Raw genomic sequence first — 72,089 nt, forward strand, 5'->3', positions numbered from 1 at the left:
CGCCTTCCATTCAAGAGTCCCGGGTCCAATTTCCAGCCAACACACCTCGTGTGCAGCTGCCACCTGTCTGTCAGTGGACGCTTTCCTGTTGCCATGACGCTGGGCAGGTTTCAGCAGAGCTTCCAGACTAAGGTGGACTAGACAGGTCTGGAGATCTACATCTGAAAATCAACCAGTGAATACCCTACAGACTACAACTGTCTGATCCCAAACCAATCATGGCGACTGGGCAGCATTTACTTCCGTTGTGCAGGGGCCACCAACAACAGCAGATACAATCTTAAGTGTCAAAGCAGTTAGCACCTAAACAGAAAAACATGCGGCTGGTAAAAGCTACCACTGATGGTGTTATGGATTGAATTGTGTCCCCTCAAAATGTGTGTCAACTTGCTTAGGCCATGATTCCCAGTGTCGTGTGGTTGTCCTCCATTTTGTGATCTGATGGAATTATCCTATGTGCTGTAAATCCTCTATGATGTTAACGAGAAAACACTGGTGGCATACTGGTTAAGAGCTACAGCTGCTAACTAAAAAGTCAGCAGTTCGAATCCACCAGGCGCTCCTTGGAAGCCCTATGGGGCAGTTCTACTCTGTTGTATAGGCTCGCTATGAGTCGGAATCGACTCAGCGGTAACGGGTTTGGTTTGTTTTTTTTATGATGTTAATGAGGCAAGATTAGAGGCAGTTATGTTAATGAGGCAGGACACAATCTACAGAATTAGGTTGTATCTTGAGTCAATCCTTTTTGAGATATAAAAAAGAAAAGTGAGCAGAGAGGACAGAGACCTACTACCACCAACAAAGAAGAGCCAGGAGCAAAGAGCGTCATTTAGGCCCAGGGTCCCTTCACAGAGAAGCTCCTAGACCAGGGGAAGACTGATGACATGGACCTTCCCCTAGAACCGAAAGAAAGCCTCTCCCAGGAGCTGGTGACTTCTAGCCTCCTAAACTGTGAGAGAATAAATGTCTGTTTGTGAAAGCCATATACCGTGGTATTTCTGTTGTAGCAGCACTAGGTAGCTAAGACAAATGGTGTGTCTGACACTACCCTACTTCAGGAGGCTGATGTCCAGTGTGACACAGACAGGAAGCTCATTTAGGAAAGGTTAATCAGTAAATACTGTCACTGAAAATTAGCCAGAACATTCACACCAGAGTCTGGCCATCTGGTCCCCTCGGGTCCACGGGATTAGAGTAGGTTTGAGGAAGGTGTTTAGTACTACAGCCTGGATTTCCCAGAAGGGGAAGGGGTCCCTTTGCAGTGAACGCTCCATCACCACACGACAGGGCAGGAGAAGAGAAGAGAATGAACAATACGAGTGCGTGGATGCGCAGTCCTGGATTTTCAGGGAGAAAACAAATCAAAGAATCCCAGACAACGGATTCCAGCTGCATTGGAAAAGAATTTGGAAAGCAGCTAGGCAGCCTCTCTTCTTTCCATCCATTCTCCAGTCATTTTTCATGAATGTACTTGATGAACTCTGAATTAGTACCTTGCATGTGTCAGGACTGCTGAGAGATGGGAGGAGGACAGAGGATCCGGTCCCTGGAAGGGCAAGGTCTGAGGCTGGAGAGAGACACACAGGAAAAAGGACGTTTGTTGAGCCAAATGAACTTAATAGCTAATACCCTGTGAGCATTACATTCTGTCCCTGGCTCTGTCCTAAGGACTTTACATGGAATATCCCATTTAATCCTAATAACCAAACCTGTTGCCATCAAGTTGATTCTGACTCATAGCGACCCTATAGGACAAAGTAGAACTGCCCCATAGAGTTTCCAAGGAGCGCCTGGTAGATTCAAACTGCCTACCTTTTGGTTAGCAGCCATGGCTCTTAACCACTACACCATTAGGGTTTCCTAATCCTAGTAGGATGGGTAATATTATTAGACCTGGGAGTATTGGTGGTTCAGCAGTAGAATGCTCACCTTCCGTGTGGGAGACCTGGGTTCAATTCTCAGTCAATGCACTTCATGTGTAGCCACCACTTATCTGTCAGTGGAAGCTTGAGTGCTGGTATGACACTGAACAGGTTTCAGCAGAGCTTCCAGACTAAGACAGACTAGGAAGAAAGGCCTGGCAATCAACTTCTGAAAATCAGCCAGTGAAAACCCTATGGATCACAATGGAACATCATCTGACTGACAGCCAATCATGGGAATAGCAAAGGACCAGGCAGAATTTTTTTTCCTTGAGTATGGTGTCACCTCAGGGGCAAATTACCCAATAGGCAAGGCAAGCGCAGTGCCTATCTTGCTTACCAGATCATCTGTAGTGAACAATATCACATTTTTAACCACATCAAAGATTCTTGCTTCTCACATGGCTGACATCTATCTCTCTCCCAACCCCATAGCGCTTTCCTACAGAATCAAAGCCTCTTTTCAAATTCACAATCCCTGATAGGGCCAGATGACCCAGTTAGCAAGGTAAGCATGGGTGTACTTATGCTTACTTACTAATCTGTAGTGAACAATTCCACATGGGTTTCACAACATCAACCACATGGTAAAACCTATATGTAATTGTTCACTACAGATGACCTGGTAAGCAAGGCAAGCATCATGCTTACCTTATCTGTTGGATAATTCACCCCTGGGTCACCTTGCATTGGGATCAGATGACAGCAGCTAACGACAACATTATTAGCCTCATTTTATAATGGAGAAGAAAGGTGCTGGAGGTGAAGTAACTTGACCCAGGTCACACATCTCATCAGCCATCGGTGAAGCAGAATTCAAACCGAGGGTCACCTGACCCAGCCCTGTGCTCTGAGTCTACACTGTTGCTGGGTGCCATCGAGTCAATTCCGACTCACAGCAACCCCATGTGACAGAGCAGGACTGCCCCGTAGGGCTTCCTAGGCTATAATCTTTATGGGGAAGGAGCCCTGGTGGTGCAGTGGTTAAGCACTCCATTGCTAATCACAAGCAGCTAATCCCACCAGCTGCTCTGTGGGAGAAAGACGTGGCAATCTGCTTCCGTGAAGATTACAGCCTCGGAAACCCTATACCCATAATCCATTGCCATCAAGTCAGTTCTGACTCATAGTGACCCTATAGGACAGAGTAGAACTTCCCCATAGCATTTCCAAGGGGCCGCTGATGGTTTGAACTGCCAACCTTTTGGTTAGCGGCCATAGCTCTTAACCACTGTGCTACCAGGTCTCCTTGGTCCTACACTCCCCTGTGTAGCTTTCCGTTGGCTTGTTCGTTGAAGGCGTTTGTTGAGGTCTTGGTGTACAGTGTTGGATGAGCCATGTGGTCCCGCCCTCACTGAACTGAGCACTGATAGAGACAGCTTCCAGCTTCCACGGCAGGAATTCCCCTCCAACACCCCCTCAGCTTCTTGTCAAGCCTCTTCTTGAATCTGTCCGGATTCAGAAGATTTAGGATTTAGGGGAGGTTTCCTGTTCCACACAATTAGATTTATCTATTTGGAGGCAACTGTAATTGGGGAAAAGTTCAGCCTTTTTGAGAAGCCAAAGCTTCCCTGTAATTTCTGCTTCTTGTTGTTGCTGGCTCTGCCCTCTGGCCCACCACAAACTATCTGTTCCTTCTTGCATATGATAACTTCAGAAGTAGTCCCGAGGTTCCCTGTGTATACTGTCTCTCTCTTCTCCAGGCTAAACATCAGAAGCGCCCTGCCCCTTTCCCACAAGGGGTGCTGCTGGGGTCTTCGCCTGCCTGGCCCACCCCTGATGAGGGGCCTGACGTCAGACAGTGTTTCTGTAGTACACACTGAGCTTGGCCATGGCTGAGCCTGGGGAGGCAGGGAGTCGGGGGTCACATGCCGTGTACATTCAGTTGTGGACGTTTTCCTGGGGGGGGGGCTTATTTAAAGGGGCCCACAGCTCTTAAGAATCACAATACAAAAGAGTGACAGCAAAGGCTAAGTGTACTACTCTACATGCTGCTTTATACTTACACTGAAGAAGGCCAAGCTTGGCAGTGGTAGAAGTGGGGATGGCGAGATTCGGTCTCACGTACTTTGGACATGTTATCAGGAGAGATCAGTCCCTGGAGAAGACATCATGCTTGGTAAAGCAGAGGGTCAACGAAAAAGAGGAAGACCCTCAACAAGATGGACTGACACAGTGGCTGCTACCATGGGCTCAAGCATAACAAAGGTTGTGAGGATGGGGCAGGACCGAGCAGTGTTTCATTCTTTGTACAAGGGGTCGCTACAAGTCAGAATCAACTAGATGGCACCTAACAATAACATTGTGCAGTGCTTTTCAGTGACTCCTGAGCAGGGCCCGGAGTCAGTGTCTGAGGTCACTGCCCACGGTGTAGCCTTAGGCACATCGCTGCCCTCTGCAAGCCTGAGCTTACCCACCCGTACAATGGGTTGAGGAGTTGCTGGTTGGTACAAACAGTTAAGCTCTGGACTACTAACTGAAAGGCTTGTGGTTCAAATCCACACAGAGGTGCCTCAGAAGGCAGGCCTGGCAATCTGCTTTTGAAAGGTCACAATCTTGAAAACCCTATGGAGCACAGTTCTACTCTGCACACCTGGGGTTGCCAGGTATCAGAATCGACTCAACAGCAACCAACAACAGCAACAGCCTGGTGGGTTTTGGGAGACTTAGAGTTGCCTCTGTGTGTGTGTGTGTGTGTGCGTGTGTGTGTGCATGTGTGTGTGCACGTGTACATATACATGTATGTCACTTATGGTAGTCCAGTGTTTGGCTCACAGGCAGCACTCCACAAGCCTTAGTTATATTACCACAGCACAAAGTCGTCCTGATTTCCAGGCACTAAGACTCCCAGATCATCCTGCCTGGAGGACTCCAACGTGTTATACAGTCGATCCTCATTATTTGTAGATTACAAATTTATGAATTTATCTACTTGCTAAAATTTATTTTTCACCCCAAAATCTATATGCATGGTGCTTTCACAGTCATTTGTGGACATGTGGAGACTGGTGAAAACTTTGTCACCTGACATGCACGTCCCCAGCTGAGGTCAAACAAGGCTCAAATAGTGAACAAGGGTCCTTTACATGGGTTTTTTAGGGCCACGTTTTCTGAATTTTTGTGCTTTTTGTTGGTGATTTTGCTGTTTAAAGTGGCCCCCACACATAACCCTGAAGTGCTGTCTTGCATTCCTGTGGTGTGATTGATTACTTTTGTGTGTGGCCTTTCTAGCCATGGCCTTGTAACTCCCATCCAGGTGATTGGGCGGGACTGTGTGATAGGGTAATTGTGGTCTATCAAGGGGATTGGTCAGTCTTGCCTTAAAAGAGCCAATTCCAGAGCAGAGAGGAGTCCACACAACCAAGGAAGGAGAGACTAACAGAAGAAACCCAGCGGCAGAGACCCGGCCACAGGAGACAACGCAGTGGGCTTCCCAGCCCACGGAAAGAGAAAGGTGAGTGCATTTGGGCAGAGGCCTAGGGCCCGGGAGAGGCGTGCCTGCAAGGACAGCTGTGGAGAGGCTATCCTGATGAAGAACTGTCTCCTGAGTGTTCCTGAGCCTGAATTGTAACCTGTTACTTGCCTAACAAACCCCCACAATCGTGAGTATGGTCTGTGAGTTCCGTGCGGCCACTGCAATGAATTATCGAACCCAACCGAGAAGCAGAGAGTGCTGTGGGAGGGACGGTTGGTGTCAGAATTGGTAAAGATGGCAGAGAGAGGAGGCGTGTCGGACCTCTGCCTCATGGGAATCAGCCTTGAGCTGTTGATCTTGGTTCTCCTTCCCTCTTGTGAAGTTAGAGGAGGTCAGACACTGCCGCCACGCCATTTTTATAATTCCTAAGTGTGAGAAGGCTGTGATGCACCTCACAGAGAAAATGCTGTGTTAGTTAAGCTTCGTTCAGGCACAAGCTATGGTGCTGCTGGCAGTGAGTTCAATGTTCATGAATAAGTAATATATATTAAATAAGGGGGAACCCTGGTGGCAGAGTGGTTAAGAGCTATGGCTGCTAGCCAAAAGGTTGCAAGTCCGAATCCAACAGGCACTCCTTGGAAACTCTATGGGGCAGTTCTACTCTGTCCTATAGGGTTGCTATGAGTCGGAATAGACTCGGCGGCAGTGGGTTTTTGGATTAAATAAGGTATCTTTAAACAGAAACACACATAAGACAAGGTTATGTGTTAGTTAGTCAGTTGATGAAAATGTTGTGACCAGAGGCTTGCAGGAACCTAACCCTGTATTTCCCCTGGAGCATTGGTTTCATAGTTGCTGATTCAGTGAGCAGCAACCTTAAAGGACATTACTACTGTGAATAACAATTTGTGCATTTTATTTTCTGAACTACAACTGTTTGTACTCATGTAATTCCATCTGGCTGTTATCAGCTCATTGTTCCAGTCTTCTCAGATCATGTTGAAGTTTGATTGGCTATTCAAGTATTAACTCTATCTCTAGGATATACCTAAATTTGAAAAGCACATATTATTAATCTTTATCCAAGTATCATACCTCCTTGATTCTTAGATATGCTTTTTTCATATTTTAATGTCTTTTCTGGGGAAAGGATATATTTCACGCACAACATGGGCAGTGCTTATTATTTTCCTGAAAAGCTACTAAAAAGTCAGCGGTATGTCTTACATCTAATGGCATCAGTGAGTTACAGCACTAAACAGGACGATGAGAGGTTCTATCCGATAACACCCAGGGTCTCTAGGCTGATAACCTCTAGAGCAGTGGTTCTCAGACTTGGCTACACATTGGAATCACCAGGTGATCATCAGTAAAAAAAAAAAAAAAAAATTCTGATGCCCACCCCCATAAAACGAGAATTAGGGTGTTTGGAAAACTCATGTGATCATTAAGATTGTGTGTCAACTTGGCTGGGCCATGATTCTCAGTGTTTATATGTGATCACTCCCATGATGGAATCTGCTATAAGTAGCCAGTCAGTTGAAGGGGAGTTTTCGTGGGAGTGTGGCATGCATCCAGGTATAAGCAGACATTCTGGCTTTTTGCTCACTCTGGATCCTGCAGCTGTCTCCTGTCCATCTGACATCCAGCTCTTGGGACTTGAGCTATCTGTCAATCGTGGGATTCGTTGATATTCACAGCCTGTGAGCAAGAGCCCTGCTCTCCAACCTGCTGATCCTGGGTTCACCAGCCCCTGAAGCTACATGAATGGAGAGAAGCCTCTATCCTGATCCATGGACTTGGAGCATTCCAGCCTCTACAAGTGCATGAGCCATTTCCTTGATATAAATCTCTCTCTCTCTCTATATATATAAATATACACCAACAGCGTTGGCATAGTAGTTACGAGTTATGTCTGCTAACCAAGAGGTTGGCAGTTCAAATCCACCAGGCAATTCTTGGAAGCTCTATGGGGCAGATCTACCCTGTCCTATAGAGTTGCTATGAGTCGAAATCAATTCGGTGGCAATGGGTTTTTTAATGGTTTACATATATATGTATATTTATATGTTTATTGGTTTTGCTTCTCTAGAGAACCCCACCTTAGACAGCTCAGGCAATTCTAATGTGCAGTCCAGGTTGATGACCACAGCCCTAGACTAGCACCAGATCCCACCTCTGCCACCATGTGCTCCCCTGGCATTTGTGAGCATCTGTGAGGATTGTAAGTCATTGGTCATGGGATAGCCGTGTGAGGTCTGAGGACAGGAATGGACTTCCAGCACTGCTGTGTCCATATGTGCTCACTGAATGAATCCTTGTTGGCTTCAACCTGTTACCCAATGTTCTATTGCTGTTATGTACTTGCATAAATATTTGTCTCTGATGTCTTATCCATAGCAATGGTTGCAGTGCTATGAACTTTACCCTCATTTTCCACCCTTCTACTTCAGCCAGAAATGAGCAGAGAGAGTGGGTATGGGTTACAGGGATGGAAGCCTAGACACTTGAAGTCTGGTCCTAAAGCTGCTGCCAAATGTAGGGCATTAGAACGTCACCTGGTTTCTGGGACCTCATATGTAAATGTTGTTATTTACAGTGCAAGGAATCACTTCTACACGACCTTTCTAGCTGTGGTCTTAGAACTCTCACAAAACAATTGTAAATCACCAATGACTTACAATTCTCACAGTTGCTCACAAATCCCACAATCTTGTAAGGCATTGGTTGATTTCCTGTGCAAATAGGGGCTTCAAAATCCACCCAATAGGATTGAGCCCTTGCAGTCCAGCTAGGGAATCAGTCAGTTTTGCCATCCTGCTAGGTTTAAATAAGGGCCAACCCCAGAGAGGTTCTGGGGGACCTCACTGCCATCAAGAAGAGTCTAGAGTGGAGGGTGTCCTTCGAATCCAGGGTCTCTGCGCCAAGAACCTCCTAGACCCAAAAGAAAGAACTGTCACACTGAAGATGGCAAGACAGTGGGCTGGTTGGCCCATGAAGAGAGACAGCAGTGGTGGGCTTGCCAGCCCACAGAGAGAGAGCTGGGCGCCTCCATGCAGGGTGCATACCTACCCCCCTGGGCAGCAGAGGCCCAGGTAGCGTGGCTGCAAGAGAGAACCACAGAGGCCCAGGTAGCATGACAGAGGCCAATGGTAGAGGCTCAGGAAATCCTGTGCCAGGTTCTTCCCACGGGCAAGGTGAGTCTGAGCAGAAACCTCAGGAGCTGTGAAGGCCCCTGGGTGGTATGGTGGTAGCCGCAGGCAGCGATGACATGAACACAGCATCTGACCAGCCCAGGAACATAAAAATGGACATGGTGGTTTGGGGAAGGGTAAGTGTTTCCACTTTGGAAATCTGCTGTTGTTTACCCTTTGCTTTCTATAAATAACAATAATGGCTTTCACTTTCCCAACACTGTGTAAGTGTCTCATAGGCCTGACTCGATCACAGATGAAGGTATCACCTGTGGAATGGCTGATGTCAGTGGCTGCAGGTGCCTCATTCCCAGCAGTCTCTGGTTGCCTGGAAGTCTGAGGCCTGGCCCGCCTGCATGTGCAATGCAGACAGACAGACAGGAAAACACTGTTGTTAGCTGCCGTCAAGTCAGCCCCAGACTCGTGGTGACTCTACGCAAAATGGAACAAAATGCTCCCAGGTCCTGCACCATCCCCACCATCAGTTGGGATTGGTCCATTATAATTCATAGGGTTTTCATTGGCTGTTTTTCAGAAGTAGACCACTGGGCCTTTCTTCCTAGTCCATCTTAGTCTGGAAGCCCCACTGAAACCTGAAAGCAAGAGGAGAGAAGTGGTTGGTGTGAGAGCATCGCAGCTGTAAGGCTGGTGCTGACCAACGCGAGGACCTCCAGCTTAGATGTCAGCTAAGGGTGGTGGGAATCCCATGGCTGTAATCCGACAAAATCAGTGGTGAGGGGCAGCCATGGCTCTGAGACCTGTGGCGATTCCTCAGCAAAAATCCCCCAAAGTGCTGAATTTGTTACCAGTCAGAAGTACTTTTTTTCTTATTTGATTTTTTTAAATTTTGTTTTAAAAAGTCTATTACAGTCACATATGTAACATTGTGAGAAGCACTAGCTGAGAAATTAAAGCATACTTGTAGACCATGAATGACTTTGAAGTTTTTCTTTCAGCCTGATGACTCAACGTTTTGTCCATTAAACATTATTTCCTGAGTATCTAATATAGCAAAGTTATTATGAACTTTTTGTGTTCCAAACAACTTTTAAGAGACTTGAGAGATGTTGACTAAATTTGTTACGGAATTAGAATGTATCAACATAGACCTTAAATTCAATTTGTGTGTCAGTTCACCATCTTGAAACAAAATGGTGGCTGGAAAGCTGTCTGCAGTGTTTCCCTTTCATCCCATGCATGACTGAGTTGGAGAAGGGAGCCTGTTGGCTTGTTGTTTTTAACTTCAGCTGTTAAGAAGCATCTGCATATTTCCCTGAGGTTTTCCAACGACCCTGCGTGACCCTGGGTTGGGAATATCTGGGGATGGCTCCACTGTGCTGGGTTTGAGCTCCACAGCACACCCTCTTCGTCTCCCTGGAAGTTCCTAGAAGAAATCCACCAGCACCATCATGACAACCAGGGCAGGGGACACGGTGACATTGCTTTAAGGGGGTGCTCTTTAATGTGTAACTCTACCAAGCTGAAAGGCTCAGGCGTAAGTTTGTACTGACATTTGTGATTTGTTCTGTCCGCTGTTCGGCCAGGGTGGTGCAAATGGTTAAGTACTTGGCTGCTAACCGAAAGGCTGACAGTTTGAGTGCACCCAGAGATGCCTTGGCAGAAAGCCCTAGCCATCTACTCCTGAAAAATCAGCCACTGAAAACACTATGGAACACAGTCCTCTGATACACGTGGGGTCATTCTGAGTCAGGCTCCACTCCATGGTAAGTAACAGCTGCTGAATGAGCTCCACAAAGTGCAGGCAGCCCCACACCCCTGTGTCTTCTGGCCTTCTGCTTCACACTTTGCTTTGGTAACCAAATCACTGGACTTGAACCTCTATCTTTGGTATTACGGAGGAAAACCCATTAACAATCTGCGTTATGCATGACACGACCTTGCTTGCTGAAATTGAAGAGGACCTGAAGCACTTACTGATAAAGATCAAAGACCATAGCCTTCAATAAGGATTATACCTCAACATAAAGAAAACAGAAATCCTCACAACTGGACCAGTAAGCAACATCATGATAAACAGAGAAAATATTGAAGTTGTCAAGGATTTCATTTTACTTCTATCTATAATCAATGCTCATGGAAGCAACAGTCAAGAAATGAAACGACACATTGCATTGGACAAATCTACTGCAAAAGACCTCTTGAAAGTGTTGACAAGCAAAGACGTCACTTTAAAGGCTAAGGTGCACCAGACCCAACCCCAACCCATGCTGTTTTCAATTGCCTCATATGCATGTGAAAACTGGACAATGAATAAGGAAGAACAAAGAAGAACTGATGCCTTTTAATTAAGGTATTGGTGAAGAATATTGAATACACTGTGGACTGCCAGAGGAACAAACAAATCTGTCTGGAAGAAGTACAGCCAGAATGTTCCTTAGAAGCAAGGATGGTGAGACTTCGTCTCATGTACTTTGGACATGTTGCCAGGAGAGACCAGTCCCTGGAGACGGACCTCATGCTTGGTAAAATACAGGGTCAGTGGAAAAGAGGAAGACCCTCAATGGGTTGGACTAGCACAGTGGCTGCAACAATGGGCTCAAGCATAACAACGATTATGAGGATGGTACAGGACTGGGCAGTGTTTCTATTGTACATAGCATCACTACGAGTAGGAACCGATTCGAAGGCACCTAACAACAATAATTTTAATCTACACCCTTTTCTATGGATGGTCTTTCATACAGACCTGGCTGTGTGCCCAGGGAACGCAGCCTTTGTTGTCTGGGAGGCCCCTCCCTCCTTCATTTCAAAGCACCTCCAACCATCACATCAAAATCCTCCAACATCCACAGAGCTGCCTCTGAAGGTGAGATTTCTAATCTGCCAAAGCAGTGGTGTGAAGGAGTGAGCCCTGGGATTTTAGCTGAAAGGAAGAGCACAAGGGGTGTTGAGTTCAGTAGAAAGATCCTTCAAAGGCGGTGACTGGCATCAACCCCAAATCCCCTCTACCACCCTCTTAGTTCTGAGAAGGAGGGTGTCTGCAGAGGTGGGCGCCTCCCTGCGTTTTCCATTCTTTCTGGTGTTCCCACAGGAATGTACTTCTCACAGCTGGTCGTGGGTCCCAGACAGCTTCTGAGCCCTTCAGGGCCGACAGGGGGCACAGCAAGCAAATCTTCAGTGGCTTCTGTGGGTGCCTCGATTCCTGTGCTGAGGACATCCAACTGGGCTTTAATCGGTGCATAGCTTGGGATCTCGAGGCTGTGGTAGAGAGAGACAGAGATGGAGGTAGAGAGAGAGAGAGGTGCAGTTGCTTCTGGCTGCACAGCAGCAGGCCTGAAGAACTGGTTCAAAACCACCCACGGGAATGCACTGAAGATCCAGTCCTTGGAGAACTGTGGCAGAGGAGGTGGGGGGATTGGGAAGGGGCCGGTGGTGGGTGCGTGTGACACGACAGTGATTAAAAGGACAGCTTTGAGGTCACGGAGGCCCGGGGCTAAGTCCTGATGTGCAAACCTGTTGTTGTTGTCGTTAGTCACTGTCGAGTTGATTCTCGACTCACGGCGGCCCCGTGTGTGCAGAGTAGAGCTGCTCCACAGGGTTTTCAAGGCTGTGACCTTTTGGAAGTGGATCAACAGGCCCCTCTTCTGAGGCATCTCTGGGTAGGTTCAAACTGCCAACCTTTTGCTTAGTGGTCCAGCACTTAGCCATTTGTGCCATCCAGGGATTCCCATTTAAGCCCCAGTGTTTTCCTCTGCAAAATGGAAATAAAATTGTGCACCCCACCCTACAGTTGGGTAAATGGGATCATGCCTGTAAAGGCCTCCGCATAGGGCTTGGGATGTAGCATTCCACACACGATGCCTGTTGTTACTAAACTGTGGGCTCTTTCCACAGAGAGGGGCCAGAGAAGAGCCACCATCCGTCAGTGTGTCATACTGTGGTGGTTTATGTGTTGCTGTGATGCTGGAAGCTAGGCCAGTGGTATTTCAAATACTAGCCAGGTCATCCAGGGTTGGGGGGTTTCCGTGAGCTTTCAGACTAAGACTAGGAAGAAAGCCCTGCTGATCTACTTCCAAAAATCAGCCAATGAAAACTCTACGGAACATAACAGAATGTTGTCTGAGATTTCCATTCAATTATTTTGGCCATGTCATCAGGAGGGACCGATGGCTGGAGAAGGACATCATGGTTGGTAAAGGGAAGGGTCAGTGAAGGTGAGGGAGTCCCTACATGAGATGGATTGACATACTGGCCACAACAATGGGCCAGTTAAACATAGCAACCGTCATAAAGATGGCCTAGGACCGGGCAGCGTTTCATTCTGCTATACGTAAGGGCGCCCTGAGTCAGAGCTGCCTTGACAACAAGTGACGCAACCTTCTTGTCAGGGACAGGACAGGTGTTACCCTGTGGCATGGTGCTTCCCTTCCTTGTTGCCCCCTTGCTCCTGGGTCTTTGTGGTTCTTCCGAGGCCCTGGCCCTCCTTCCCTCCATGTCTCTACCTGCTGCTTGGAGCTGGGCCGGAGGAGGGAAGATTGGAATGGGGAGAGCAAAGAGGTGGGTGGTTAGAACGTTCTGGATGAATTTTCAACTTGTCTTCTGAAGCGACCAAAAGGTGGACGTGGAGGGTCCTTTGCTCTGGCTATTTCCCACGTTCAACCCTGCATGGTGTGGGCCAAGTGGGTCAGGGTAACTTACTGTCTCTTTATAGCTGGAATACGTGGTCACAGGGGCCGGCCTGGGCTCTGTGCTCAGCTAGGCTGTGCGAGAAGTGGAACTATGACAAGGATTGCTGTGCTTTCTGTGCATGTGTTTAAATTTAGGTGATAGAAATTTATGCCCATAAAAACAGCATTATTTGGTTTATCAATCTGTAGTAAACTGGGTTTCTGATTTGGATTAGAATTTCTCTGCAATCTTTGCTTTAAGGAGACGTTTACTCAATACCATAGTGACAAGGTTGCACTCAACAGGATCTCATTAAAGAACAGAGAGCAGTGATGACCACAAGGCAGTGCTGAGCTCAGCATGGCCCGTGGCAGATCCTGAGCCTGGACTTTGAGCTGGTTTCTGTGGGCCTTCTGCACTCGGCTGTTTGGGGCATTGGTGCAGGCTGAAGACTTGGAAAAATTCTGTTTGTTTACTGAACCATATTCTGCCATGTGACCAAACCAAACCAAGCCAAACCCATTGCTGTGGAGTTGATTCCGACTCATAGTGACCCGATAAGACAGAGTACAACTGCCATATAGGGTTTCCAAGGCTGTAATCTTTACAGAGAAGATCGCAGAAGAATTGATGTCTTTGAATTATGGTGTTGGCAAAGAATACTGAATATACCATGGACTGCCAGAAAAAAACGAACAAGTCTGTCTTGGAAGAAATACAGCCAGAGTGCTCCTTGGAAGCCAGGATGGTGAGACATCATCTCATGTACTTTGGACACGCTGTCAGGAGGGACCAGTCCCTGGAGAAGGACATCATGCTTGGTAAAGTAGAGGGTCAGCAAAAAACAGAAAGGCCCTCAACGAGGTGGATTGATACAGTGACTGCAACAATGGGCTCAAGCATAACAACGATTGTGAGGATGGTGTAGAACCAGGCAGTGTTTCGTTCTGTTGTACCTGGGGTTGCCATGAGTCAGAGCTGACTTGATGGCGCCTAACAACAACAACAACGTTTACCGAAGCAGAATGCCTCATCTTGCCCCTGAGGAACAGCTGGTGGGTTTGAACCACTAACCTTTTGGTTGGCACCAGAGTGCTTAACCACTGCACCACCAGGGCTCCGGTGATCAGTAAGCGCAAGTTGAGAGCACCAGTTCCAGTTAGCAGAGGATACACACAGTAGGCACACATCTGTTGTCTTTTCACGTTTAGCCTGACGGTGTTCCATCACACTCACTCTGCCGTCCCTTTGTATTTCTGGTTAACGCTCTCGGCTGCTGACTGAAGCCTGGAGGTTTGAGTCCACCCAGATGCACCTTGGAAGAAAGACCTGGCGATCTCCTTCTGAAGATCAGCCATTGAAAAGCCCATGGAGCACAGCTCTGCTCTGTAACACACGGGGTCACTGTAAGTTAAAATTGATTTTAAGGCAGCTATTTGGTTTTGTTCTCCTAACAGACAGAATCTGATGTGCAAAATGTTTGCTTGTGCGAGAGAAATGGAGGCGGAGCTGCACACTGGAGCCGGTGCGCAGGGCTGGGAGGGCGCAGGGACAGTTCCTGCTGCGCATCGCCGGCTCCTGGGGGCCGTGCACGTGTGCGTCATGCTGTGAGCATGGCTCATCGGCATCAGGTTGCCGTGTTCCTGGGGGCCGTGCATGTGTGCTGTGCTGTGAGGATGGCTTGTTGCCATCAGGTCGCCGTGTTCCTGGGGGCTGTGCACGTGTGCGTCATGCTGTGAGTGTGGCACGTCACAGTCTGGTCGCCATGTTCCTGGGGGCCTTGCAAGAGCATGTGCCCTGCTGTGAGGATGGCTCATCACCCTCCAGTGACTGAGCCTGGCAGTGTAGCCACTGGGTTCTAGCTACAGCAGGACTTCATGCCACACCTCGGCTCCCAGTGGTGCATCTGCAGGCCTGTCTAGGTGACACCCCAGGTCAGATTACCCAGTAAGGAAGGTACACACGGCTCCAGTTGTGCCTTCCCACCCATCTGCAGTGTAGTTTCACCCCTCCCATGTGAAGTTGCTCACCACAGATTAGCAAGTAAATACAATGAAGCCCGTGCCTGCCTTGCTCAACGCAAGCTGGTGCATACGCGCTTACTGGTTAACCCACCCCTGGTGCCACCCCACTGCCGTCACACAAGGCTGTGTCCCACCTTGGTGAGTTTCCCTCATCCCACCTGGTGCAGGCATGCAGGGAGGGCTGTAAGATGCAGGCGTGCGGGTGGACGACACAGACTAAATATGGGGACAGTGGGTGTCTCCTCGGCCGCTGTAATTTCCTGGGCTGGGTCAGGATCAGAGGATGAGCTGCCTGTGAGAAAAGGCTCCTTGCCTCTTGTTCTGGGCCGGACTCATTCCACAGTGAAAGGGTGAGTTGGCCAGCAGGCTCTCCTGGGACCACCGTCCAGCTTTGGGCAATGAGGCCACTCCACATACCTCCAGTCCATGTTAAGCAACTCCCTTTGTTCAGGTGTTTTCAGAGTCCTCAACGTGAGTGCATAGGGAAGCTGTGATGGGTAACGACCCCATTGCGTGAAGTTCATGCAATAAAAGGATTTACAACTAGAAGTGTCCTGAAGTATCATCTAGTTAATATACCCTTCCCCCAACTTACATATGATGGGGCAGCAGTGGCTCAGTGGTAGAATTTTCGACTTCCATGTGGGAGACCCGGGTTCAACTCCTGGCCGATGCACCTGAAGCAGAGCTGCCACCCGTTCTGGTTTGGGGGAGGTCAAAGTCCACAAGAGCTCTGCATGTGGGTTTCCCTGCATCTTACAGCTCTCTGTGAATGTCTTCAGTGAACAGCGCCTAGCCCTCCTGGGTGGGAGCCTGTCAACAGCATGGACAGGGACGTCTGTCCCATCTCACGTGGCTCCCCACCCAGGCTCCCACCCAGCTGAGCATGCTTTCAGCCCTCCCACATCTCTGGACACTCTAGATCGTCAGGAAATGAGCTTCTTCTAAGCCCCCTGCTCGGTGTCCTAATTAGTGTTCCTGTGGACCCTGAGCTCAATGTGATGCCTCTGATTGGAAACAACAGGAATTACAAGTTACTTCACAGAAGCAAGGCCACCAAAGCCTCCCATCCCCAAACAAAACATCTAAGGTCATGTGATAAGCTATTCTCTGCTGTGTTCACGTGTGCTGACTTACTTGATTTGAGAATATAACTTTGTGCTCAGCCTTTGTATGCAGTCTGAAGAATGGCTGGTTGACAAGTAAGAATTCGTTCGTGGTACCTACTGCAAGGGCCAAGGGGCTGCCGTTGCTACACTGAGAGTGAGCAGACCACAAGACTCATAGGAAGCCCAAGAGACTGTGGAGCTCAGTTGGGCTGCTCAGTTTAGCCTCCTTTTCTGCCTGTTTTTCCATCAACCTAAGTGCCACAACACCAGGCACTCTCCATTCTGAAAAAGGATGAATTCTCATGGTAGACTGAGAACAGGGAACAGTTCAGGAACAATGTGTTGAATCGAATTCTAGCTATACATCCCAGCCAGGATAACTCCTCACCAGCGTTTGGCCGGTGGGGGCAGTGGTGGTTCAGTGGTAGAATTCTTGCCCTCCATGTGAGAGATCCATCTTCTTTAGCTGACATCCAGGCTGGGATGTCCTTGTGAGCAGCCACCACCCATCTGTCACTGGAGGCTGTGTGTTGCTATGATGCTAAGCAGGTTCAGTGGAACTTCCAGACTAAGACAGACTAGGAAGAAAGGCCTGGTTATCTACTTCCAAAAATCAGCCACTGAAAACCCTCTGGATCACAATGGTCTGACCCACAACAGATCATGAGGATGGCACAGGATCAGCCAGCATTTTTGTTTCATTGTGCATGAGGTCACCATGAGTCGGGGACCAACTCAACAGCAGCCAATGACAGCTGTCTGGACTCGACCATGCTGTTCTTGGAACACAGAATAAGCAAAACTTGCTCTTGCGTCTTTGAAATGAGTGAATCTTGTTTTGGATCCTCAAGATTGTGTCTATCCAAATCCTTGGATACCACTTTATTTGAGGAAAAAGGAGAGAAAAGAGTGAAGAAAAATGACGAAACCCTGAGAGTGATGTAGGATACAATCAAAAGCAAAAATTTGCCTGTGACCAGAATTCCAGAACAGGGGGAGAAAACGGAAAACACAGAGAGGATCATTGAAGATCTGCTGACAGAAAACTTCCCTAATATCATGAAAGATGAAAAGCCAACTATCCAAGAAGCTCAACAAATGCCATATAGGATAGACCCCAAAAGAAAATCACCAAGACATATCACAACCACACTGGCTAAAACCAAACTCAAAGGAAGACTCCTGAGAGCAGATCAAGAAAAATGAAAAGTCACATACAAAGGGGAAACAATAAGACTACGTTCTGATTACTCAGCAGAAACCATGCAGGCAAGAAGGCAATGGAATGACATATATAAAATCTTGAAAGAAAGAAAGAAAAAAAAAAACAGCCAACCAAGAATAATATATCCTGCAAAACTCTCACTCAAATATGATGGCAAAATTAGGACATTTCCAGATAAGCAGAAATTAAGGGAATTCATAAAAACCAAACCAAACTTACAAAACTCATTAAAGGGAGTCCTTTGGCTACAGAACCGACAACAACCTGAATCTAGCACATAAGACAGCATCAGCCAGATACCAACCTACATAATGAACTCTCAAGGATAAAACAAAACTAAAAAACTTACAACAGGGAACCAGAGATGTCAATTTGTAAATAACAACAATGTTAGAACAGTAAAAGAGGGAATCAACAGTGTAGGTATAGAACTTTCAAAGGGAGAAGTCATGGAGTTATCAAGTAATGAAAATCTGGTTTAGACTTAGGAAGATAAGGGTAAATTTAAGGTAACCACAAAGAAAGTTAACAAACCTACTTATCAAAATTAAGAAGAAAAACATAAATTCTCAGTAAACACAAAATCTACAAAAACAAAAGAAATGGAAAAAGAATACACAAAAGGAATTCAGCACAGAAGAGTAAAAGGAACAAAGAAAACGTCAGCACCACACAAAAAAAAAAAAGCACTACCAAATGACAGCAATAAACTCACACCTATCAATAATCACACTGAACGTAAATGGCTTAAATGTACCCATAAAGAGACAGAGAGTGACAGAATGGATAAAAAAAAAAAAAAAAAAGCACCCATCAACATGCTGTCTGCAAGAGACACACCTTAGAAACAAAGACATAATCTACTAAAAGTCAAAGGATGGAAAAAATACATCAAGCAAACAGCTACCAAAAAAGAGTAAAAGTGGCAATACTAGTCTCAGATAAAACAGACTTAAAAATAAAATCCACCACAAAAGACAAAGAAGAGCATTATATAATGATTGAAGAGACAATCCACCATAAAGACAGAACCATAATAAATATCTACACAGCCAATGACAGGGCTCCAAAATACATAAAACTCTAAGAGCACTGAAAAGAGAAATTAATAATTCCACAATAATAGTAGGAGACTTCAACACACCGCTCTCGGCAAAGGACAGAACATCTAGAAAGAAGCTCGATAAAGAAGATTTAAAGGTCACGATCAACCAATTTGACCTCACAGATATATATAGAACACTCCACTCAACAGCAGCAAAGTACGTGTTCTTTTCCAAAGGACATGTAATGTTCTCCAGAATAGACCACATCTTAGGCCACAAAGCAACCACCAAAAAAATCCAAAACAATGAGATAATACAAAGTACTTTCTCTGATCACCATGCCATCAAAGTAGAAACTAACGACGGGAAAGTCAGTGAAAATAAAAATTAATTACATGGAAACTGAATAACACCTTGCTTAAAAACGACTGGGTAATAGAAGAAATCAGAGATGGAATCAAAAAATTCTTAGAATCAAACAAGAATGAAAACACATCATACCAAAAATGTTTGGGACACAGCAAACGCAGTGCTCAGAGGTCAATTTATAGTAATAGCTGCACACATAAAAAAAGAAGGGACAAAATCAAAACATTAGCTACACAACTTGAGCAAATAGAAAGAGATCAGCAAAAGAAGCCCACAGCCACCACAAGAAAGGAAATAATAAAGACCAGAGCAGAAATAAATGAAATAGAGAATAGAAAAACAATAGAAAGAATCTACAAAACCAAAAGTTGGTTCTTTGAAAGGATCAACAAAACCAACAAACCACTGGGCAAAACTGACAAAAGAAAAACAGGAGAGGACGCAAATACCCCAAATAAGAAATGAAATGGAGGACATTACAACAGACTCAACTGAAATAAAAAGGATCATAACACAGTACTATGAAAAACTATACTTCAGCAAATTTGAAAACCTAGAGGAAATGGACAAATTTCTAGAAACACACTACCTACTCAAACTAACACAAACTGATGTTGAAAATCTGAACAGACCCATAACAAGAGAAGAGACTGAAAGTAATTTAAAAAAAAAAAAAACTCCCAACAACAATGACAAAAAAGCTCTGGACCAGATGGCTTCACTGGAGAATTCTACCAAACATTCAAAGAAGAGTTTACACCAGTACTACTCAAACTATTTCAGAACACAGAAAAGGAAACAACACTCCTGAATTCATTCTATGAAGCCAGCATAACCCTGATACCAAAACCAGGCAAAGACACCACAAAAAAAGAAAATTACTGTCTCAGTCATCTAGTGCTGTTATAACAGAAATACCACAAGTGGATGCCCTTAACAAAGAGAAGTTTATTCTCTCACAGTCCAGTAGGCTAGAAGTCTGAATTCAGGGCACCAGCTCTAGGGGAAGTCTTTCTCTGTGAGCTCTGGAGGAAGGTCCTTGTCATCAGTCTTGGTCTAGGAACATCTCAGTGCAGGAACCTCAGGTCCAGAGGACACACTCTGCTCTCAGCACAAATTCCTTGGTGATATGAGGTCCCCATGTCTGTCTGTTTGCTTCTCTTTTTTATATCTCAAAAGAGATTGGCTTAAGACACTATCAAATCTTGTAGATCTCATCCATGTAACTACCACTAATTCATCTTATTAACATCATAGTGATAGGATTTACAATACATAGGAAATCATATCAGATGACAAAATAGTACACAGTCATACAGTACTGGAAATCATGACCTAGCCAAGTTGATAGATATTTTGGGGGGACACAATTCAATCCATGACAATTACAGATTAATATCTTTCATGAATATAGATGCAAAATTCTCAAGAAAGCTCTAGCCAATAGAATTCAGCAACATATCAAAAAAATAATACACCATGACCAAGTGTGATGCATATCAGGTATGCAAGGATGGTTCAACATTAGAAAATCAATCAATGTAATCCACCACGTAAAGAAAATAAAAGATTCACGTGATCATCTCAATTGACACAGAAAAGGCATCTGACAAAGCCCAACACACATTCCTGATAAAAGCTCTCAATAAAGTAGGAATAGAAGGGAATTCCTCAACATAATAAAGGGCATCTATACAAAACCAATATCCAACATCATTCTTTTGAAGAGAGGCTGAAAACATTCCCCTTGAAAACAGGAACAAGACGAGGATGCCCTTTATCACCACTGTTTTTTTAACATTGTACTGGAAGTCAGAGCTAGAGCAGTAAGGTAAGAAAAACAAATAAAGGGCATTCAAATTGATAATGAAGAAGTTAAACTGTCCCTATTTGCAGATGATATGATATATACATAGAAAACCCAAAAGATTCCATGAGAAAACTACGGGAACTAATAGAAAGACTCAGTAGAGTAGCAGGATACAAAATAAAAATGCAAAAATCAGTTGGATTCTTATACATTAATAAAAACAACTATGAAAAGGAAAACAATACCATTTATAATAGCCCCTAAAAAAAAAAAAAAAGAAACTTAGGGAAAAATCTAACTAGGGACATAAAAGACCTATACAAAGAAAACTACAAAATGCTACTGCAAGAAACCAAAAGTAACACATATAAATGGAAAAACATACCATGCTCGTGGATAGGTAGAATTAACATTGTGAAAATGTCAATTCTACCCAAAACGATCTATAAATACAATGCAATTGTGATCCAAATACCAACAGCATTCTTTAACAAGATGGAAAAACTAGTCATTAACTTTATACGGAAAGGGAAGAGGCCCTGGATAAGTAAAGCACTACTGAAGAAGAATAAAGTATGAGGACTCGCACTACCTGACCTCAGAACCTACTATACAGCTACAGTAGTCAAAACAGCCTGGTACTGGTACAACAAAAGACACATTGACGAATGGACAGAATTGAGAACCTAGATGTAAATCCATCCACCTACAGTCACCTGATCTTTGACAAAGGCCCAAAGTCCATCAAATAGGGAAAAGACAGTCTTTTTACCAAATGATGCTGGCAAAACTGGATATCCATCTGTGAAAAAATGAAACAGGACCCATACTTCACACCATACACAAAAACTAACTCAAAATGGATCGAAGACCTAAATATAAAACCAAAAACTATAAAGATAAAAATTAATAAAAGAAATAATAGGATTGGCTCTAGAGGCCCTAATACTCCACATTAACAGGATACAAACTGTAACTAACAACATACAAACACCAGAAGATAAGCTTGATAACTGGGATCTTCTAAAAATTAAACACTCATGCTCATCAAAAGACTTCACCAAAAGAGTAAAAACAGAACCTATAGGCTGGGGAAAAAAATTTGGCTATGACAAATCTGAAAAAGTTTAATCTCTAAGATCTACTGGAAAATCTAACACCTCTACAACAAAAAGACAGATGATCCAATTAAAAAATGGGCAAAGGAGAGCAGTGGGATGCAGACCCCAAAGTCTCATAAAAAGACCAGACTTAATGGTCTGACTGAGACTAGAAGGACCCCGGTGGTCATGGCCCACAGACCTTCTGTTGGCCCAGGACAGGAACCATTCCCGAAGCCAACAGTTCAGACATGGATTAGACTGGACAATGGGTTGGAGAGGGATGCTGGTGAGGAATGAGCTTCTTGGATCACGTGGACACTTGAGACTATGTTGGCATCTCCTGCCTGGAGGGGAGATGAGAGGGTAGAGGGGGTTAGAAGCTGGCGAAATGGACACGAAAAGAGAGAGTGGAGGGAGAAAGTGGGCTGTCTCATTAGGGGGAGAGTAATTGGGAGTAGGTAGCAAGGTGTATGTAAGTTTTTATGTGAGAGACTGACTTGATATGTAAACTTTCACTTAAAGCACAATAAAAATTATTTTAAAAATGGGCAAAGGACATGAACAGGCACTTCACCAAAGACATTCAAGTGGATAACAGATATATAAGGAAATGCTCTAGATCACTAGCCATTAGAGAAATGCAAATCAAAACCACAATGAGATAACATCTTACCCCAAAATTACTGGCACGAATCAAAAAAACAGAAAATAAGAAATGTTGAAGAGGATGCAGGGAGATTGGAATTCTTATGCAGTGCTCCTGGGAATGCAAAATGGTACAACCATTTTGGAAAATGATACAGCACATCCTTAAAAAAGCTAGAAATAGAAATATATGATCCAGCAATCCCACTCCTAGGAATATATCCTAGAGAAAAAAGAACCGTCACACAAACAGACATATGAACACCCATGTTCATTGAGGCATTGTTCACAGTATCAAAAAGATGGAAACAACCTAGGTGCTCATCAACAGATAAACAGATAAAGAAACTATGGTACATACACACAATGGAATACTATGCCAAGATAAAGAACATTGATGAATCTGCAAAACATCCCACAACATGGATGAATCTGGAGGGCATTATGCTGAGTGAAATAAGTCAATCACAAAAGGACAAATATTGTATGAAACTACTACTATAAAAACTCATGGAAAGGTTTACACACAAAAAGAAACAATCTTGATGGTTATGAGTGAGGGCAGGGTTGGGAGGGAAAAACACTAAATATACAATAGGTAGGTGGTAACTTTGGTGAAGGTTAAGACAGTACACAATACTGAGAAAGCCAGCACAACTTGTCCAAGGCAAGGTCATGAAAGCTCCAAAGACATATTCAAATTCCCTGAGGGACCAAATTACTAGGCTTAGGGCTGTGGGGACGATGGTCTCAGGGAACATCTAGCTCAACTAGCATAATAAATAAAGTTCATAAAGAAAATGTTCTATATTCTACTTTGGTGAGTAGCGTCTGGGGTCTTAAAAGCTTATGATTGGCCACCTAAGATACTCTACTGGTCTCACCCCATCTGGAGCAAGGAAGAATGGAGAAAGTCAAAGACACAAGAGAAAGATTAGCCCAAAGGACTAATGGGCAACAAGTACCAGGCCTCCACCAGCCTGAGTTCAGCACAACTAGATAGTGCCCGGCTACCACCACTGACTGCTCTAACAGGGATCACAATAGAGGGTCCTGGACAGAGCTGGAGAAAAATGTAGAACGAAATTCTAACTCACACAAAAAAAGACTAGGCTTACTTGTCTGACAGAGCCTGGAGAAACCCCAAGAGTATGGCCCCCAGACACCCTTTTAACTCAGTACTGAAGTCACCCCTGAGGTTCACCATTCAGGCAAAGGTTAGACAGGCCCACAAAACAAAATGAGACCAAAGGGGCACACCAGCCCAGGGCCAAGGATGAGAAGGCAGGAGGGTACAGGAAAGCTGGTAATAGGGAACTCAAGGTCGAGAAGGGAGAGTGTCGACATGTCATGGGGTTGGCAATCAATGTCACAAAACAATATGTGTACCAATTGTTTAACAAGAAACTAATTTGCCCTGTAAACCGTCATCTAAAGTACAATTTAAAAACATTAAAAAGAAAAGAAAGACTGTGTCTATGTATCCATACTTAGGAACAATCTGGAGGAATCAGCCCCACACCTACAGAAAGTGGAAGCTCCTTTAAAATAGTAATCTGAATCATAAAAATAAAATGAAATGTAACTTGTTTAACTCACGTGGGCAACGAACGGTAGAGTCAAGTCCTGCTGGCTGGTTTATCTCCCATCTCCCAGTGCTGTCTCTGGTCACTGTGGGTGGCTGCATTCTACTACAGACTGCCCCCTCTGTGAAGTGGCAAGTGCCAGGAACATGGGTTTCCACATCCCAACCTCAGAGACAACAGACGCACGCAGAAACCACCACCATTTTGTTCTACCAATTCCGAAGTCTTCCTCGCCTCTCTCTCTGCCCCTGTGGAAATGCACACTTGAGGCTGAGCGCCAACGCTGTTCCTTAGGGCGATGGGGAAGGGGCGGAGCCCGCAGGGACAAATTACCCGATAACTAAGGTACACATGGGCTTACCTGTGGTGACTTACTGATCTGCAGTGAACCCCACGTGAAATATTCACTACAGATTAGTAACCAGCACAAGTAAGCCCACGCGTACCTTGCTAACGATAAACCTGTGGGTACCTTGCTTACTGGTTAACCCACCCCTGCGTGGAGAGGTCACCCAGCTCACCCACTCCCAATGCCGATGACCATGCCCATCTCCGCTGTTTACTTGCCTGCAAATCCCTCACTGACCATCTACAGCAGCGCTCATGCTGAGGTTCTGAGAACTTGTCTCGTCTTTATACTTAACTTTTCCATGTTTTGTACCTTATTTCTTTTTTTTAATAATTTTTATTCTGCTTTAAGTGAAAGTTTACAAATCAAGTCAGTCTCTCACATAAAAACTTACATACACCTTGCTACCTACTCCCAATTACTCTCCCCCTAATGAGACAGCCCGCTCTCTCCCTCCACTCTCTCTTTTCGTGTCCGTTTCACCAGCTTCTAACCCCCTGCACCCTCTCATCTCCCCTCCAGGCAAGAGATGCCAACATAGTCTCAAGCGTCCACCTGATCCAAGAAGCTCGCTCCTCACCAGCATCCTTCTCCAACCCATTGTCCAGTTCAATCCATGTCTGAAGAGTTGGCTTTGGGAATGGTTCCTGTTCTGGGCCAACAGAAGGTTTGGGGACCATGACCGCCGGGGTTCTTCTAGTCTCAGTCAGACCACTAAGTCTGGTCTTTTTATGAGACTTTGGGGTCTGTATCCCACTGCTCTCCCGCTCCCTCAGGGGTTCTCTGTTGTGTTCCCTGTCAGGGCAGTCATCGGCTGTAGCCGGGCACCATCTAGTTCTTCTGGTCTCAGGATGATGTAGTCTCTGGTTCATGTGGCCCTTTCTGTCTCTTGGGATCGTAATCACCTTGTGTCCTTGGTATTCTTCATTCTCCTTTGATCCAGGTGGGTTGAGACTCATTGATGCATCTTAGATGGCTGCTTGCTAGTGTTTAAGACCCCAGGCGCCACTCTCCAAAGGGGGATGCAGAATGTTTTGTTAATTTTATTATAACAATTGACTTAGATGTCCCCTGAAACCATGGTCCCCAGACTCCTGCCCCTGCTACGCTGGCCTTCGAAGCATTCAGTTTATTCAGGAAACTTCTTTGCTTTTGGTTTAGTCCAATTGTGCTGACCTCCCCTGTATTGTGTGCTGTCTTTCCCTTCACCTAAAGCAGTTCCTATTTGCTATCTGATTAGCGAATACCCCTTTCCCACCCTCCCTCCCCCTCTCGTAACCACAAAAGGATGTTTTCTTCCCAGTTTAAACTATTTCTCTAGTTCTTATAATAGTGGTCTTATACAATATTTGTCCTTTTGCAACTGACTAATTTCACTTCGCATAATGTCTTCCAGGTTCCTCCATGTTATGAAATGTTTCACAGATTCCTCACTGTTCTTTATCGATGCATAGTATTCCATTGTGTGAATATACCATAATTTATTTATCCATTCATCCATTGATGGGCACCTTGGTTGCTTCCACGTTTTTGCTATTGTAAATAGTACTGCAATAAACATGCATGTGCATATATCTGATCATGTAAAGGCTCTTATTTCTCTAGGATATATTCCAAGGAGTGGGATTGCTGGATCATATGGTAGTTCTATTTCTAACTTTTTAAGGAAGCGCCAAATCGATTTGTATCATTTGACATTCCCACTAGCAGTGTAGAAGTGTTCCAATCTCTCCACAGCCTCTCCAACACTTACTATTTTGTGTTTTTTGGATTCATGCCAGCCTTGTTGGAGTGAGATGAAATCTGATTGTAGTTTTGATCTGTATTTCTCTAATAGCTAATGATGGTGAACATTTCCTCATATATCTGTTAGCTACTTGAATGTCTTCTTTAGTGAAGTGTCTATTCATATCTTTTGCCCTTTTTTAATTAGGTTATTTGTCTTCTTGCAGTGGAGTTTTTGCAGTATCGTGTAGATTTTAGAGATCAGGCACTGATCAGAAATGTCATAGCTAAAAACTTTTTCCCAGTCTGTAGGTAGTCTTTTTACTCTTTTGGGGAAGTCTTTGGATGAGCATAGGTGTTTGATTTTTAGGAGCTCCCAGTTATCTAGTTTTTCTTCTACATTCTTTATGTTTTCTATACTATTAATGCCATGTATTAGGGCTCCTAACGTTGTCCCTATTTTTTCTTCCATGATCTTTATCATTTTAGATTTTATATTTAGGTCTTTAATCCATTTTGAGTTAGTTTTTGTGCATGGAGTGAGGTATGGGTCTTGTTTCATTTTTTTGCAGGTGGATATCCAGTTCTTCCAGCACCATTTGTTAAAAAGACTCTCTTCCCCGCCCCCCGCCCATTTAACTGTTTTGGGGCCTTTGTCAAATATCAACTGCTCGTATGTGGATGGATTTATGTCTGGATTCTCAATTCTGTTCCATTGGTCCATGTATCTGTTGCTGTACCAGTACCAGGCTGTTTTGACTACTGTGGCAGTATAATAGGTTCTAAAATCAGGTAAAGTAAGGCCTCCCACTTTGTTCTTCTTTTTCAGTAATGCCTTACTTATCCAGGGCCTCTTTCCCTTCCATATGAAATTGGTGATTTGTTTCTCCATCTAATTAAAGAATGTCCTTGGGATTTGGATCGGAATTGCATTAAATGTATAGATCACTTTTGGTAGAATAGATGTTTTTATAATGTTAAGTCTTCCTATCCACGAGCAAGGTATGTTCTTCCACCTATGTAAGTCTCTTTTGGTTTCTTGTAGAAGTGTAATGTAGTTTTCATTGTATAAGTCTTTTACATCTCTGGTAAGATTTATTCCTAAGTATTTTATCTTCTTGGGGGCTACTGTAAATGGCATTGATTGGTGATTTCCTCTTCAATGTTCTTTTTGTTGATGTAGAGGAATCCAACTGATTTTTGTATGTTTATCTTGTGTACCAATAATCTGCTGAAATCTTCTATTAGTTTCAGTAGTTTCCTGGAGGATTCCTTAGGGTTTTCTGTGTATAAGATCATGTCATCTGCAAATAGAGATACTTTGACTTCTTCCTTGCCAATCTGGATACGCTTTATTTCTTTATCTGGCCTAATTGCTCTGGCTAGGACTTCCAGCACAATGTTGAATAAGAGTGGTGATAAAGGGCATCCTTGTCTGGTTCCCGATCTCAATGGAAATGTTTTCAGGCTCTCTCCATTTAGGGTGATGTTGGCTGTTGGCTTTGTATAAATGCCCTTTATTATGTTGAGAAATTTTCCTTCTATTCCTATTTTGTTGAGAGTTTTTATCATGAATGGGTGTTGAACTTTGTCAAATGCCTTTCTGCATCAATTGATAAAATCGTGTGATTCTTGTCTTTTGTTTTATTTATGTGGTGGATTACATTAATTGTTTTTCTAATGTTGAACCATCCCTGCATACCTGGTATGAATCCCACTTGGTCATGGTTAATTATTTTTTTGATATGCTGTTGAATTCTATTGGCTAGAATTTTTTCGAGGATTTTTGCATCCACATTCATGAGGGATATGGGTCTATAATTTTCTTTTCTTGTGGTGTCTTTACCTGGTTTTGGCATCAGGGATATGGTGGCTTCATAGAATGAGTTTGGTAGTATTCCATCCTTTTCTATGCTCTGAAATACCTTTAGTAGTAGTGGTGTCAACTCTTCTCTGAAAGTTTGGTAGAACTCTGCAGTGAAGCCATCTGGACTGGGGATTTTTTTTGTTGGGAGTTTTTTGGTTACCTTTTCAATCTCTTCTTTTGTTATGGGTCTATTTAGTTGTTCTACCTCTGTTTGTCTTAGTTTAGGTAGGTAGTGTGTTTCTAGGAATTCATCCATTTCTTCTAGGTTTTCAAATTTGTTTGAGTATAGTTCTTCATAGTAATCTGATATGATTCTTTTAATTTCTGTTGGGTCTGTTTTGATATCACCCATCTCATTTCTTATTTGGGTTATTTGGTTTCTCTCCTGTTTTTCTTTTGTCAGTTTGGCCATTGGTTTATCAATTTTGTTGAGTTTTTCAGAAAACCAGCTTTTGGTCTTCTTAATTCTTTCAAATGTTTTTCTGTTTTCTATTTCATTAGTTCAGCTCTCATTTTTATTATTTGTTTTCTTCTGGTGCCTGTGGGTTTCTTTTGTTGCTCTCTTTCTATTTGTTCAAGTTGTAGGGATAATTTTTTTATTTTGGGCCTTTTTTCTTTTTTGGATGTGTGCATTTATTGATATAATTTGGCCTCTGAGCACCACTTTTGCTATGACCCAAAGGTTCTGATAGGAAGTGTTTTCATTCTCATTGGATTCTCTGAATTTCTTTATTCCATCCTTAATGTCTTCTATAATCCAGTATTTTTTGAGCAGGTTGTTGTTCAGTTTCCAAGTGTTTAATTTCTTTTCCCTGCTTTTCCTGTTATGATTTCTACTTTTAAGGCCTTACAGTCAGAGAAGATGCTTTGTAATATTTCAGTGTTTTGGATTCTGCTAAGGCTTGCTTTATGACCTAATATGTGGTCTATTCTAGAGAATGTTCCATGTGCACTAGAAAAGAAAGGACAGTTGGTTGCTGTTGGGTGGAGTGTTCTGTATATGTCTATGAGTTCAAGTTGGTTGATTGTGGCATTTAGATCTTCCGTGTCTTTATTGAGCTTCTTTCTGGATGTCCTATCCTTCAACGAAAGTGGTGTGTTGAAGTCTCCTACTATTATTGTGGAGCTGTCTATCTCACTTTCCAATGCTGATAGAGTTTGTTTTATGTATCTTGCAGCCCAGTCACTGGGTGCATAAATATTTAATAGGGTTATATTTTCTTGGCGTATTGTCCCTTTCATCATTATATAGTGTCCTTCCTTATCCTTTCTGATGGATTTAATTTTAAAGTCTATTTTGTCAGAAATTAATATTGCCACTCCTGCTCTTTTTTGATTGTTGTTTGCTTGATATATTTTTTCCCATCCTTTGAGTTTTAGTTTGTTTGTGTCTCTAAGTCTAAGGTGTGTCTCTTGTAGGCAGCATATAGACGAATCTTGTTTTTTAATCTGTTCTGCCACTCTCTGTCTCTTTATTGGTGCATTTAGTCCATTTACATTCACGGTAATTATGGATAGGTACGAATTTAGTGCTATCATTTTGATGTCTTTTTTTGTGTGTTGTTGACAGTTTCTTTTTCCCACTTGCTTTTACGTGCTGAGTAGAGTTTCTTTATATATCCTCCTTTCCTCATATTTGTTGTTGATTTCGTTTCTGCCAAGTCTGTATTTTTCCCTTGTATTTTATTTTGATGAGTAGGGTAGTTTGTCTCCTTTGTGGTTACCTTATTATTTACCCATATTTTTCTAAATTTATAACTTTTATTTCTTTGTATCACAGTATCTTCCTCTCCATATGGAAGGTGTATGATTACATTTCTTAGTACGTCTTTATTATTTTAATGTTGTCTTCTTTTATATAATAACATCGCCGTTACCCTGTGTTGGGCCTTCTTTTTTTTTAATCTTGCTTTGTTTTTTTGGATTTCCCTGTCTGGGTTGACTTCTGGTTGCTCTGCCCAGTGTTCTAGTCTTGGGGCGATACCTGATGTTGATTTTCTAACCAAAGAACTCCCTTTAGTATTTCTTGTAGTTTTGCTTTGGTTTTTACAAATTCCCTCAACTTGTGTTTATCTGGAAATGTCTTAATTTCACCTTCATATTTAAGAGACAGTTTTGTTGGATATATGATTCTTGGCAGGCAATTTTTTTCCTTCAGTTTTTTAAATATGTCATCCCATTGTCTTCTTGCCTGCATGGTTTCTGCCGAGTAGTCTGAGCTTATTCTTATTGGCTCTCCTTTGTAGGTGACTTTTTGTTTATCCCTCGCTGCTCTTATACTTGTCTCTTTATCTTTGGTTTTGGCAAGCTTGATTATAATATGTCTTGATGACTTTCTTTTAACATCTACCTTATGTGGAGTTCGATGAGTATCTTGGATAGATACCTTCTCATCTTTCACAATATCAGGGAAGTTTTCTGCCAACAAATCCTCAACAATTTTCTCCATATTTTCTGTTATCCCTCCCTGTTCTGGTACTCCAATCACTCGTAGGTTATTTCTCTTGATAGAGTCCCACGTGATTCTTAAGGTTTCTTCATTTTTTTAAATTCTTTTATCTGATTTTTCTTCAAATATATTAGTGCCAACTGATTTATCTTCTAGTTCAGAAATTCTAGCTTCTACTTGCTCAATTCTGCTCCTCTGACTTTCTATTGAGTTATCTAATTCTGTAATTTTATTGTTAATCTTCTGAATTCCTGATTGCTGTCTGTCTATGGATTTTCCCAGCTTATTAAACTTTTCATTATGTTCCTGAATAACCCTTCTGATTTCTTCAGTTGCTTTATCTGTGTGTTCCTTGGCTTGTTCTGCGTATTGCCTCATTTCCTTCCTGATGTCTTGAAGGGTTCTGTATATTAAACTTTTGTATTCTGCATCTGGTAATTCCAGGAATGCACTTTCATCTAAAAGATCCCTGGATTGTTTTGAGAGCCAGTTGAGGTGATCATGGCCTGTTTCTTTATGTGACTTGATATTGACTGTTGTCTCCGAGCCATCTATAAGTTATTGTATTAGTTTATGCTTGCTTACTATGTTGTAGCTGCTTGCTTTGTTTTGTTTTGGTATACCCCTATGGGTTGCTTGAGTGAGCTAGCTTGATTATTTTCACCTTTGGAGCTCTGGCGTCCTGTCCCCAGCTGGCTAGAGCTATTATCAGGTGTATCAGTCTAGGAGTCCATTCAGTTTTCTTGTATGAATTCAGCTTAGGTTTCCAGGTAGCCGATATCAAGTGTGTTGTATAGGCTCTGTCCTACAGTCTCAGAGGGGCAGGGGTGACTGGCGTATATACCCGTATCTGATTGCAGCAGGGAGTCACACTCTGAACAAGGCAAGGGGCTGAGAACCAACCCCCAAGTGTCTCTGAGGAAAACGCATCTCTGTTCCCTAGAAGGTACTGGTGGGTGGGCTCTGCAGAGGGACCATGGGCACCCAAAGTTTTTGTTGTAAGGACTGGGAGGTACCAGTTATCCCTGGACCCCTGTCATGAGTGGCTGGGTGACCCAAGTGGAGCCACCAGTCCCTAGGTCAAACGTCAAACACCCACCTCTCCACCACACAGCTGAAATGGTTGCAGTTTGCCAATGAGGGCCTATTCTCCCAAAACAGGCCCACACAGGTCAATGCAGAAGGGAAAGGTGCTCAAGGTCCACGGACGGTTTATGCCTGGACAGGAGCTGCTTCTGTCCTGAGCTCCCCCAGTTAATGGAGCTAGCAAATTATCTTTTCCCCCCAGTTGCAAATTTTTTCCTTCCCCAAGGCCAGGAGGATGTCTCCAGGTGTTCACCAGGGTCTATCTCAGGCCCAGGGATTTAGCCACTGAACCTGGGTTGGGGGTGGGGGTGGGAGCAGTAAAATATAGGCCAGTACTTAGCTTTCTCTGAGAGCACCCTTCTCCTCATGTTCCGGAGGTGTGAGTGGGCCGTGTGGCTGCTGCTTTTCCCTGAAAAACTGAGGCCGAACACTAGGACCAGCCCGCTACCGCTGCTCTGGGAATGGTGCCTGAGGGCTCCCCGCGATTCAGGGCTGGTAACTCCTCTCTGCTTCTGAATGGCCTCTTCCTCCCCCTGCCCCTCCGTTCGTTGTCTAAGCTCAGGGCTCCCAGCTTGTCACAAATATACTCCTTTCACTTGTTTTTTGGGGTCTTTGTTGTAAAGAGGGCTCGATGGAAGCGTCTATTCCGCCATCTTGACTCCGCCCTCCTGTACCTTATTTCTTGACCTGCATGTTAAGCTTCTTGAAATTAAGGCTCTGTTTCATGCTTCTATCTTCCTCGGTCCCTAGGCTGGACCTAGCATGTGCGGGATACTTAGTGATTTTATATGTTAACCTTCTCACTTTTAAAATCACTAATGTCCCTGGGTGACACAAACCATTAAGCACTGGCTATTAATGAAAAGTTGGCTATTCGAACCCTCCCAGAGTTGCCTCAGAAGAAAGGCCTGGCAATCTACTTCTGAAAAATCAGCTATGGAAAACCCTATGGAGCATAGTTCTAGTCTGACTCACATGGGGTCATCATGAGTCAGGTTGACTCAGTGAAAACTGGTTAGTTTGTAATGTATTCCGAAAGGGCACACCCTGACACTCTTTTGATGTTCCTGGGCCTGTTGCATCCAGTCTCTTCCTGACCACAGTTCTTCCTCATTCTCCCTCAAGGGTAGCATGGCAGAAAGGAGGTGATGGTGGGCTAGGGGAAGAAGGCAGAAGCCCTGCAAACAGCAGTCTCCTTCCCCTTCCTCTGAAGTATTACATCACACCAGAAGTGGACCCATTTTCCAGCTTACGTTCCAGAGAAAGTAAGAAACTCTGGTAATCAGCACATGTTACTAAGGCTTGTCTCCCAAGAAGACACTTGCCTTCATGGCAGAAACTGTGTCTTATTCTCCCCCTCTGCAATGGCCAATGCTGTGTGTAATAAATAAGCAGTTATTGACAACCCCCCTCACCCACCCCATGCCACCAGGGTAAGGGATGGTCCCACGAGGGTTTTGACCAGTTTAAAGTTAGGGCAGGAAAAGGCAGGAGAGTTACAGTGGGTGAGGCTACTTCCAAGCTTCTATCCACACCAGAAGCCAGGAGGCAGTGATAGGTGTGAACAGGTGTGTCAGGTTAACTCTGCCCACTCCTCCTCCACGCAGCATCATGGGTCACAGGGGTCTGTTGCAGCTAGTGCGCTCGAATGTGACTCAGGAAGCATTCTCCATGTAGCCTTGCCTCAAAATTTGTTCATGATCTGGGAAATAATGAAAGCAGAGATGTGTGTAGCTATGTGCGTACATGTGTGAGTGTGTTACGAGTCTAATACAAGAGCGTGTGTACATGAGTTCCGTGTATACATGTATGTGCATGTGTATGTGTATTTGTGTGTAAGAGTGTGGGGGGATATGTGTATATGAGTGTGTATGTGTATTGGGTATATATGTGTAAATATGTGTATATGTAAGTGTATGCATGTGCATATGTGTATGTGTGCATGTATATGTGTAAATATGTAAGTGTGCGTGTATATGTGTACGTGTGTGTACATATGTGTGCATGCAAGTGTATGCATGCATACATGTCAGTATGTGTGTGTACGCATGGGTACCTGTGTGTGAAAGTGCATGCATATATGTGTGCATGAGTGTGTGTTTGCATGTATTTGAGTGTGTGCACAAGAGTATGTGGGTATATGTGTGTAAGTGTGTGGGGTATTCGTGTGTGTGCACACTGTGTTATGTGGAGCCGTGGATCCCGTTTTCCCAGAAGTGAGAGTAGAGAAGGCTGTACACTCCACGTTAACCCTTTGCTCGCTGGCCAGGTAGGAAGAGGACTCACCCGAGCAGTGCCCTCCCTGGCAGCAGCGTTGGCTCCATTTTCTGGTGTTTATCGAAATCGCTTGTTTTTATAGTGGTGTGAGATACGGCATTCGTGGTTAAGTGTGAAGCCGATTTCTGTCCTCAGTGACTGAGAGAAACACCAATATGCTGAGGAATTAAAGTGGGTCCCCAGCTCCATGGAGTCAAACGCTCACAGCTGGAGGCTTCGGGAACCCTCATGACCACAAAGGCAGAGGCTTACCAGAGGGTGACAGTCGTCATGCAGAGAGGGAACCAGCACAGGCAACAGGGGGAGGCGTGAGGTAATTGCTTTTTAGCACTCGAAGAATCAATGACTTTCAGAAAATCAAATCAGTGGCCTGGGAAGCAAGCTCAGGAAAAAGACGTTAAATCGTGCACAGGGAAGGGCTCTGAAGGCACCGCACCCATTCGAATCTCTCCATTCAGCTTTCAAGTCGAGCTGCTTCAAAGTGGGACCCCCATCTCCCTTGCTGAAGTTATTGTTGTTTACACTGAGTCTCACATGCGTGCACTGCTGTAGATGCGCAGGGGGAGGCCCCGAGAACTAGGTTAGTCAGGGCTCTCCAGGGAGACAGAGCCAGCAATATATACATATGTGTATATATGTAAATATATATACACAGTGTGTCTGCGTGTGTATACATACATGTGTGTGTTTGCATATGTACGCATAGACATGGGAGTTTACATATGTGTGCGTGCATGTGTGTACATACATAAGGAAACCCTGGTGGCGTAGTGGTTAAGCGCTACGGCTGCTAACCAAAAGGTTGGCGGTTAGAATCCACTAGGAGCTCCTTGGAAACTCTATGGGGCAGCTCTACTCTGTCCTACAGGGTCGCTATGAGTTGGAATCGACTCGACAGCAGCGGGTTTGGTTTTCTGGTTGATATATACATATGTATGTGTACATATGTGTATATACTGACTGTGCGTATATACACATACATGTCCGCCACCACCACCAGTTTCCCTCAAGTCAACTCCAACTCACGGCGACCCCGTGAGTATCAGAGTGGAACTGTGCTCCACAGGATTTTCAATGGCTTATTTTTCAGAAGTAACTGCCAGGCCTTTCTTCTAAGGCACTGCTGGGTACGTTAGAACCACCAACTTTTCAGTTAGTAGCCCAGAGCTTACCCATTTGTGGTACCCAGGGATTATATATTTATACGCAAAACACGCAAACACACACACGTGTGCATACATAGAGATTTATTTGAAGGAATTGGCCCATGTGACTGTGGGAGCTGGAAAGTCAAAAATCCACAGGTCAGGCAGCAGGCTGGAAACTCCAGCAGGGGGCTCTTTGTGGTCTTGAGGCAGAGTTCCTCCTCCCTCAGGAAACTTCAGTTCTCCCTCTAAATGCCTTTAACTGATTGGGTAAGGCCCACCCACATGATGGCAGATAAACAAACAAAAAAATAAACCTACTGCTGTTGAGTCAATTTGAACTCATGGTGACCCCATATGTGACAGGGCGGAACTGCTCCATAGGGTTTTCTTGGATGTGACTTTTACGTAAGCAGATCGCCAGGCCTTTTCCACGGAGCCATTGGCAGCGCTTTTGAACCGCCAACTTTTAGATTAGTAGTTGAGTGCCGGCCATTTGCACCACCCAGGAACCACTGTGGAGGGTAATCTCCTTTACTTAGATCAACTGGCCATAAATGCTAATCATGTGGAGGAGCCCTGGTGGCACAGTGGCTAAGCGCTCGGCTGCTGACCAAAAGGTCAGCAGTTCAAATCCACCAGCCGTTCCTTGGGAACCCTATGGGGCGGTTCTACTCTGTCCTATCGTGTCGCTATGAGTCAGAATCCGCTGGACGATACCTAACAACATCAACAGTCATGTCTAACTTCCTTCATAGCAGCACCTAGACTACTGTGTGCCCAAACACCTGGCACCGCAGCCCAGCCACGTGGACTGTCAAATTCACCATCACAGGAACCCTCTGCTGGGGAGTTGTGAGTCTCTAAGAGAGAAAGGTGGACGATGTTCTCAAAGCACGGCTCTACCGAGGGCCATGCCTTCCCTGTTATTGTCACCTGGGAAACCACAGTGCACTCCCTCACTGGAGCCCACTGTGCTTCAGTCTCTCCTTGACCACATGTTGTTGTTAGGTGCCTTCAAGTCAGTTTCAACTCATAGCAACCCCATGTATGACAGAATGAAACATTGCCCAGTCCTGCGCCATTCTCACAATTGTTGTTATGTTTGAGCCCACTGTTGCAGCCACTGGGTTAATCCATCTCTTTGGGGGTCTTTCTCAATAAGAAGCACATAGGCCTTAAGCACATATGTCTTAGTACCTTCTGGGAGGGTCTTTGTGGGTCCATAATACATATGAGCAGCTGCGTATACCCATTCATTTAAAGTGTGTGTAATGATTTGAGTGGGTCTCCTCCTCCTCCATAATGTCCGTAGACAAGGATCTTTATTGGAGGCCTAACGCTGACAACGAGGACGGGTCCACCTGGCTTAGGTGGCCTCCCTGGCTGGAATGACTAGCTCTACCCCAGAGTTTTACCGACTGTAGTGAAACACTCCTCTCTCCTCCAGTGAATGCAGCATTGTGCCCATGGCCAGAGCAGAAAGCTGCCTGTTCTGGTTATTCCTGGCCTGGATTACCTAGTCTGGTTATACCTGACCTGGATTACCTGTGAATGCAGCGTAGGTGATTTTTGTTTTCTCAGGATCCTGCCTCCCAAGCCTGCTTTACAGTGGTGGCTCAGCTTGTAAACGTAAACACACTGCACCTGTCCACACTTGGCTGCAGGGACCGCGTCACAGCTTTTGAGGAAGTAAACCAGAAAGCAGCTTTGGGTCTTGGCTTGATACAATCAAAGAGCAAGTAGGCAAGTGTGCCGGGAGCCTCTTGGCACGGCCCAGGGGAAAACCAGGCACCCAAATAAGCCAGGTCACAAAGGTCAGCAGAGTCAATCCTACCCACCTCTTTTTGCTCTGACAGTTCCTGCATCTGATGGTGCAAGATACTTGTCATGTAGCTAAGGAAAAGGAAGGACATCAGGTCAGTGGGATTTATAAAAGAAAAGCAAGACCGCGTTTCACTTCCCTGCTTTGCCTGGCTTTCTAACAGACTTGTCTCTGGCCAGGTAATGGGACCACACTGCCCCCATGGGCTTTAGTCCCCATTAGATCATACTAAGGTGGGTGTAAGGAGCCCTGGTGGTGCAGTGGTTAAGCGTTTGGCTGCTAACTAGGAGGTCAGTGGCTGGAACCAACCAGTGGCAACGTGGGAGAAAGATGTGGCAGTCTGTTCCCGTAAAGAGGGCACCCTCGGAAACCCTGTGGGGCAGTTCTGCTCTGTCCTGCGGGGTCGCTGTGGGTCAGAGTTGACTCAGTGCACAACAACAGCAACATGCATTTTAGTTTCTCTGAAAGCCTTCTTTTCCTCCTCCTTCAGGCTCTAACTCTGAGACCTTCTCTTAATCAGAATTCAGAATTCTGGGTAGGATTGTCTGTTCCGGGGGGACATTTTGGCCTTGGCCCAGTTGCCCCCAAGGAACCCTTATATTCCTAGGGAGAGGACCTGTAGCCCTAAGCACTCCCACACAGAAGGCTCAGAGGACTGGGTCTCGTCGCTCTTGGGAGAGGGCGTCATTCTAACCTGTGAATTGCGTGTTCCCTTCAGTTCCACCCCTGTTGTGGAGTCAACGCCTGCTCTCCACGCAGAGTGAGGAAGATGGCCCTGCCCTGCAGACTCATGGGTGAAGATGTACAGATAAGAAGGCCATGTCTGCATCCTGGCTTATGCTCTGCTCTGGGAGACCATGGCTGCTGCACCCAAGATAAAGCCCACGTGACTGCTGATGTCGACACTGCCTGACAGGTGAGATGACCAGTCCAGGCCAAACCCAAGGACTCAAGACAATAGTTTCTCAACAGCTCCCTTGATATCCAAGTGCAGTTGCTGTTAGTCACTGTCCAATAGGCTCTGACTCATGATGGCATTATGTACAACAGGACAAAGAGTTGCCCAGTCCTGGGCCATCTTCGTGATCTTGGTATGTTTGAATCCAGTACTGTGGCTATTGTGTAGTCCATCTCATTGATGGTTTATCTTGTTTTCACTAATCCTCTACCAAACGTGATATCCTTTTCTAGTGATTGGTCTTTCCTGACAACATGTCCACAGTAAGTGAGCATAAGTCTCACCATCATCTCTTCTAAGGAAGATTCTGGTGGTATTTCTTCTAATATAGGTGTAGACTGTCCGCAGATCACCAAAGGAAGGCGGTGTGGCCTCCTGAGTTTCTGAGCAACATGTCCAGAAAGGAAGTCCAGGTTCTTCTTCCAGACCTCCCACAGGAACACCCAAGAGCTAGGCCAGCTCCTGAGAGCTTTCTGGTTTAAGATGCACTTGTACAGGGCCCCAGCTCATGGTCCCCAGGTCAAGAAACAGGAAAATTGGTACCAAGCAATGGGATTTTTCTTCCCAGGAGTGGAATCACGGGCCTACCATTTTGCTCAAGGAATCCAACATTGTGGCCATTGATTGTTTAGAATTATCTACAGATAAATTAAAATTCATTGATACCGTCATCAAACAAGGGGGTTTTACAAACTTGGCTTTAGTAGATCACTTAGTCACTCATCAGATTTTCCAGTCAGCAGTGAATAAAAGGTTTTAAATAGGAAATCACTTCCTATGATTTTTACAGATGAGTTTTTGTTCCAAGTTGAAATGAACTATTTTGACATTTTGCTCAACAGAGAGAAATAGTGGCTTTTTAAATGCCCCTTTATGTATTTTGTTTTCCGACTTCACCATGTCCGCCTACTCTTTGCTTTGTCTTGTGAGGTGGTAAATGACTTGCCATCTACTCTAAGTCAGGATTTGCTTCCCAACCACCACAAGTCCCTCCACTTCATTCAAGCACACACTCTGGAGTGGGACAAGGGTGGAGCCGGGGCCTTTACATGATGTGTGGCAGTCTTTAATAATAGTATACCATCTGCTCAATCTACAGAAATACACTGAAATGCCCAAAAATAGACTTTCTGTAGTCGGCTGTGTCACAATGTTCTCAGTTTAAATAAAACATCAGATTGGAAAATCTTTATCTTCTTTCACCGAGTTTACTGCCAACACCTCTAAAGGCTGAAGTTCAAATTTAAAACACCAAAGTGAACACTCAGTATAAAATGACTCTGATAGGTTTAACTCATATTCTTATCCTTATAAAGAAAATAAGTTGAATTACTCCAAATACAAGGCTTAGATAAAAGGAGAAAGGAACTTATTCATAACCATTTACTCTGTCTCACCTCTGCTTCTAAGTCTTGTTTTGTTTTTGTTTTGCTTTCCTAAACTGTGCTATATTCTTAGAATGGCATTCCAACCTCAGGGCACCAAGCTGTCTATCTTAAATCAATAAAATCTTTCTTGACAAACCATTGCCCCAATCCTTGAAAGGCAATGGAAAAAAATGATCTGTGAGTCCATTTGCAGATGCTAACAGAAGTCAACTGGGTAGAAATGCTAAATACTAATCCACAAACAAATATCTATGAGCCATGGTGCCTTGAACAATCCAGAGCTCCATGAAAGTGGGGAGTTTCAAAACCCAAGGGATTCCCCAATGCATACTTTCCATGACAGAGGAACTATCTTGGAGAAAACTACCCTGGCCTACTACTCCCGGTCTCCAACAGGAGCTGACTTATGAAATACGGGTTACAAGTCACGAATACATGGCTCTCAGGTCATCACTTAAGGAGACAAGCTCAGCTCCAGTTGTGTAGAATCCAGCATAATATCCTTGAGAAAAAAGCAGGCCAGACTAAAATATCCCCGATTCAAAGATTAATGTGTGAAAATAATCTATCAAGGAATCTATAAAATATTCTTGATCAAAAAAAAAGAGGGAGGAGGTGGGAGAGAGAGGGAGAGGGAAAAAGTCTGAGTCACAGCATCTGAAACAAAAATTCTAAGGCTACAGTTTAACAAAGAACAAAATAGAATGTCTAGAAATAGAGAACAAAAGCAAAGAACCTCAAAACTCAATGGATGTATTAAATAACAGGTCGAAGATACAAGATAGATTTGAGGAAATTAAAAAAATGTAGGACACAGGTAAAAAAGAGAAAATAAGAAAGACTGAGAGACAAGAAGGATAGAAGAGAAGGTCCAACACATGTATATTAAGCATTCCATAAGATGGGGTAGGGGGGATGGAAGAGAAGAAATTAATTAAGAGTTAATGGCTGAGAATTCTAAAATTAAAGAAATCCATAGGTCTTCAGATTGATGAAGCTCATCAAATACGAAGCAAGTTAAATTAAAATGGAGTCACACAGAGACATACTGAGGTAAAACTGAATAACATTAAAGACACAAAGAAAATCTTAAAAGCAACCAGAGAGAAAAGACACATTACTGGCAATGGACCATAACTGGACTGACACCAGTTTTCTCATGAAACTATGCTAAGCTAAACTACAGTGCAGTAGTGAAAGAGAAAGACATTTTTAGACAAACACTGAGTTTGCCACTTAGGGGCCCCTCTGAAATGACTACTCTGGAAGTATTTCACCCAGTCAGAAGAAAATTAAAACCAGAAGGAAAAATGAGATTCAACAGAAGAGATGAGCAATGAGATGTATAAAAATATTGGTAAATGTGAATAACCATTGACAGCAAAACCAATAACAACAATAATGACCATAAGGTGACTGACAACAACACAAAACTAAACTAGTAAACAAATACAAGGGGGACAGGTAGAGGTAGATAAATGCTAACATGTTGCAAGGTTCTCGTATTCTTCAGAGCAGGATGTGGACATTGGTTATTTTAGGCCTTGTTAGTTAAAGTAGGCTAGCTCAAATTCTAAGGGTAAGCACTAGAGAATAGATATAGAATGCAAAACTTCTAGCCTCTGAAATGATCAAGTTGGAGCAAGGAATAAAGCCAGCTTGATCATTTCAATGAAGGCAAAAAAAATAAATATGGAAAATCATGGCAAACAGAAATAACAAAATAAGATGGTAGTGATAAATCCAAATACATGAGGAACAAAATACATGTAAAGTGTTAGCCTCACCTGGTAAATCAGTCAGCAGAGTTGGAATTTTCCTATCGTACTTCACAGAGGAATCACGTAGGAGTGGCGAATTCTGGGCCAACCGCCAATGCAGGGGTGGGGAACAGATTTGGACCTGGGAATCAGCACCCAAGAGTTTCTAATTCAGATGGTCCAAAACCACACGCTGGGAAACACTGCTAAAAACACGGAAGAAGAGGAAGGTGTCTCTGGCGTCTAAGTTTCCAGATTCCTTTCTCACAATAGGATTAGTATTTCACACAATTATTCTGTGATGGTTAATTTTATGTGTCACCTTTGCTAGCCTATGGTTCCCAGTGGTTTTGCCAAATACTAGCCCAGTTGCTGTCCCATAGTGTAACCTAAGGCAAGGTAACGTAATCACTTTCCACAACGCAATCTAAGGTACGGCATCGGTCAGTTAAGGGGAGCTCCTCAGGGTGCAGTCAGCCTGCAGACTACAAGGAGATTGTTTGGCAGCACTCATTCTCTCTCCACTCTGCACCCTTCCCATCCTCTGACCCAGGGTTCCTGAGACGCCAGCCTTCAGGAGTCCCCAGCTGGTGGCCTGGCCCCTGCGGATTTTGGATCTCCCAGCGCCCACAACTGTGTGAGCCAACCCCTTGAAGTAAATCTCTCTCTCCTCTCTCAGTCTCTATATGTATGTATATATGCACACATTATATATATCACTCACTGGTTCTGTCTCTCTAGAGAGTGCTAAGACATGCGCAGAAAGTGTTCATTTCTTGAATGATTTCTTCCCCCTTCCCATTTTGGTATTCAGCCCCGTGGGCCTGTGGGGGTAAAAGCCATAGCCCCTAAAAGCTGCTGCCTTGACTGAGTCCTGTAGTTGCTGCCTTACAAAGCCCCTCCCCATTCTCTGCTGGTGGGGGAGGGGGCAGAGGGGGGCAGGGTGTGGGGATTGGAGAGGGTCACATCCACGTGCAGAGATGTGACCAAGCACTGTGGACTAAACTTCCAGGAATTTATCCAAAGAAACGCTCGCCAGCGTTCATGATTCAAGCACAAGGATGTTCACTGTAGCATTTCTCTGTGATAGCGAAACCTGGAAGGAGCCCAAATGTCAATCAATAAGGGTTTGTTAAATACACCATGGCAGAGCCGCACACACAGCAATTAAACGAACGAGTGGATCAGTGTGTACTGAAGTAGAAAGAGGCCTCAGACATATTATCAAGTGGGGAAAAGTAACCCCGCCATATGTTTAGCATGACCCGATTTTTATGAGAATGGATTCACGTGGTGTCTTTGCTCAGTGCCGGTATGGAGAGCAAAAGGGGAAGGAAATGGCCAAGGGCCCACAGCGGTTCTCGGGCTGAAGGCCGGCAGGGGCTGGAGACTAGGGGAATTTTCATTTCCTACCTTTTTACAGTTCTCTACTGTTTAACCTTTTTTAAATTTATTTTAGGCTGTATTTGTTTTATCCACAGGAAAAAAGCAGTTTTTTTTTTTTAATGTAAAATTGTCTTTGTATAGTTTTTTTTTTTTTTTTTAATTGTTCTCTGCAGTAAGAAGGGATTTTTCCCTGACACCTCTGACGCCTCTCACTGGTTCTGATTTGTTCATCACCCAAAATCTTTAGGATTATTATTGTTATACAACTAAACGATGCCCAGTTCTTCCCTTCATACTGTTTTATTTTGGGTTTTTGTTTGTTTGTTTGTTTTTGATGTCCAGAGGGATGGAGGCAGAGCAGGCTGAGAAACTCATTTGGCAAAAGATTCTTTTTATGTTGGGAAAGAATTCTTTGGAACATACACTACAAACCAAAAAAAAAAAAAAAAAAAAAAACCTCACTGCCTTTGAGTCAGTTCCTCCTCAGAGCAGCCCCATAGGGTTTCCCAAGTCGTGAATCTTTATGGAAGCAGACTGTCACCTCTTTCTCCCGCAGAACCACTGGTGGTTTCGAACCACCAACCTTTGGGTTAGCAGTCCATCAGTTTAACAACTTTGCCACCAGGGCTCCTTGAACATACATAACGGGGCGGTGGGGGGGGGGGTGGTTACTTATATCCTGCCACTCAGAAATTCAAAACTAAATTTGTTTCATCATGGTATTTGTATCCAAGCTATCGTTTTTACTATGACAGAGAAAAGCAATGAGATATTTGAAATGACTCTTTCACAACCTGCACAATCCTTAGCCCAATGTTCTCTGTGTCCTCTAAAAATACTTGTTCAATGAATGGACCCAGGGGAGACTCCCTCGGTTACATCAGATCACCACCAGGCCCGTGAACATTTGTGCAACCGCAGCTGGGAGGCCACGCAGCCGAGTCATCATCCTAAAATTACCGGTTACTGTCCTTCTCTCAAGGATCCCTGGTGGCACAGTGGTTAAGCACTCGGCTGCTAACCGAAACGTGGGTGGTTTAACCCACCAGCTGCTCTGTGGGAGACAGATGTGGCGGTCTGCTTCTGGAAAGATTACAGCCTCGGAAGCCCTACGGGGCAGTTCTGCTCTGTCCCACAGGGCTGCTGTGAGTGGGGTCAACCCCACGGCAGTGGGTTGGTTTGGGCTGGTCCTTCTTTCCATTCCATCCCATCTGGCTGAAGCAGGACCAACCATCTGATCTGTAGTCCCAAGTGTAGGGTGCTGCCCCGAACGCCGTGATGCCCTGTCTCTGCATCTTCCCCTTCCCACACCCCTTCTTCGCATTCTCACTCTCCTTAAGGATTTTAAAGAGCCATTAATTTCCAGCAGGAAAACACTTTGTATTTTCTATTTACCTGAGTGGTAAGCTAGTTAGCAAGGACAGAGGATTCATTAAAATGAAATGGAAAGGCTGTCAGCAAAACACTACGTTTTAAACAGGGCTCCATCCAAACACCCACGTCTGACCCCTTCTGCCACCTGAGTGTGTTAGGCAGTCAGGACAGCGGACATCACAGGGCACCTTGCCTACAGCCCCATGCTTTGCACAGGCCGTCCCCCAGCCCTGCCCCACCCCGCCCTGCCCCCCCAACCCACAGCTATTGAAGAGGGCTGGTCACTGTGACATACGCGAGCACCTGCAGTGTCTCAAACACCTTACATTCGCTCCTCACTATTTCCTGAGACCAGGTGCTCAACCTCGGGCCCTGCTGTGTTCCGATGAGTTACAGGTGGGCCCCAGCCCACGCAGAGGACAGTAAACCCAACATCTACTCTGCTCAGCGGGGGCCATCGTCCCTGGATGTCCCTTGTCACAACAATCAGATCCTCCGGAAAGGTGAACGTAAGACATCCCAAGATGTGCAAGGCCACAGCCAGGAGACCCAAGGAGAGTAGTGGGCTTTTCTGTTCCCTGGGGCTGCTGTGAGAAAGTGCCACAAGCCAGGTACAGGCAGTCCCAGGTCACAGCAAGATCTGTTCCGGAGCCTGCCTTTAAGTCAGAACTGTAGGTAAGTGGGAACAGGTGCATACAGTTTTTATTTAGCCTTACTTCCACACGGGAAACCCTGGTGGTGTAGTGGTTAAGTGCTACAGCTGCTAACCAAAGGATCGGCAGTTCAAATCTGCCAGGTGCTCCTTGGAAACTCTATGGGGCAGTTCTACTCTGTCCTATAGGGTCACTATGAGTCAGAATCGACTTGATGGCGCTGGGTTTGGTTTTTCGGTTACTTCCACGCGAGAAGAGGCTCAAAGCCTTTTCAGTGATTTCAAGCTGCACGTGCAGCTAGTGAAGGTGACTATGATGAAGAACTTGTTGCGAGTAGGGGATGGTTCAGTCATTTCAAAGTGAGCGCAGATTTTCATAACCTTAAAGGGCAAGGTGAAGTTGTCCATAAGCTTGACGTTCGTAACCTGGGGACTTACTGTACTTATAAAAACAGGAACTGTCTCAAGTTCTGGAGGCTGGGAGTCTATGACCAGGGTGTCAGCCATGTTGATTCCTTCTGAGGCTCTGAGGGACCCTCTGTTCCACGCCTCTCTTCCAGCTTCCGGTGACAGCTGTGATCCTTATTGTTCCTTGGTTTATAGCCACGTCTCCCCATGGTCATCTCCCCTCTGTCTGTCTGTGTCACCCCTTTTATAAGAACACCACTCGGATGGGATCAGGATACACCCTACTCCAGTATGGCCTCATGTTAACTGGTAACATCCTCAAGGAGCCCATGTCCACACAAGGTCATGTACTCAGGTCCTGAGGTTGGGCTTCAGCATGTCTTTTTGGAGGACACAATCCTATCCATAACCGTTGACAAAATCCATGAAGTGGGCAAAAGGAGAGTGAGTCAGTTACTGGAAAAAAAAGGGCAACAGAAGCAAACACAGAAAGTGCTTAGGGACCATGACGCAGACACTAGATTCCCAGAGCCCGCTGGGGCCCAGGTGACAGGGCGCTGCAGCGGATAGGCTCCAAGTCCAGCAGGTGCTTGCACTCCAGGGTCAGCTGTGTGCAGCTGAGACCACTTAGTGCCCCCCCCCCCACAAGGTGCTCCTGTACAGCAGGGACCAGACCCGTGTGTTTCGGGGGTGGGTGGGAGAGAAGCAATCAGTCTGTTTGCGGAGAATCGGCCTCAGCTGGGCCCATTTCACGACCACGTGACATTATCATTCCAAGTGCAGGCAGCAGGCTCCCCCTGCTTCCATCCCTGAACAAGCAACCAGCAGAGTCCAGCCCTCCTCCTGCCTTGCGGCCCCGCCCTTACTCTTCCATTCTGCACTGACTGTGGGAGGAGGGTAAATTTCTCGTGTACCTGTGGCTGGGCTAGGATGCCCATGTGTTTTGTCCAACATGGGTCTGGGTGTTGCTGTGAGGGCATTTACATGTGCTCAACATTTAAGTCAGCTGACCCTAAGTAAATCTGATCACCCTCCATGATGTGGGTGGGCCTCGTCCAATCAGTTGAAGGCCTTTAGAGCAAAAACAGGCGTCCCGAGGGAGAAGGATCCTGCCTGAGCTCCTGGCCAGCCACCTGGCCTACCAGTTTAGGACAGAATATTTTGGACTTGCCAGCTCCCACAATCATATTAGCCAATTCCTTAAAATCTCTCTATACATATACATACACATATACATACAGTATACGTGTGTGTGTGTGTGTCCCCTATTGGTTCTGTTTCTCAGAGGAAAATAAGCCCAAAAACCAAACCTGTTGCCATCACATCGAATCTGACTCCTGGCAACCCCATAGGACAGAGTAGAACTGCCTCGTAGGGTTTCCAAGGGCATTAATCTTTTTTTTTTTTTTTTTAATTTTTATTGTGCTTTAAGTGAAAGTTTACAAATCATCAGTCTCTTATACAAAAATTTATATACACCTTGCTATACAGTCCTAGCTGCTCTCCCCCTAATGAGACAGCATACTCCTTCTCTCCACCCTGTACTCCCGTGTCCATTCAGCCAGCTTCTGTCCCCCTCTGCCTTCTCATCTCCCCTCCAGACAGGAGTTGCCCACATAGCCTCATGTGTCTACTTGAACCAAGAACCTCACTCCTCACGAGTATCATTTTCTATCTTACAGTCCAGTCCAATCCCTGTCTGAAGGGTTGGCTTTGGGAATGGTTTCAGTCTTGGGCTAACAGAAGTCTGGGGACATGACCTCCTGGGTCCTTCTAGTCTCAGTCAGACCATTAAGTCTGGTCTTTTTATGAGAATTTGAGGTCTGCATCCCACTGCTTTCCTGCTCCTTCAAGGATTCTCTGTTGTGTTCCCTGTCAGGGCAGTCATCGGTTGTAGCCAGGCACCATCTAGTTCTTCTGGTCTCAGGCTGATGTAGTCTGATTTATGTGGCCCTTTCTGTCTCTTGAGCTCATTAATTACCTTGTGTCTTTGGTGTTCTTCATTCTCCTTTGCTCCAGGTGGGTTGAGACCAATTTATGCACCTTAGATGGCCGCTTGCTAGCGTATAAGACCCCAGAAGCAGATTACCACATCGTTCCCCCACTAAACAGCTGATAGTTTCGAACCATTAACCTTTCAGTTAGCAGCCGAGAGCTTTAATCACTCTCCATGCCTCAAGGAACCCTAACCAATACACTGGGGTTGATATTCAAACTGTGATTACATGATCTCCACACACAGTGGCTACTTGGAAGTTGGTTTTGCAGAGCTAACACTTTTTGCAAGCAGCCCTAAGGCCTGGGTTTGGGGAGATTGTTGGAGGCCTGCTACCCTGGGAACCAACTACATTCCCAAATCCATCTTTACCAGAGAGTCCTGCACTTGGGACCTCTCAGGCCCTCCCCATCATAGGCCTGATGCCTTGGTTTCCATTTGGTCTTCCCCGGATCTACACTGCTAAGACCCCGCCCAAGGGAGGGCAGGACATGTGCGCAGTTTGCTATCTGGCTCCAACAGCGTGGCTTCATCTTCCTTGCTCACTAGGAGACCTGAGTGTGCTCAGCATCTATCCCTGCTCCCCACAACAGTATCCTCCTCCCCACCTGGGATGTCCTTCCCGCCTGTAGGGCGTGGACATGACTAGTCTGCGCAGGCAGCTGTCAGACCCAAACACCTGGGGGACCTGGGAGACATAGGTGCTACTCCCCCCCCATCTCAGACCCACATGGGTATAGGGACACCTAAGGGACATGGGAGACACAGGTACTGGGTCCTCCCTGGAATTTCCAGGTCAGTAGGTCTAGGTGGAGCCCTGGAGTTTTTGCTTGTAACCAGCTCCCAGGTGCTACTGTGGCCTGGGCCCACACCTGGAGAGCATTATCAGCCACTTACACCTGGCAGGTGCAACCTCTGGAAATGTTTGGGGTGGAATGGTGAGAACAGGACTTGGGCTCCCCATCAGAGTAAAGAGAAGGATTTATCATCCTCTTCCCGCATCGCTGGGGAGAGGTTCTCTCTCTTCCTGTAGCAGGTGTGAACAAGGAAACTGCCGGGTCCTGCTGTAAGCGTCTTCTGACACCGAGGGAAACCAGCCCCAGAATCCAGCTCACACTCAGAACAGCTGAGTGGAGAATCAGAAGGGGCTGGGATCCCTGCTGACATTGTTAAAGTACTGAGTCACGTCCACTTAGGGTCCACTCCTACCCCTGACTTCCTGTTTCCTGATACGTGAGGTGATACATTTCCTTTTTCTTTCTAAGCCAGTTTGAGTCAGAGTTTCTGTTGCTTGTAGCTAACAGCACCACCTATTTCTTTTCCCAGCTAACATCCACTTACCCACAGTCCTAGAGCCACAGAACCAAAGACACCATCGCTAGGTGAAACCTTGGGGATCAGCCACCTAACTTTCTGTCATCGCATGCTGTGGGATCACTGGCAAGGGTTCTATGGCCCGGGTCTACGTCGTCAGTGAACAGAAAGCAGCAGAGCTCAGGAGCCCCAAGGATTTGAAAACGTCTTTCACAGGAGCTATTAGCATGTCTGGAGCCCTGATGGTGCAGTGGTTCAGAGCTCAGCTGCTAACCAAAAGGTCACCAGTTCGAATTCACCAGCCGCTCCTTTGAAACCCTATGGGGTAGTTCTACTCTGTCCTATAGGGTAACTATGAGTCGGAATCGACTCCAAGACAACGGGCTTGGTTTTTGGGGATTTTTTTTTATTAGCACATCAAGAATTCTACCACCAAACCACCACTGCATTGTGACTTATAAATAAAAACTGTTAATTACATAGGAGTCCTGTTGGCACAACGGTTAAGTGCTCAGCTGCTAATCGAAAGGTCGGCAATTCTAACCCACGAGCTGCTCCACAGGAGAAAAGACCTGGAGATCTGCTGCCATAAATATCTCAGCCTAGGAAACCCCATGGGGCAGTTCTACTCTGTCCTACAGTCGCTGTGAGGTGGAATCAACTCCACAGAACCCAGCCACACAACGTCACAGATACAGATACGGACGTGGACTTACCTTTTTGGTTGTTTCTCTGGAGAACCCTGACTAAGGTCACTTTATGTACAAGTAGCAAATGACCCCAAGGATTGCAAAGAGAAGGGAAGGACGGGTGTTGCTGAGAGGTTGGTGCAAAGGGCCCAAGTCACCTGGGCGAAGTCAGCCCTTCACTGGTCACGTCGTCATCGATCACTGCAGGTGCAGCCCCTTGAAGCTGTGGCCACGTGAACGCTTTTAGGGCTGTTGAGCCAGGCTCAGAGCAGTATTTGCTGAATTATAATACCAAGATGACCCTGGGCATTGAGAGCCGCTGGGGAGGGTCGCTGCCGAGGTGCTCCTGGGCAGCCAGCCCCCACGGCTGGGTGGAGTGATGACACAGCCAAGCCTGGGTACGTCTCCACGAGCAGAGGATGGAGGGAGGCCCATGCAGTCCTTTCCAAGAGGAACCGACAAAGGAATGCCCCACCTCATCAGCCTCCTGCAGCAAAGCGCGGTAAACGGGCTCCCCTGCGGGTGGCTTAGCCGTGGGCAGCATTCTTGGCCTCTGGCCAGTCCGCAGGAGCACCAGGGGGACCCTGAACTCCCAGAGGACCCCAGACCCTCACCAAGGATGCACAGAGGGCTGGTGCAGGCTCTGAGTCTCCAGGAAATCTTCCTCCATCCCAGCAAAGAGTCCCTGAGCACTAGAGGCACAGCCCGAGCCCATGCAGTGCCCCTGTTCCCCTCAGCCCCTGGTGGCCTGGATACACAGAGCCCGAGCCCCGCAGCCAGCAGACACCTGCCCCGGCCACATCCCCAGGGGCTCACGTTGAGTGCGGTTTTGATATATCTTTCCTCCCAGGATAAAGAGTCTTCTTGCTTTTGCCGTGGCATGCTGGTGTGGCCCAGGGCCAGGAATAGATGACACGAGCGTGCATTTGGCGTCCACCAGTGGCCTCTGAATGTAGCAGGGAGGGGCAAGGACATTGCGAGCAGCCGGAGAGACCACAGGGAACAGCAGACACAGCAGCTACCTATCAGGCGCGTTTCACGAGGTCCTCCAGCAGCCTAAGTCAGGCTTCTGATCCTGCCGCTAAGGCTTGGGAAGAGTAAGAGATGGAAAGACCCAGAAAATTGGGTCTTAGAGATGTCAGTAATTTGTCCTCACTCACACAGCTGCCAGGCAAGGGCGCTAAGGGCTTACCCCAACATCTATCTGATGCCAAAGCTCAGGCTCGTTAAGGCAACGAGAGACAAACACATGCGAAAAAGGAGCTGTTGACATCAATAACTAGGATTTTCTAAACTCCACTCCAGAGAAATTGTGCAAATACCCTAGTGTCCATGAATCCCCTCATTCGTTCATTCAGTATTTAGAGAACGTCACTAAACATTCAGCTTCAGAGGGGATATAATAAATCCTGGTATCATGAATCCCTGGCTTTCAAAGTGTAGAAGCTGACTGAGAATGTAAGCCAAGCGTCTTTAAAAAAGTCCAGTAGCAGAAATGTTGCACCACATGACAGGGCCAACCAAGGGTGTGGGTACTGTGACAATATTGGGTCCTTCGAAAGTTGGGATCCCCTACTAAAAAGGCCTGGTGATGCAATGGCTACGCACTCCACTGCTAACTGAAAGGTTGGCAGTTGGGGCCCACCAGCCACTCCCCGGTAGCTGCACTGGCCACACTGACTTTCCCGTTGTGGTGAAATGGCAGTTTAATGGAAGGAAGCAGCAGCGGTTAAGTGGTAGAATCCTCACCTTCCGTGCAAGACACCTGGGTTCAATTCCTAGCCAGTGTGCCTCATGCCCAGCCACCAGCCGTCTGTCAGTGGAGGCTTGTGTGTTGCTGTGATGTTGAATAGATTTCAACAGACCTTTTAGACTAGACAGACTAGGAAGAAAGGCCTGGCGATCTACTTCTGAAAACTAGCCACTGAAAACCCTATGGAGCATGATGGTCTAACCCCAAACAATCATGGGGATGGCACAGAACCAGGCAGCATTTTGCTCCATTGTGTATGAGGTCACCATGAGTCAGGGGCCAACTCCACGGGCCCCAACAACAATTTAATGGAAAGTGCTGGGGACGGGGTGCCCACGAGGGGAGCGCCCTCTTCCAGCAAAGGCTCAGCCGTGGTGGAACAGGTGCCCACAGCATGCCAGGCACAGCTCTGGGGACTTCACATGCACCATCCCAATCAAGACCACTGCTTCCACATGCCTCTCAGAAGACAGAGAAGACCTGAGGGAGGAATAGGTAGGAATTACTTATAAAAAGAAAAAGAAGACAACCAGGAGCATTGCCGGCAATGTTATAACCCAAAGACTCTCTGCTCTGAGCCTTGAGCAAACCAGCTGAGCCTGTCGGTCTGGTAAGCCATCACGTGACGGTTTGAAGCTTCCATATTCCTGCCTGTCTTGTCTCTTCTGAAAGCTTATCAGAGAGACAGAGGGAGGGAGGGAGCAATTACCTCATCCTAATTCCAGCCGTCTGCCGCGTGCTCCCTCAGCTGGGATGATACAAACACAAGCTGGAGACTCTCTGTAATGCGTGCTCTTTATGAATAATGCATCAGGCTCAGGGGAAGAAACGAGCTCATGGATTCACACCCACTAACCCGCTCCTATCACTCCTTCCCTCCACGTGCAGATGTTGCCCTGGGGTCTTTCTCTGGATTTTTGTTCTCACTGAGTGCCGCCTTTGGCATGTGGAGGTGCGGGCTCAGGGCAACCCGGACACACAGATGGCGCGCTATCCCAGGGACGGCCCCAGGCTGCTCTCCTTCCGTGTCCAGTCACTGCCATTGAAGAGACTGTGCAGAGTCAACCACATCCTCGCCACTTGGGATTTGCTTAAAGCCAAGGAAGATACATGGAATTCTAGAAAATGGGTTGTGATTTCGGTGTAATGCTGGGTCTCAGGGGAGTTCAGTATTATTCTGCACTTTTCTAATTCTCAATGGGATGGTTTTAGTATATACGAGGTTAAACAGACATGCCTGGGCTCACTGTGCAGACTGGATAACGTCCACAAAGTAACGGCCATGGGAACTCGCAAGGGAAGACTGAATAGTGCATCTAGTACATAATTGTAAAAATCAATGGTTAAAATTCTAGCGTGTTGTAAGGGGTGGTTTGTCCACTCTGCATCACCTAAATGTCGCACATTAATCAAAATTTAGAAAAAAGTGAAGATGTTAATATATGGGAAATTAATCTCAGTATCTCATTTCTGTGTTTTGTAGTTGAGGGTTGGTGTGGCATAGTAAGACAGACCAGGCATTTAGGGGAATAAAAGGATTTGACCCCAGGTGCCGTCTTAAGCAAATTACACAATTACCCTGTGCCTACCTCCCACTCTGCAGATGGAAATGTAACTGCTCACAGGTTCCCGTGAGGCTGAAGGGAATTAAATGTGTAGATAGACTATATTTTCTCTTCCTTGGGAGCTATTCGCAGGGGCGTGTCTTAGTTAACAGTGCTGCTATAACAGAAATATCACAAGGGGGTGGCTTCAACAAACAGAAACATATTTTCTCATAGTTTAGGAGGCTAGAAGTCCAATTTCAGGGTGCTGACTCTAGGGAAAGGCTTTCTCTGTTCTGAAAGAAGGTCCTTGTCTCTTCTGAGCCTCTGCTCCTGGGTGACCTTCCTGTGGCTTGACATCCCTCTTCCCCCATCTCTGCTTGCCTAATCTGCTCTTTTTATCTCTTGTAAGAGATTAACTCAAGACACACCCTACACTTATCCTGCCTCATTGACATAACAGGAAACTCATTCCCAAATGGGAATATAACCACAGGTTGTAAAGGTTAGGATTTATGATATGTATTTTGGGGGGACACAATTCAATCCATAACAGGGAAATTACTGAATAAATGTTTCTTTGTTTCTTCTATGACCCACTAGATATAAACCTTTCTACTTGTAGTATTTTCCCAAGCCAGGTAACTCCTTACTCCATGTAGTAGATTTGGTTGGAATGAGCTTCTCTTCATTTCAGCTAACGGTCTAGACCAACCATGATGCATGCAAACCATGGTACTGGGGAAAGATACTGAATATACCGTGGACTGCCAGAAGAACAAATAAATCAGTCTTAGAAGAAATGCAAACAGAATGCCCCTTAGAAGCAAGGGTGTCGAGACTTCAACTTGCTTCCTTGGTACACCTCACGAGGAAAGGCCAGTCACAAAAAAGGACATCATGTCTGGTAAAGTGGAAGGTCAGCAAAAATGAGGGAAACACTCCATGAGATGGAGTGACACAATCACCACAACAATGGACTCAAATATACCGGCGATCACTCCTGTTCTCCCTCCTGAGCTTCACCCTTCAGCCAAAGATTAGACAGGTGCACAAAACGAGACCGGGGCTCCACCGGGCCTGGGGCAAGGACCAGGAGGCGGGAGGGGACAGGAAAGCTGGCAATGGGAAACCCAAGGTTGATGGCAATGGGAAACCCAAGGTTGATGGCAATGGGAAACCCAAGGTTGATGGCAATGGGAAACCCAAGGTTGATGGCAATGGGAAACCCAAGGTTGATGGCAATGGGAAACCCAAGGTTGATGGCAATGGGAAACCCAAGGCTGAGAAGGGGAGAGTGTTGACGTACCGTGGGTTTGGCACCCAATGTCACAAACAATGTATACATTAATTGTTTAACGAGAAGCAAGTTTGCTCCGTAAGTCCTCATCTAAAGTACAATAAAAATAAAATTAAAGATCCCAGTGATCATGAAGATCAGGCAACATTCTGTTCTGCTTTACATAAGGTTCCTATGAGTCGAAGCTGACTCGATGGCAACGAGCAACAAGAATAAGTTTGAACCCTAACATTACTCGCACGAATCAAAAAAAACAGAAAATAACAAATGTTGGAGAGCCTGCAGGGAGTTTGGAACTCTTATGCACTACCAGTGGGAATGTAAAATGGTACAATCATTTTGGAAAACAATATGGCACTTCCTTAACAAGCTAGAAATAGAGATACCACATGATCCAGCAATCCAACTCCTAGGAATATATTCTAGGGAAGTGAGAGCCATCACACAAATAGAAATGTGCACACCCATATTCCTTGCAGCATTATTCACAATAACAAAAAGATGGAAACAACCTAAGTGCCCACGAACAGATGAATGGATAAACAAATGATGGTTTGTGGTATATACACACAGTGGAATACTATGCAACAATAAAGAACAATGATGAATCTTTGAAACATGTCACGTGGAGTGGAGGGCATTATGCCGAGAGGAATAAGTCAATCACAAAAAGACAAATACTGTATGAGACCACTACTATAAAAACTCATGTAAAAGTTTACCCAGAGAAAGAAAAAATCTTTGATGGCCACTAGGGACGGGAGGGATGGGGAGGGAAAAACACTAACTAGACACTGACGCTAACCACTAAGGCCAAAGAGGAAGAAACTGAAGATTTTTTACCAACTCCTGCAGTCTGAAATTGATCGAACATGCAATCAGGATGCACTGATAACAACCAGTGATTGAAATGAGAAAGTTGGAAACAAAGAAGAAGGATCTGTAGTTGGAAAATACGGCCTTGGTGAAAGGAACAATGAGGGACATTGCATGATAGAATTTTGTAAGACCAATGACTTCTTCACTGCAAATACATTTTTTCACCAACTTAAATGGCAACTATACATGTGGATCTTGCCCGATGGAATACACAGGAATCAATTTGACTACATCGGTGGAAAGAGACGACGGAAAAGCTCAATATCATCAGTCAGAACAAGTCCAGGTGCTGACTGCGAAACAGACCATCAATTGCTCATATGTAAGTTCAAGCTGAAACTGAAGAAAATTAGAACAAGTCCACAAGAGCCAAAGTACAACCTTGAGTATATCCCACCTGAATTTAGAGACCATCTCAAGAATAGACTTGACACGTTGAACACCAACGATCGAAGACCAGACGAGTTGTAGAGTGACATCAAAGACATCATACATGAAGAAAGTAAGAGATCATTACAAAGGCAGGAAAGAAAGAAAAGACCAAATTGGATGTCAGAAGAGACATTGAAATTTGCTCTTGAATGTCGAGTAGCTAAAGCAAAAGGAAGAAATGATCAAGTAAAGTAACTGAACAGAAGATTTCAAAGGGCAGCTCAAGAAGGTGAAATATTATAATAACATGTGCAAAGGCCTGGAGATAGAAAACCAAAAGGCAAGAACACACTCGGCATTTCTCAAGCTGAAGGAACTGAAAAAAAAAAAAATTCAAAGCTCAAGTTGCAATAGTGAAAGATTCTACGGGGAAAATATTAAACGACAAAGGAAGCATCAAAAGAAGATGGAAGGAATACACAGAGTCGTTATACCAAAAAGAATTAGTCGATGTGCAACCATTTCAGGGGGTAGCACATGATCAAGAACTGATGGTACTAAATGCAGAAGTCCAAGCTACTCTGAAGGCATTGGTGAAAAACAAGGCTCCAAAAATTGACAGAAAACCAATTGAAATGTTTCAACAAATGGATGCAGCGCTGGAGGTGCTCATTTGTCTATGCCAAGAAATTTGGAGGGCAGCTACCTGGCAAACTCACTGGAAGAGATCCATATTTATGCCTATTCTCAAGAAAGGTGTTTGATAAATGCAGAAATTATCAAACAATATCATTAATATCACACGCAAGCAAAATTTTGCTGAAGAACTTTCTAAAGCACTTGCAGCAGTGTATCGACAGGGAATGGCCAGAAATTCAGGCCAGATTCTGAAGAGGATGTGCAATCAGGGATATCATTGCTGATGTCAGATGGATCCAGGCTGAAAGCAGAGAATATCCGAAAGATGTTTACCTGTGTTTTATTAACTATGCGAAGTCATTTGACTGTGTGGATCATAACAAATTATGAATAACATTACGAATGGGAATTCCAGAACGCTTGATTGTGCTCATGAGGAACCTTTACATAGATAAAGAGGCAGTTCTTTGAACAGAACAGGGGGATACTACATGGCTTAAAGTCAGGACAGGTGTTTGTCCGGGTTGTATCCTTTCACCATACCTATTTAATCTCTATGCTGAGCAAATAATCTGAGAAGCTGGACTATATGAAGAATGTGTCATCAGGATTGGAGGAAGACTCATTAACAACCTGCATTATGCAGATGACACAACCTTACTTGCTGTAAGTGAAGAGGACTTGAAGCACTTACCGATGAAGACCAAGGACTATAGCCTTCAGTATGGATTACACCTCAACTTAAACAAAAGTCCTCACAAGTGGACCAACAAGCAATATCATGATAAACGGAGAAAAGATTGAAGTTGTCAAGAATTTCATTTTACTTGGATCCACAACCAATACCCATGGAAGCAGCAGTCAAGAAATCAAAAGATACATAGCATTGGGCAAATCTGCTGTAAGGGACCTCTTTGAAGTGTTAAAAAGCAGAGGTGTCACCTTGAAGACTAAGGTGCCCCTGACCCAAGCCCTGGTGTTTTCAGTCGCTTCATATGCACGTGAAAGCTGGACGATGACTAATGAGAGAGAGGCGGAGTAATTGCTGGAATCCCTGGATGAGGATGAGGAAGCCAAGCAAAATCAGATTCAGATAAAGAAAGATATGGGACACACTTATACTAAAAAAAAGGATTTATTCTTTACCTGAAATTCAGTTAACTCAGCATCCTGAGTTTTGACTGGAAACTCTAATTTCTGTGTCTTTGCTCCTTTTGTTTCTCTGTTTGTGTCTTTGCTAAATCTGGCAGTCCTTCCTGGATCCCTCTATGCCTGAAGTCAGCCCACCTGAGACGTTATGGCAGTGATCCGGGTGTCTGTCTCCCATAAGCAGACACTGCTGGATGTGTTCTCCTGTGGGATGTCCCCCTCCATGAGCAGGTGAGAGGAGACAGCGGTCCCAGTGACCCTGAGCATTAGCCCCACAGGAAAGATGACGCACAAAGCGCCAGTCCTGCCCCACTCTCGTCTCCGGGGAAGCACTGACTGCTTCCGGGAGCCCTCTGGGGAGAAGTCAAGTGGTTTTAAGAAAGGAGACAGGAAGGTACTCTCCAAAGAGCAACTCCTCGTTGACAGACATAAAATCTCATTTTCAGGTCAATTCCTATCTGCTCAGCTAGAATCCAGATTTTCACTCTTTGTAATTTCCAGGAGATGAAGAACTGAGTTGGTTACCAATTTAAAAAATTATATCTGTAACCCATTTATGCTTCTAAGTGCTTTGTGACTTCTGTAGTCCTAGAGCTGCTCAGAGCAAACACATTTAGACAGCATGTGTAGCATTTAAGAACATGAATTTTGAAACCCCGCAAAACCCCACTGCTGTCCAGTTGATTCTAACTCACAGTGACCCTATAGGACAGAGTTGAATAGCCCCACAGGGTTTCCAAGGCTGTAATCTTTACAGGAGCAGACTGCCACATCTGGTAGGTTTGAAGTCCAGTCATTTAAGTCAGATGTTGATACTGCCACTTAGTGACCTTAATGCATTCCCTAAGCCTCAGTTTCTTATCTGTAAAATGGGACAATAATAGTACCATTGCAGACTGGGCTGTTCTGAGAGCTCGAGATTTTGTGGCAGGCCTGTAAGTGCTCCATGAATGCGTTCACTGTTCAGTGGTCTCTCATGTACTTTGGACATGCTATCGGGAGGGACCAGTCCCTGGAGGACATCGTGCTTGGTAAGGTAGTGGACAGTGAAAAAGAGGAAGACTCTCAGGGAGATGGACTGACACAGCAGCTGCAACAATGGGATCAAGCATAACAACAATTGTGAGGATGGCGCAGGACTGGGCAGTGTTTCCTTCTGTGGTACACAGGGTCTCTGTGAGTTGGCACTCACTCAACAGCACCTAACAACAGCAGCAACGTCCAGTGGTAGCTTCTTGCTTCTGCCAGCTGCCACTTGAGAGAGAAGTTCTTTCTGTGACCAGCATGACCTGGAGACGAGTGGTAGAAATCTGGTGGGCTGCAGGGGCTCAGTGCAGAGACACCCCCTCAGGGAGCGCTGGCCCCACGTTTGTAGAGCCACCAAACAGCAAGCACTGCTCTGTTTGCACTACAGTAGAGCGGAAGGTGGGACTTTGGTGCAGTGACTTGCTTTTCTGTGGTTCTTTCTAGCCATAGTCTTGTAACACTCTTTAGATGCCTGGCTGGGACTATGCAAATAAGGTTTGTAGAGCTCTTGCAGGGATTAGACAGCCTTCTAATGCAAATAAGGTGCATGAAACTCTTTTAGGGGATTGCTCAGTTTTGCCATCCCTCTAGGCTTAAAAGGAGTCACTCTCAGAGGCTGGGGAGCACCTCCCTACTATCAAGAAGAAGAACCAAGAGTAGGACACATTGTTTGGACCCAGGGTCCCTGCACTGAAAATGTGCTAGACCCAGAAAACAGAGCTGTAACACTGGAGAGCTGTAACGCTTGAGCTGGCGGCGGCACGAGATGGCAGTGACACAGGACCGGCAGACAGCTGTAGTTGGCTGGCTGACCCACAGAACGAGAGAGCTGAGCGCCTTCAGGCAGGAGGCCTGGTGGAGTGGGATGCCTCTGGGAAATTATCAGCAAAGCTAAAGAAAGAGCTGTAACACTTGCCCCAGTAGGGCCCAGCGGCAACAGCCAACAAGAAGCTGTCCTGACCAAAGAACTGTATCCTGAGTTGTTCTTTTTTCTTCCAGGTTGATCCTGATCCTGAATTCTAAGCTGTTACTTCCCTAATTAACCCCATGATCGTAAGTATGGTCTGTGAGTTCTGTGTGGCCATTGCAATGAATTATCAAACCAGCAGAGAAGTATGAGGGATGGCTGTTGTCAGAACTGGTAAAAGTTGGAGCATGGAGGTGTGTCCAACCTCCCCTACAGGAAGGAGTTTTGGCCTGATGCGATGTTGATTCCCTCTCCTCCTCCTGAAGTTAGCAGAGGTCTGAGGCCGCCATTTTACAGGGACAAAATCTGTAAGTCTGATTTTGTTTTTGGCACAGTTTTTACTGGTTGGAAATTTCAACCAATAAGCTATGGGGCTTCTACCTCCGTTATCAATGTCCTATTAAAACACCGAAGCACTGACTCACTCATTTCACAGATGGGGGACAGAGACAGAGAATGAGTGGCCAGCCTACTGACGCGCCACTTCTCGGAGTATAAACGGGGCTGGCCCCAGGTCTTCCTAATGCTCGCACCAGCATACAGGAGGCAGACACTCAGCCTTGCATTGCCATGTTCCTGTGACCAGGTACCACAGATTTGTTGTTGATGCAGACACCAGCGTGTAGCAGGCATGTGGTCCCCAACAGCCCGGGTGTGTATCCTCCTAGCCTAACATCTTTCCCTTTGGGGCAGGAAGGTCCAGGGGCGAGTTCTCATGGGCTCCGTTGGCCCAAGTGTTTAACCCTGAACCAATCTCTGTGTCCACCAGGTGGGGGTACGACTGGTTAAGGTCTGGGTCCTGGGTCTGCCTTTCCTACTTTGAGTCGTGGTGGGAAGGAGCCTCTCTAGCCACACAGGAAAGAAAGGTTCTGTCACAGGCCTTAGGAAAGAAGAGATGGAAGGATAGGTAAAGGATATTCACCTTCCAGGCCAGATCAGAACTCAGATCTAGGGGCATCTTGGACACCTCATCAGGAAGGACCAATTGCTAGAAAAGAACAAGTTTGGTAGAGAGTCAGTGAAAACAAGAGAAACCTTCCCTGAGATGGATTGACACAGTGGCCACAACAGCGGGCTTAAACACACCAGCAACCATGAAGACAGCGCAGGACCAGGCAATGTTTCATCCTGTTGTGCGTAAGATCACCGTGAGTCAGAGCCGACTGGACAGCAACTGACAGCGGCAACATTCCTGTGCACCTACAAGGAATTTTTTCTTACGCATGATTTCATTTTCTTGTAAAAAGGAAACCAAACATTGCCGGTAACTGGCAGTGCCAGTTCATCCCCTCCCACCCTGCCCACCTCCACGTGTTCCCCTGGGGTTGCCATTGTGCAGTTTGGTGTGTAGCCTTGAAACAATGTATGCGTTACTCTTATTTCTCGTGGGTAGGCTCTGCTGGGCTGCAGCTGCAGGCCCAGTCTCGACGGTGCTGGAGAATTCAAGATGGTTCACGCAGGCCCTGGGAGGGGACGCTGGCCTGTGGCTGGGGGTTCAACTGGGCTGTCGGCCAGAGCAGCTCAGCCCTCCTCCATGGCTTTCCAGGTGCTTCCTAAGATGGAACACTCCAAGGCCAGGACAGCAGAAGTACAGGTCTCTAAGGACCAGCCTCAAGGCATCATTTATATTCCATTCAGTGGATCAAAGCCAGTGGTGCACTTGCGTACTTCTCTGCATGTGTGTATGTTGTCAGTCGCTGTGGAGTCGACCCCACTCATGGCGACCCCATGTGTGCAGACTAGAACTCTCCATGGAGTTTTCAAGGCTGTGACCTTTCAGAGCAGATTGCCAGTCCTTTCTTCTGAGGCACCTCTGGGTGGGTTTAAATTGCCAGTCTTTGTAACCAGCACTTAATTGTTTGTGCCACGTAGGGACCTGGTGTGTACGTTGTACCTCACTAAATGTTTACTGAAAAAAAAACGAAATGCAATAATAGTTTTATGCAGTCAAATTTATCAATCTTTCAATTCATTTTCTTTTGGGATCTATTTAAGGCCTTTCCTACCCCTGGAGTCCCGATGGTGCATATGGTTAACACAATTGACAGCCGGTGGAGAGCAGTCTGTGGTCACCCACGTGGGAGTATGAAGTAGGGGAGGAAAACAGACCCTGGATTGTGGGCCCCTCGGTCAGTTCATGCCAGGCAGCCCACCTGCCCTCCATCCTTCAATTGTGGTCAGTGTAGCTGAACTCTGCCTGAGAGGTCTGCTGGAATGGGAGGCTGGTAGCATCAAATGCTCCCTATTTGGGTAAACTGGCCTTCATTGTAGGGTCAGCTGTGCTCTTGGCAGGCATGCCCTAGGAAGGAATGAGGGGTGGAGGGCCACACCGTCCTCATGTCTCCATGGGGACGGCCCGTGCTTTGGACAGATGAGCACATCCACAGGTGTACCTCAGGGCCGGGCACTTCCTGCCACCTGGGGGACAGGGTGGGTGGGGATGTGTTTGTTCTGGGGGTTATTGACCCAGGGTCTATAGTTGCTCACCCTTGAAAACCGGTCTGTGCAGACAGAACTCACAGAGTGATGGCAAATTAGAACCCCACTTGCCAACCTGCCCTCATTTGCACATACATTAGAAGGTAGGCCTGGCAGTCAGGCCAGCCACATCAATCCCGCACTCTGGCCTAACAAGGGAGGCCCAGATCCCAAACCAAGAACAGGATCCCGGGCTTCACAGCTGGTTACTTGGCCAGAATTCATTCTGCGTTCAAGTGAAGAAAATAAACATGGCTTAGGAAATGACAACTTTACAGGACAAGAAAACTTTCCAATGATAACAAGACCAGGGTGTTGGTGACCTAGTTTATGATAATATCCAAAAGCCCGATATCATGCAAGGGTGACATGAAGAGCTTTAGCACTGAGGGTGGGGGAGGTGTTAGGGCGCCTCAGAGTGGAAAACACTACCTTGTTCTTGTATTGAACGTCCACCAATTCTTTCTGGCATAGCAACTCTGTATATTCCTTCCATTTTCTTTTGATGCTTCCTGCGTCTTTCAGTTTTCTGCCCATAGAAACTTTCAATACTGCAACTCTAGGCTTGAATTTTTTCTTCGGTTCTTTCAGCTTGAGAGATGCCAAGCATGTTCTTCCTTTTGGATTTTCTATCTCCAGGTCCTTGCACATGTCATCATAATACTTTACTTGGTCTTCTCCAGCCGCCCTTTGAAATCTTCTATTCAGCTCTTTTACTTCATCATTTCTTCCTTTCACTTTAGCTGTTCTGTGTTCAATAGCAAGTTTCAAAGTCTCTTCTGACATCCATTTTGGTCTTTTTTCTTTTTTCTGTCTTTTTAATGACCTTTTTTTTTTTTCATGTATGATGCTCTTGATGACATTTCACAACTCATCTGGTCTTCAGTCATTAGTGTTCAATGCATCAAATCTATTCTTGAGATGGTTTCTAAATTCAGATGGAGTATACTCAAGGTCATAGTTTGGCTCTTGTGGACGTGATTTAATTTTCTTCAGCTTCAGTTTGAACTTGCTTATGAGCAATTGATGGTCTATTCTGTAGTTGGCGCCTGGCCTTGCTCTGACTGATGATATTGAGCTTTTCCATCATCTCTTTCCACAGATATAGTTGATTTGATTGCTGTGTATTTGTTATTGAAAAAGAGCTCCAGTGAATAAGTCATTGGTCTTGCAAAATTCTATCATGTGATCTCACGTGTCAACCATTTCAGGAGGTAGCATATAATCAAGAACCAATGGTACTAAATGAAGAAGTCCAAGCTACTCTGAAGGTATTGGTGAAAAACAAGGCTCCAGGAATTGACGGAATACCAACTGAGATGTTTCTACAAACTGATGCAACACTGGGAGTGCTCACTCACCTATGCTAAGAAATTTAGAAGAGAGCTACCTGGCCAACCAACTGGAAAAGATTCGTATCTGTGCCCATTCCAAAGAGAGGTGATCCAACAGAATGTGGAAATTATCAAACAATATCATTAATATCACACACAAGCAAACTTTTCCTGAAGATCATTCAAAAATGATTGAAGCAGTACATTGACAGTAAACTACCAGAAATTCAAGCCAGATTCAGAAGAGGACGTGGAACAAGGGATATCATTGCTGATGTCAGATGGATCCTGGCTGAAAGCAGAGAATACCAGAAGGATGTTTACCTGTGTTTTATTGACTACGCAAAGGCATTTGACGGTGTGGATCATAACAAATGATGGATAACATTGCTATCATGGACTGAATTATGTCCCCCCAAAAATGTGTGTATCAATTTGGTTAGGCCATGACTCCCAGTATTCTGTGGTTGTCTTCCATTTTGTGATTGTAATTTTATGTTAAAGAGGATTAGGGTGGGATTGTAACACCACCCTTACCCAGGTCACATCCCTGATCCAGTATAAAGGGAGTTTCCCTGGCGTGTGGTCTCCACCACCTTTTATCTTACAAGAGATAAAAGGAAACGGAAGCAAGCAGAAAGCTGGGGACCTCATACACCAAGGAAGCAGTGCCAGGAGCAGATCCCGTCCTTTGGACTCCAGGCCCCTGTGCAGAGAAGCTCTTAGTCTGGGGGAAGATTGATGAGAAGGCCAATAGAGAGAGAAGACCTTCCCCTGGAGCTGACACCCTGAATTTGGGCTTTTAGCCTACTTTACTGTGAGAAAATAAACTTCTCTTTCTTAAAGCTATCCACTTGTGGTATTTCTGTTATAGCAGCACTAGATGACTAAGACAATTGTGAAGAATGAGAATTTCAGAACACTTAATTGTGCTCACGAGGAACCTGAACATAGATTAAGAGGCAGTTGTTTGAACAGAACAGGGGGATACTGCATGTTTTAAAATCAGGAAAGGTGTGCGTCAGATTTGTATCCTTTCACTAATTCAGTCTGTATGCTGAGCAAATAATCTGAGAAGCTGGACTACATGAAGAAGAACGGGGCATCAGGATTGGAAGAAGACTCATTAATAACCTGCATTATACATATGACACAACTTTGCTTGCTGAAAGTGAAGAGGACTTGAAACACTCACTGAAGATCAACCTTCAGTATGGATTACACCTCAACATAAAGAAAACAAAAATCTTCACAACTGGACCAATAAGCAATATTATCATACATGGAGAAAATATTGAAGTTGTCAAGGATTTCGTTTTACTTGGACTCACAATCAACACCCATGGAAGCAGCAGGCAAGAAATCAAAAGGCGCATCGCATTGGGCAAATCTGCTGCAAGAGACTTCTTTAGAGTGTTAAAAAGCAAGGATGCCACTTTAAGGACTAAGGTGCGCCTGACCCAAGCCATGGTATTTTCAGTTGCCTCATAGGCATGTGAAAGCTGGACAATGAATAAGGAGGACTAAAAAAGAACGATGCTTTGAACTATGGTGTTGGTGAAGAATATTGAATACACTGTGGACTGCTAGAAGAATGAATAAATCTGTCTTGGAAGAAGTATAGCCAACCAGAATGCTCCTTAGAAGCTAGGATATTGAGACTTCATCACACATACCCTGGACATGTTATCAGGAGGGACCAGTCCCTGGAGGAGGATGTCATGCTTGGTAAACTAGCAGATGAGCAAAAAGTTAGACCCTCAATGAGACGGACTGACACAGGGGCTAAGAGCCAGGCCTTCAGAGAATTTCTGTCACTCATGGCTCTGGCAAACCACAGAGGCCCCTGAGATCCTAGAGAAGGACAGAGTGCAGAAGGGTGGAAAGAGGGAGAGGACAGGGCTGGGCCACCCCTCTCTTTCCTTTCCTGTCTCTTCCTCATCATCCTTTCTCAAAGAAGAAATGAAACAGAAAGTATTCCAAGAAGCTTCATATAAATTAGGTTGTGAGGTTTACTCATTTTATCAACGACTGTGGAGCACTTACTGGGTCATAGACTCCCTTCTGGGCTCCAGAGACCCAGCCAGAGCTGACACAGAGCATTTAGTCCATCAAGATGGATGACCCACTCAGCAGCATCCACCCTCAGGCCCAGGTGCCAGCACACCTATCCTGTACACTCTGTCAAGTCATCCCGCTCCAGAAATCTCCAAGTCAGTCTTTCCTCGTATCTACACGCCCTTTATCTGTAACTAAGGTGAACCTCCCAGGAGATAGGGGCCACAGCCTCTCGCTGGGTTCTACAGCAGCCTTAAGTCAGCTCCGGGGCCTGTCTGTGTTCTCACTGCTTCATCTCAACGTGGAGACCCAAGACACCAACGCTTGGCTAGAGAGGGGCCAGAGCTGCCGCTGAGCAAGTAGAGACACAAACGCAGGTGCGTGTGTGCTTGTAACACCATTTCCAGCCATGAAAATGATAGCTACCTTTTCCTGAAGGCCTACTGGGTGTCAGGCCCAGGCCCACAAGTTTATGTGCACTATTGCAAGTAATACTCAACACAGTAATGATAGATAGCATGCCCTTTTTACAGATTGGGAGATTGAGGTTCAGAGATATTAAATAATGTGTCTAAGGGTGCGCGTGTGTGTGTGAGTCTGTGTGTGTGACTGTGTGTGTGCGTGACTGTGTGTGTGTATGACTCTGGCTGTGTGTGTGCATGTGTATATGTTGTGTTTGTGTCTGTGTCTGTGACTGTGTGTGTGTGACTGTGTGTGTTTGAGCCTGTGTGTGTGTGTGTGTTGTGTTTGTCTGTGTGTCTGTGCCTGTGTGTGTATGACTGTGCCTGTGTGTGTCTGTGTGTGTATATGTGTGTCTGTGCATCTGCATGTGTGTGTTATGTGCATGTGCATGTGTGTGTCTGTGTGTGCACTTGTCTATAAGTGTATGTGTTTGAATCTCTGGGTGTTTGTGTGTGTCTGTGTGCATGTGCGCGTGTGTCTGTGTACGTATGTGTGTGTCTTCATGCGTATGTGAGTGTCTGAATGTCTGTGTATGTGGACATATGTGTCTTGTGTGCACGTCTGTGAGTGCATATGTCTATGTGTGTTTGAATGTCTGTGTCTGTGTCTGTGTGTGTTTGAATGTCTGTGTCTGAATGTCTGCGTCTGTGTGTATTTGATTGTCTGTGTGTGTTTGAATGTCTGCGTGTGTTTGAATGTCTGTGTCTGTGTGTGTCTCTTTCTTTTTTATCCCACTGTCCCTTTTGAGAACTGCCCCCTGCACTCTATGTTGAGCTATCATTTGTGTGACTCTACTACCCGACCGCAGAGTCAGCAGGGGGTGAGTTTTCTCTCTCTCTGGGGTTGGGAGCTATGAGAACCAGGTGAAGCTGGTGTTCTTGGTGGCCGCCATCCCACCGTGTGGAGAGACCCTGTCTCCAAGCAAGAGGAGGGGGAAGGGAGACAGAACCCACGGATGCAGCCGCACCCTAAAATGACAGTTCCTCCCCTCGGCATTCACAGATACATGAGCTAGTGTGAACTGAGCTGGCTCATGTGCCAGCTCCTTCTGTGGGGAAAATGTCTAATGGGTGTGTTGACAGAAACCCTGGTGATGCAGTGGTTAAGAGCTACAGCTGCTAACCAAAAGGTTGGCAGTTCAAGTCCACTAGGTGCTCCTTGGAAACCCTATGGGGCAGTTCTACTCTGTCCTGTAGGGTAGCTATGAGTCAGAATTGACTCAATGGCAACCGGTTCTCAAGAGGATGGAGCCCTGGTGGCGCAGTGGTTAAGAGTTTGGCTGCTAACCAAAAGGTTGGCAGCTCAAATCCACCAGGTGCTCCTTGGAAAACCTATGAGGCGGTTCCTGTCCTTACAGGCCACTACAATGAGTCGGAACTGACTCGATGGCAATGGGTTTTTTTAATAGGTAGGTGTGTTGACAAGAGCAGCTTCCCAGTCACACCTTCTCTGTGGAGCCAGCTCTCCCCGCTCTGTCCAGGTTTCCCCCTCCCTCTCTGGGTTCCCTTCCAACCTCCTTCAAGATCCCACTCCCTCAGCCCATGGTGTACACACATGCTTCCGTGAGTCTATTCTGGGATGAAGCCTCTGCTGGCTTCACCCCCTGTCAGAGTGGCCTCATCCTCTCCTTTGCTTGAATTATCGTCTAAACGTTGATCATCTAGTCTGGGTCTCTGCACTGAGCCTCAAACCACATACAAGCTTCCTACTCAGCTCTGCCTCTCAAATGTCCCAGGTCATTCAAATCCAATGTGTTCAAGCTTGAATGCACCATTGCCCCTGGCCTGGTCCCACCTGTATCAGGCTTGTTGCATGAAATGCCCAAGTTGGTGGAACCAGAAGACATGCTGAGCTCACCACCTCCCTCACCTCCCAGATCCCATCAGTGATTGAGTTCTATCAAGAACCTCTTAACCTTTTGGTGAGCTTATTATTTTCTGTTTTGATTTTTTTTTTTTTTATACCATGTGTTTTCATTAACAGAAATACACTGAGTCATGGTATGTGTTTAAATTTGGGTTTTTTTTTTTAATACGGATTTTGAGAAATATTATCTGGGACTACGTGGTTACCACTGAACTTTTTGTGTTCACAAGCCTGCTGATTGACGGGTGACTGTCCCAATAATCCTTGGCGGCTGAAAATTTGGGGGGCGGGTCTTACATTAGATTACATGGGGAACCTCTGGTTTTCCAAATATGACGCACACACACACAAAAACCAAGCCCAACAGGGCTCCTTCTCACACAGGAAACCATAAACATGCTCAAAAGGTTTATCTAGGGGTCCAAAAGCCAAAAGAGACAATATTTTCACCCAATCACACTTCCCAGTTGCACTGCCTTATTGCAACGTGCAAACTCCAGGTATTTTGCTTCAGCTAGTATTTCTTTAGCCTTTTACTGTTATGCAAGTCCGCACTAAAGGGCAGCAAATACTTTGAGGGGCAAAAGTATACTCCCAAAGAACTCCAGAGGCATAAAAAGTGGTTGGGACACCACAGGTCCCCACAGACACTTCCCTAGCGAACAAATCTCCATTACCTCTCACCTGTTGCTAGGAAACTTTGTCTTGAATGGTCACCAGAGTGGGGAACTCCAGTTTGGATGCTGATACAGGATGCTGATATTTCGCAGACATCCCAGGTGATGCAAAGGGTCAAGTGCTCAACCACTAACCAAAAGGTGGTGGTTCGAACCCACCGAGAGGCATCTCAGAAAATGGGGATGGCAACCTACTTTGGAAGATCACAGCCTGGAAAACCCCGTGCAGCACAGCTCTACTCTGCACACACGGGGTCGCTGTGAGTTGGTGTCACTCGAGGACAATCGGTGCACACGGGGTCGCTGTGAGTTGGTGTCACTCGAGGACAGTCGGTGGTGGAGGTGGGTAATTCACAGACTCTACTTGGGGTCTGCTGATGGCTGAGCTGGAAAGGAGTCTGTGTGCCCAGGAGACCCACTAGAGCTCTCGACCCCAAGGCAGCCTGAGCGTTTGCTCTACTCACTGAAAAGTTGTATATTTTTCCAAAAGGGCAAGTGACGAGGTCTTTGTTTGCTCACTGCCCCAGGTTTCTGCACACTCCTTCCCCGGCCTTAGGCTGCAGAGTTTGGATGAGCGTGGGCTCACTGACCAAACATTCTGTTTAAAACAATGGCCTGAATTCATCCCTCAGAGGCTGACATCCGACCTCCTGCTTTCTGGCTTTGTGAACACGATTATGCGTTTGGATTCAGAGTTGGCATTGTGCAGCTTCCTGCAGTAATGTGCCGTGGCCCTGGGGGAGAGGGCTATTTCAGGCCGCACATCCCTGCCACCAGCCTCAGCGCACTCAGCCGCTCGGGAGCCGGAGGCCCTGACCTCTCCGTGCCCCTGGGTGCCTGGGCTGTAATGACAGTGTTCCAAACCACTTCACAGTCGTCTGTGGGATGCGGGGGCTGCTCCCCACCCCACCCACAACGGCAGCTCCGACTCCTGGGTATTCTGAAGCCAAGTCAGAGCCGGGGAGTGGCTGGTCTGCCCAGACCTCTGTGGCCGCCGTGGAGCCGAGCCCAGCTTCCCAGAGAGTAAAAACATTGCCGCTTTTGTCCTATGGCCTGAGCTTCCAAGTGCCCTTTTGAATGTCCCCAGCTCGTGGGCTCGAGAATCCCACCCACCAGGGCTCAGCCACAGCCAGGCCAGCCTCCAGAAGACACTGGAATTCTGACACAGCACACCGAGGCCACACCTAGACCCTGCACCACGGGACAGTGGTGGAACCATGTTCTCTCTGCTTCCATGCCTTCCAACCACAGCAGCGTCCCGTGCCGGTCATCAAAACAGTCTGTCCTCCAGTGCTGAGCAACCCTTTCCTAAGTGCCCTCTGTGTGCCAGCCATTGTACTAAGTGCTGGACACAGAGGCACAAGAGACCCCTCTCTCACTGTGGGAGCGGATTCAGCTGGGTCCCCAGCGATGCACCGCCCAGAGCAAAGGGGTCGCCCCTGGTGCCCAGGCGAGGTGACTTCCTCTGGGTTCACAGTCAGTTCCCGCTTCTTAACAACCTGAACAAACATGAGGCCATCCCCATGTCACAGGGGTAGACAGTGAGGCCTGGTGCTTCATGAATTTCCCAGGGTCACAAAAGGACAGGATGAAAATAGTGGCTCAGGGCTCTCACCCTGCATACACACAGGCAAACCTGTTGCCATGAAGTCAACTGCAACTCACAGCCATTCCACATGTGTCAGAGTAGAGCTGCACTCCACAAGGTTTTCAGTGGCTGGATTTTTGGAAGCAGATTGCCAAGCCTTTCTTCCAAGGCACCTCTGGGTGAGTTTGAACCTCCAACCTTTCAGTCAGCAGCTGAGCACTTAGCCATTTGCACCACCCAGGGACTCCTCACAGCTTCTTTGTGTGTGTGTGTGTGTGTGTGTGTGTGTGTGTGCGCGCGTGTGTGTCTGCTTCAAAAGGGACCCTTGCGAAGTGCTTCGAAGCCCCCAGGGCCCAGGCCTGCTGACCCTCTGACATGCTGACCTTCCAGCCCCCTCTGTTTACCCAGCGCTGGCCTCTTCCGTGGTCTGAAGCACACTCTTTCTCCCCTCAGCAGAGCTCCCAGCTAGCTTGTCCCTCCAGAAAGGCAAATTCCTGCAGACATCTGAGCTGCAGGCGGCCCCTGTGCTGAGGGTGTGTTTTCCTTCCTGCCCTCTTCCTCAAGACATGGCTTTCTTCCTCAGCGCCTTGCTGTCCACCAAGGTACTCCAGTAACACATCTCCATTCACATGGAGTTCTCTTGTCATGAAGGGCACTTAGAGTAAAATGGAACTCGGCTGTATATAAAACCGCAGAGGCACTGGCATAAAACACACCTGGGTTTGGGCCTTGTGTCAGCTCTGCAGCGTAGATGACTATGGTCCCACACCTCCATGTTGCTGGTAATTATCCATACTGGGGTATTGCGAATTTACATCAACTTTACTTTTTTTTTACCCAAAGAATTCGAACTTTGCCCATCACTCCTGAGAGACAGTCTCTAACAATATCTAAAAATCCTTGAAACGTTAAGTGTTTTGGATAAGGACTCCAGACCACAACTGACTAACAGTTTAGGTGAGGTGAGGAGGTGACTCTGGGGTGGGGGCCAGCCAGGCCAAAGATCTACACCACAGGATATGCACTGATCACCTGGTGAGACAATGTCAGTCCACTCCCTCTGACCCAGTCCCCACAGTGACTGCAGGGACCTCACTCCAAAGCCATTTGACTGTTTAAGGAGCTTTAATCGCTCCTTGGCTCACCACCTCCATGCTCCTGGTCTCACCTCCCTCCTCTCCCACCCCCACTTAGTGCTCCCTTGATGATGAGACCCTCATGGCTTCGCCAAGCCCCCTCTGTTTGCCTGGCTGGCTTGCATTCACCCTTTACCTGTTTATAAAAAACCAAAACCAAACCCACTGCCATCAAGTCTGTTCTGACTCACGGTGACCCTATAGGACAGAGTAGAACTGCCCCATAGGGCCTCCAGGGACCGCCTGGCGAATCTGAACTGCAGACCTTTTGGTTAGCAGCTGAGCCCTTAACCACTGCACCACTAGGGCTCCTCTTTATATGCTTGCCATTTCCTCCGGGAAGCTGTCTAGAACACTCCTCTCTGGACTCGAGAACATTCTGTGCCCCCTGATCTATTCCAGCACTTACCACGTCCAGTTATCAGTACAGCCTCGTGTGTTTGTCTTCCCCGGTGGACTAGAAGCTCCTCCAGAATAAAGGCCAGGTAGCCGTCACCTTTGAGGACCAAGGTGCACCCAAGCCATAATATTTCTCATATGCATGTGAAAGCTGGAAAATGAAAAAGGAAGAATGAAGAAGAATTGACACGTTCAAATAATGGTGTTGGTGAAGAATATTGAATACACCATTGTCATGGATTGAATTATGTTCCCCCCAAAATGCATATATCAACTTGGTTAGGCCATGATTCCCAGTATTGTGTGGTTGTCCTCCATTTTGTGATTGTAATTTTATGTTAAGAGGATTAGGGTAGGATTGTAACACCACCCTTACTCAGGTCACCTCCCTGATCCAATGTAAAGGGAGTTTCTCTGGGGTGTGGCCTGCACCACCTTTTATCTCGGAAGCAAGGATGGTGAGACTTCCTCTCACATATTTTGAACACGTTATCAGGAGGGACTAGTTCCTGGAGAAGAACATCATGCTTGATAAAGCAGAGGGTCAATAAAAAAGAAAAGACCCTCAGGGAGATGGACTGACACAGTGGCTGCAACAATGGCCTCAAACATACCTACTACTATGAGGTCTGCACAGGACAGGGCAGTGTTTCCTCCTGTTGTACACAGGGTCGCTGTGAGTCAGAGCTGACTCAATGCCACCTAACAACAACTGGTTAAGTGGCAAATCAGTGATATAGTATGTGCAATAAAATCACAACTTCTAGGGGAAAATATACGCATATGGTAAAAGGCTGGACAAATCTACAATGACAAGACTTGTCTCAGAGGCAGTCTGTAATTTCCGTCTTTGCGCTTTTGTGCGTTTATGTTCTGCGGTGATCAAGCACTGTGTGAGAATTAGGAACAGGTACACGTAATTGGACAGATGGAGAGAGTTTACTGCCCTGCAGCTCCCACTCTTCTCCAGGCCCCTTCACAATACGGACGTGTCCTCAGACCTTGGCACCCTCAGTGCCCAGCCCAGGATATGTTACCAGAGTTTGTCTTCTAACTATATCTATGGAATCTGCAAAGCAGGTCTTACCTCAATCACTAGATGGGGAAACCAGGTTCAGAACCCAGGAGTTACTGTGAAGGCCCTTGGCTGACGTGACTGAGGTCCACAATCAGTTGACTTCAGAAAGGGAGACGATCCTAGATAATCAAGGTGGGCCTGATTCAATCAGTTGAAAGGCCTTCCAAGCCGGACTGAGGTTTCCTAGAAAGGAAGAAGAAATTCCACCTGTGGTCTGGAGCTTCAGGTCCTCCCAGAGTTCCACCTTCTCTTCCTGCCTCCTGCCCTGTGAATTTCCGGCTTGCTTAGCCAGCCTGCCCCACAGTCACGCTGTCCAAGTCCTTGCACTAAGTCTCTTCGTATGTATCTCTTATTGGTTCTGTTCTGAGACCCTGAGTGACACAAATGGTCAAACGCTCATCTACCAACCAAAAGGTCGGCAATTCAAACCTACTCAGAGGCGCCTTGGAAGAAAACCCCATGGTGCACAAGTCTACTCCAACGCATGGGGTCCCGTGAGCGGGAGTCCACTCAACGGTGACAGGTCTGCTTTGGGTTTTTTGTTCTTTTTTTTAATTATTGTTATTGTTCTCTGGTTGAACGCTGACTGACAAAGATTTCGGTACCAGAAGTAGGGAGAAAAGCAAAATGGGTAGAAGCTGAAAACCAGGACAAAGAAG

Source organism: Loxodonta africana, chromosome 1 (assembly GCF_030014295.1).
Source record: "Loxodonta africana isolate mLoxAfr1 chromosome 1, mLoxAfr1.hap2, whole genome shotgun sequence".
Taxonomy (NCBI): Eukaryota; Metazoa; Chordata; class Mammalia; order Proboscidea; family Elephantidae; genus Loxodonta; species Loxodonta africana.